At 33.7% G+C, this 72,089-nt stretch overlaps 1 pseudogene; it reads right to left on the bottom strand.

Annotated features, from left to right (window-relative positions):
• Positions 1–12,325: 12,325 nt before the first annotated feature.
• On the bottom strand, positions 12,326–68,794 carry LOC149540557 (glutamate--tRNA ligase, cytoplasmic-like; annotated as a pseudogene).
• Positions 68,795–72,089: the final 3,295 nt, after the last annotated feature.

Raw genomic sequence — 72,089 nt, 5'->3', positions numbered from 1 at the left:
ATTTTTATTCTTGGGTTTTTCATACATTCCTAACCTTTTCATTACTTTTTGTATTTTAGCATTTTAATTAGTTGCAACATCAACTAACATTGAAACCCAAATTTATTATTATAAAAAATTGTCACTATAATCTATTAGCATGTGTCCTAATCTGTCTCCATGAAACTAATCCATGAAGATTATCTAGCACATTATTAGAAAAAATAAAAATTATGTTCATGCACTTTAGTATCATTCAAACATGTTTGTCTGGTACTTGGTGTTTCCATGTCTACATTCATATAATTATTGTTTTCAATTGGCTTTTCATTTTCAATGTTCTTTGGAATTTGAATCTTATTTTCATTTTTTTTGGTATTTCTTTTGTGGCTTGCATTTCCATTGGAGTTTGTTGTGCATGATCATTTGACAGTCTATTCTCATGAAGAAAACCTAAATCATTTAAATTGTAACTTGCTTCTACAAAATAACCAATTTCATCATGAGAATAAACTCAAGGGTTTGGAGACACACTTGTATTGAATGTTTGATTAGAATGTGCACCTAAATCTCCTTGTATTGGGTTCTCTTCTTCAACCTCTTCATCCATCATGGTATCCTCAATGTCCTCTTTTGAAACAATATTTGAAATTGAAGACCCAACATTTGTCAAATCTCTAATTCTTTGTCTTCACTCCCATTGACATTACATGCTTCCTTCTCTTTGTTTTTTGCAATCTCCTCATTTGTTAGAATTTTTATTTTCTTCTTTCTTCATTGTTTTGATCCCATGTTTGCACCAACTTTGAATTCAAATCAATCAAATCTTGCAAAATGTAGAAGATGATAAGAACGTAGAATAATATGACAAAAATTCACTATTGCAGCTCAAAACTGTCAAACAATCATTGCAAGGATTGTTTAGTGCTTTGTGGGTCAGCTTTTGGGACCTAAGGGGTACACAATTTTTAAAATTGGATGGCCGATTCTTACAAAGGCTAAATTAGAATCGGGTGCCTGATTCTAAAGCCATGGGTGGGAATTCCCCTTTGGCATTGGGTTTTTCCCTAGGGAAAGGCATGGTACAGGCTTGGTGGGACCAAGCCTGTGCCTTTAAGTATCAAATTTTGACAAAGGCAATTATTTGACAATTTTAGGCATTGCCATAATTTTTATTGGGTCTTCCTCATCAATATTTTTGACAAAATGAAAACCCATTATAGATCTTACTATTCTAATTTCAAAAATGTAAATGTTATAGTGTTATGAGTTCATTTTCTAGTTTTGTATTATTTATTAATCAAAAGTGTCACTTAAACATAAAATAGTGAGATTCACTAAAACTTTAATACATTTTTTAATTTTTCATATTTCTTAAATTAATTTACATGTCATCAATTTGCACACAATTCTTTTGAAGTTTTTTTTTTGTTTTTTTGAAAAAGTTGAAATTTGAGTAAATAATGGTGTACGAACATGAGAGGTTTTAGAAATTAGCTTAATTGTCAATTAAAAATTAATAATAAAAAATCATTAAAAAATTAAGGAAAAATATTCTCATCAATCTTTTGTATGTCACGTAACTTCATTTAAAAGGATTCACAAAAATTCATTTAGTTGTGTCAAATTATGGTGTCCATAAATGAGTTTGGTATGGTCATGAAACAAGCATATTGAAAAAATGGTTTAAAGATCCATAAAAAAATGTATCGTATGGGTATACAAATAAATTACATATTCAAAAAGTAGATTTTGGGAACTACAATTTTTACTTTTGAAGTTTTTAAATATTTAATCTCTAAATGCCTCAAATTTTGACATCAATTGATGATAAACTTCAAAAATAGGAAAAATACTTCCACTTTTTGGCCAAAAGTGAGACCCAACTTCTTGCACTGACCCATGATTTGGAGTCAAATAAATGACATCATGAACCTAGAGATGGAAGCATTAGTGACAACCATTAACATGCACACTTGCTACCATTATTTGATTATGAAGTCTATATCCTTCGAGCGGGGATCATAGAGGATTACATCAACAAATTTCAGATCATGAAGGATTACATTGATAAATTTTAAGAGTGACATCTTTGGGATTCTAGTGACTACATAAATTACAATATTTATATTAGATTAGTGCAACAAAAGTTTGTTGACAGTGTGAAACAATGAATATTTGATTCCAATTCACTCGTTTCACCTGCGTGTTTGGTTTGGATTCTTAGAGCTAATGGCATTTTATCTAATTATGGATTGCTTGAGGGAAAGCAATATTTGGGCAACGAGGATTTTTGATGTCCCCAATTTTAATGTAATAATTTAATTACTTAATTGTTCATAGGAATAAAAAAATTAATAAGGGCCTTTAATTATTTCATAAGCATGATAACCAAATTAATAAAATAATGAAATAATTGATATTGTCATTCTGTACTTGTAATTATTTAGATGCTTCTTGAAGGCCTTTACAAGGCTATGGATGGGCATTCCAATTCATCATGGATTGGATTTAATTTCTTAAGTTGTATTTCCGAAAGCTAAAGGTTGAGGGATCATTGTGTCTAGTTTCAAAAGTGGAAGATGTTATTATGTCATTGTAGTTTCGGTGGTCCAACGCCACCCTATTATGTCATTGGAGGTATTGTTTGAATATCTCATTGTGCGCACTAGATGTGTTAGTCATTGTCATTTGGTAACTATTCTATATCTGCTCAATTATTTTGTGACACACTTGTAATTATGTTAGATGTATTGTTAGTCAAATATTTTATTACATGTCATCAACTTTGGAAATAAGTACTCTTGACATCATATTATTATCATATTTCACACATGTTCTAATCTTGGCATTTGATAATTCTCTGTCTTTTCATTCTTTCACTCTTATTCTACACACTGAATCCACCCCAAGGTCTCCATTTCAACTGAGGTGCATTCCCCATCATATTTCACCTGCATACGACCTGTTGCCCATCATACACCTAGCATTGTACAACACCCAATGACATTTCATCACCATAGTAACCCCACCTATCCTACAAACTTTATTTTCATTGTATGGACATTTCACAACTCATCATACAGTCTCCTCTAATCATTGTACACAATTTTTACTAGATGGTCCTTCTACTAGAAAACACCATACACATTCTACAATCCATGCATGATAACTCACAGACTCTTCCATACACCCAGTTGGCCCATATCATCATTGATCAAAATGTCACAATTTTATTAAGAATTGTAAGACAAGTTTCCTTGAACACCAACCTCATAGTCCGAGACATTACTATGGTACTAGATCTAGTGATCTTGTCAACCTCTAAGGTATTGACATCAAATTATGGTGTCGAGTGATGATTTGATTAAAATTTAAGAGAGTTAAGAAGAAGTCAACATAAGCTCCATGAACAGACAAAGGGAACACTTGATCTCTTGGTGGACACAATGTCATTGATGTTGACTTGCACTCCTAGGGTCAAGCATCAAGAATTACAAAAATCCACTCTAGCTAAGTCACTAAAGAAAATCAAGCAAGATCAGGTGATTGGTGGATGAGAGAGAGACATATCTGTAAAGGATTACATAGAATTGTGAATGAAGTATCTATCATTTTAGCACAATATTATCTTGAATGGTGGTTTGAAGTGAAAGATTGATAAGTGGCTATAGGATGATGTCATAAAGACACCAGAGGATATCGATAAGAAAAAGATTCTAACTGCCACTTTAGATGGAGAACAACAAAAAATATCACATCAATAAAAAGTTTGAAAATGGATAAACCATTGACAATTCAAACAAGGTTGATGATGGAGAAATATTTGAGTTCATGGAATAAGACAATATAGAAGATCTAAAAAATGATGATAATTGAGCCATTGTTAAAGTGGACCCTCAAAATATTGTTAATGTGTTGCAGGAGAACAAGGCTACAAGTCTTCTAGAGTGTATGGCTAATGATCAAGAGTCACATAAATGACATCACAAGCCTAGAGATGGAGGAATTACTAACGAGTATTTACAAGAACAATTGCTACTATTATTTGATTATGAAGTCTATCTTCAAAAGATAATCATGAAGGATTACATCAATGAATTTCAAGTCATGAAGGATTACATTAATAAATTTCAAGAGCGACGTCTTTGGGATTCTAGTGACTACATACACTACAATTTTTATACTAGAGTCATGCAATAGAAGTTTGTTGACAATGTGACACAATGAAGATTTGATGCCAATTCACTCATTCTGCTCGCATTTTTGGTTTGGGATCTCGGAGCTGATAGACTTTTGTCTTATTACAGATTGCTTGAGGGCAAGAAATCATTGGGCAATGAGGATTTCTGATGTGCCCAATTTCAATGTAATAATTTAGTTAATTAATTGGTCCCAAAAATATAATAAAATAATGAAGGGCCTTCAATTAATTAATAACATGAGACCCAAATTAATAAAATAATGAAATAATTGATATTGTTAGTCTGTAATTGCACTTCTCTAAATGATTCTTGAAGGCCTTTATGAGGTGATGGTTGGGTGTTGCAATTCATCATGAATTGGATTTGATTTCTCTCTATATTTTTGGAGGTTGAAGGCTAAGAGGTCATTGTGTGCAATTTTGGAGGTGGAAGATTCTTCCTATTATGTTGTTGTAGTTTCGGCACTCCAACACCATCCTATTCTATTGTTGGAGGTATCACTTGAATATCTCACTGTGCACTCTAGATCTATTAGTTGCCATCATTTTGTGACTATTATATATCTACTTGCTTATTTTTCAAGGCACTTAGAATTGTGTTGGATGTATTGTTATTCAATTATTTGATTTTGTGTCACCAACTTTGATGATAACCACTTTTGACATCATAGTATTATCACCTTTCATACATGTTCTAATCTTGGCATTTCACGATTATCTGTCTATGCATGCTTTCAGTCTTATTCTACATGCTGACTCCACCCTAAGGTCTCCATTTCATCTGTGGTGCATTCCCCACCATATTTCCTCTCCATGTAGACTTGTTATCCATCATACACCTACCACCATACAACACCCACTAACATTTCATTGCTATACCAACCCCAACTATTGTACATACTTCATTTCAACTGTATGAACACTCCACCACCCACCATAGAATCTCCTCTAATCATAGTACACCCTTGTCATTGTACAATCCTTCCACTAGAAAAGATAGTACACTTTCTGTAGTCCATGTATGAAAACTCATAGACTCCTTACATCATACAATTGATCCTATGTACACCTAGTTAGCCTATACCATCGTTGATCAAACTACCACAAAATTTTAGAATTGCAAGACAAGTTTTCTTCAACACCAACATCATAATTTGGAACATTACAAATCAATTGAATATAAATAAATAATATTTCTTAGTCTATATAATTTTATTTTTCCAAATATTAAATTTTATTTAAATTAAAAATTATTAATAATTTAATGTATAAACACATGCTTTATAAAAGGAGGTATGTCCTCTTAAGACCCCAAATATTAAGGAACTTTGAAATAGGACTTTGGTCCTAGGAAACGTTGGAGTTTTTCTTCCCCATTCCTTTTCCCCCAGTGCTTGCACTTTGAATAGGGTGAAAAAAATGTAAATTATTTTGAGAATATATATATGGGACACTTTGCTTTTTACCAATGCAAAAAGGTTTATTCACATAATATTTTATTTGAAAAATAATTTTATTACCAAGAACTATCAACTTATTGTTTTGAGTACAAAAGCACACAATTACTAAATTTGATTAATTTGTACAAAATATTTTTATTTTGTTAAAGTTTAAAATAATTTAAAATTTATATTCACCTCGCAGGCCTTCTCTATACCCACACCAAAGTGTGGTATGCCACTCTAGTGTTGGTAGACTAAATTGTGTGTGGGTCTGTACAACCTCCTAAGAGGATTTGAAATGATATTTTTTTAAAACTTCATTTATTTTAAAAATGTTTTGCTTTTATAAAATAAAAAGTAATATTATTTCATTAAAGTTATTTAAAAAAAAGAAAGGAAACGTGTATTTTTTCCTTTAAGGATTCTTTCATAAAATAAAAAAAATTAGATTTTTTTTGTTTTTTAATAAAGTTTTTTTTGGGTTTCAAGTTTTTAGGAAAATAAATTTTAAAATAAACAAGGCTCTGTAGATATCTAGTCCTTTCCTTGTGAAAGGGAAGATGATATGCAAAAGAAAATGAATTAAGAATCATTGAGAGTGAATACATAAACATCTATTTTTGGATGTAAAATTAAAAAAATTGTCCATCTCATATTAATAGAAGCAATAATTATTGGTATCTCTAACCATTGTTGTGTATTAGTGTCAACCACTTAGTCATTTACAAGGCAAAGTCAGATGGTCATCAATGTAATCAAGCTACTCGATATAGGCCGAGTCATGTACATAAGAAAGTATGTTTTAAGCTTTATAGGAGCTGAGTAACTTTATGGTCATAGAGCATTTTCTATACAAGTTGAGCTCATCAGCAACTGATCAAGTATCGAGAATACAAGTGCCAAGTTACATAGTGTGTGTTGAGCACAATACATGTCAAGCATCAGAAGAGAACAATACATGTCAATCATTAGAAGAGTTATACAAGTGTACCAACAAAAATGCTTAGCATCATGAAACAGTAAAGATTGAACAATGCATAGTTTACATAAAAGTTAGGAATGGAATGAAGTTTGAGGAAAAATGATTATCAGTGTGACTTGGAAGGAACATTTAATACTTACAAAGGTTGTTATAGAATATTTAATACATGTAGAGGTTGTTACAAAATATTTACATGATGTGGATCACAAATCCCTATGTTATGCAATCAATGATTTAGATGGAGAGGCTATAATGGAAGAATCTAGAAAATTCTTTCCAAAAATTTTTAAATAGAAAAGATCTTAACCTAGATCATGCGTGTATGTCCAAACAAGAGTAAGAGAAAGAATGGAGAAGTGTATACATGAAAATTAGGAGTAAAGTGAAGGATTGAGATCAGAAGTCAGTGAAGGGTTCTGTTATCATCTAAAAGAGAAAGTGACCTATTCATAGTAGTGAAGTGAAAGGGAAAGAAAAGTAATATCATATCAGAGCAGAGGATCAGTTAGCAAGGAGAAGACTCAAAAGAAGCTTATAGAGCATACCGAGATTTAGGTACTAAATTAGTTTTAACTGACTTAAATTAGGGTAAATCTCTTAACAAAGTGGTCTTAATAGATCTTTGTAAATCTCATAGAAAAGTCCTTAATTTTTTGTAACTATTAAATCCTCTAACAAGGTGAGACCTTGCAGTCTCTTAAGCCTTTAACAGGGAAGACTCCTCATAGGGTAGATCATATCTTATGATCAAACATTGTAATTATTGCCATTTTCATCACTATGAAAAAATGGGTAAAGTGTTGACCAATGTTTTCTTTTAGGGTGGTGGCTATATATATATTTGAATTCATTAAATGCCATGCAAATTAAAGGGATACATAAATGTTTGATCATATTCTATCTTTTATATCCTTAAGTTTCTAAACTTTTTCGTATGTCTTATGCTTACAATTTTTTTTTTATAACCTTCTAAGCTTCTGTGGGTCATATTTTTTATGTCATAAAGTCAAAAATTACAATAGCCCTTGATCTTTCAGCAAATCAAGGGCCATCATTATGTCACTTTCTGGAGTTGCAAGGTCATTTCTTATAGCAAAATAATGACAAGCAAACACCTCTCTTGTGCAACCTTTTCTTGGTCATGGACTGCAAATGAAGGGGTGTCAGGTGAGTTGGCATATGGATGCATTCCAATTGGTCAAGGATACTAACACAAATAGAGGAAAGCTTCAACATTTTAGCTATTAGATTGTGGAGATTAATGATCCACACATGCCTACATTTTGAAAGTGATAAACAGTTAGTGAAAGCATGGATGCACCTATAGGACACATTTCCTAGTGATCCTAGAAAGTAAAGCTTGGTAGAGGTGAAAAAATCACAAGCAACCAATTGGCACACATTTAGAAAGAAGTGAAGGGTCAAAAGAAAGTGGTAGGGTCACCTTCTGAATGAGTTTCATAAGGTCATCGATAAAGGAAAGTATGAATTCATTCAACATCATTTATACGAAGAAGCCATGAACCTAAGATGCTAAGATGATAAGATGATATGATGAGTCCTTCATCATGAGATCGTAAGGGTAAAATGTAATGCTCGCAATGCTACAAAGTCAAAGAGGATACAACTATTGTCGTGTGATTACTAGGCTAAAAGATGAAGGCTACAATCTTACATTGAGTCATAAGATCATCAATTTGTGACATCAAGAGTATGGTTTAATGAAGTTGAGATAGATATCATAAGATCGTGGGAGAATAGATTTCATGCTACGATGCTATGCCTTGTCGTATGGTCATATGTTCACGTGATCGCTCAATCATAGGATCACAAGTGTATAATGGCCTATGAAAAGTTGAAATGTCGATGTTACAACATACAGTTTTTCATCAGATCGAAGAGGAAGATTTGAGAGGATGTGGCCATATGATGAAGATGATGTCGTAAGATCATAGGTTGGTGAAATGTGTCAAAAGAGTTTGACTAGGTTGCGTGCTCTGATTGCTCGAGGGTTCTGACTATTCAAAGGGTTTCTAGTTGTTCGGTGGCTATTGATTGGATAAAGATCTAGGGTTAGCTGGCATTTTTAGAAGTTTTTATGAAAAATAGGTGTTTTAAATATTTCTTAAGAATCCTTCATGATTTTCTTCTATAAATTACTTTTCTTTATAGTCAGTCTTGGATGGATGTTATGGAACTACCTTTGAAATATAAATAAAGGAATAGTTCAAGAGCCTTTCTTGTGTCTTTCACTAGTACATTTGCACTTGTTTTTCTACCAAATTTTTTGACCAAAGCTATGATTTCATCTTTTTTTGTGTGTTCATCCCTGTGCTGGTCAAAAATTTCCTAAGTTTTTCCAAGTTGGTCAAAATTTTGACCAACTTGGGTCATAACAAAAAAAGGAAAAAGTATATGCATTATATTATGTTGTATGCTATATTTTGAGTGGCAACAACAAAATTAGGGCTTCATTCACGCATTGAGTAACATTAAAAAATTCATGTGTAATATTGGGGCTTTTCCCATTTTTGTTTTGCACAGATTAATTGGTATACGCTGAGTGGAATTCCCCAGACCTAGGTGTGGAGCTGGAGGAATTCCATTGTTTTAGGTTCGTCTTCTCTTCCAAGGCTCGATGCATACATTTGTACGTTTAGATCTTAAGCTTTGGAGTTTTTCAATTGATTTGTGTTTCAGTGTCATGTAGGTTGGATTGGGAATGAGCAAAGGAAAAAACAAGGGATCACCATGATGACACCTCCTCTTAATCCAAGCATGGAAATATGATCCCATTTGTCTCTCATCTAGGTATTTTTAAACTTCACCTGCTATTTTTAATAACTTTTCCTAGTTTTATCACTACTGTGAGGAATTGTGTGATAATGTAACTAATTTCTACTAGCAATTTTTGTTTAGGTTTTATTCCCAAGGCCCAACCTATTCTGAAGGTTGTGAAATATTAAAACTGTTGATGGTGTTGTTTATTTTTTTTCTAAAAATCATGGCGAATTTGTATACCCATGCTTTCTTTAACCTATCAAAGGGCTCTCCATTTATTAGGGCTAGATTTTTGCTATTATGGAGAAGACTAGCTTGAACAATGTAAATGTGACAATCTTGACCTTGAATGCAAAGTACATTGCTAACAATTTGTCTCGTGTGAAAGAATTGATTTGGGAAAGTTGGATAAGTGTTTTGAAAGAAAGAGGCAACAAGACTTGTACAAGTAATTGAGAATGGAGTAGTAGATAGAATGGAGGAACAACTGGTTGGAGAGTGCATATTCAACCACGCCTGCCCCAACACTACGACGCCTGCAAGTGAAGCAGTGGGAGCCTAGCTAGGAAGTGATGACATTGCAAAGATTTTTTTCCTTACCAATTCTCACTCTCTCTACATGCCATAAAAGCATGTCTCTTAGAATTCATTTATGTGAAACTTCTTGATCAATAAACATTTGACAACTCCTCATCTTTAATCCTTCTCATTTAGAAATGCAAAGGATTCAACATTCCTCCTAAATATCTTCTAAAATTGGTCAAACATCATTATCCCTCTTTGTTACTGCTCCAACAGTAAAATCATGTTGCTGATATACTCATAGAAATGTCATTCCATATTTGTTTATCTTGATTACTTCCTCATAGAATTCTAAAACCATTCTTTTCATTGCTCTTTCTCTACATGAGTGTGCCTTATTCCTCTTATTCATCTGATTCAATCTTGAGGAAACCATCAAATATTTAATTAAAAGGAAACATCTTCTCAAGTCTGCTTCACCTTCCTTCATTAATGCTTGTAGAGATTCTCTTTGTCCTTTAGCATTCTCTCTTCTAGTCATGTTGCTCACTTCATTTCTTCATCTTTTTCCAACTCCATTTCTTTTCAATAATGCTTTTTACACACTATCAAACTCTTTTTCTGCATTTGACAATTGGCATCTTCCTACCCCTCTTATTTCTTGTTAGACACATTGTGCCAATCTTGATTTTGGAACTCAATTTAATGGGTTTGATTTATTTTAAAGTAGGTTTACTGTTCACATTACCAAACTCAACCAAGCCAAAGGAATATTCACATAATATCTCACATCTTGATTTCCATGTATTCATTAAAGAGCATACATATTATCTACTTGACTATATGCAATACTAATACAAGTAATGATGGAGATGATACTTGTTTGTTAATACAGAAACTCTCAAACTAGGCTAGGCTTCTTACAAGCCCACCTAAGCATAACATATGCTATCCCCTTCAATTCTTTAAGGTTAGAGACAAGGTGAATGACATATTCCTTGTGCCACTTTCACCTATTCCAGTTGTCTCTACCTATACCTCCAAAATAAATCACACAACAACCTCTCACACCTCACCACACAACACCTCTATCACCTCGCACCTCCAGGATCTTTATCAACACCATATCCCTATAAGCTTCCAAAGGAATTAATTCATTTCCAATATAGTACCTTCACTATTCATAAGGTTCTAGATACCTTAAAGGCTTTACAACAACAATACAAATTGCTCTACCTCATAGCCTCCCTTGGAAGGTAGATTAATAACTCAAATTCTCCAAAACACCTCTCAAACTAAAGGTAGATTGAGATATATCTTACTGGTATTGACATAATTTGAAGACTATAGATTCCCACTATTCAGTCAAATAAATAATTTTTGTTACTTAGGTTTGCACCCTTGTCCAGAGCCTATGCATGAGGACAACATAGTGTAACATGGAAACAACCTCCAAGCTGTGGGACTTGAACTATGAGGTTGAGTCTCTGGAGAAGGCCAACTTCCTCTTACTATCAATGTGCACCTAACTACTCTTGGAGAGGAAAAGGGGGAAGGAGATCATGAAAGCAAATCTACCTAATCTAATCTAAAGAGGTGATGCACCAAAATAGAGTGTTCAGACCAATCTCTGCCCATATATGCACTATTGAACTAGAATGAAACTAAGGATATACACATCTAGAATTTCTTTAATCTAATAACCACATGCAGATCAAAAAACTAGAATGAATGACACAAGGAAGAGAGATTTTCTTATATTATCATTCATAGGCCAAAAGAGATACAGTCATGCAGGTTACAGATATCCAAAAAAATCAATGAGAGGCAAGGATTCTTGCACTTTCACACCAATGGTTGAAGGAGATAAGTAGAGAATCATATAGTTTAGAGGCACAAGGGAATTTACACTGAAATTGTATAGCAACAATAGAGAAAAGTCAGAGAAAGGTTGACCTTAACAAAATCTATAAAAGTTGCCTTTATAGTTCAGGCATAACTGAGATTTTCCCTCCAAAACTGTCCTGCAACCATTGCCGTTGAGACCTATAAGAAATAATCATGGATAAAATCTGATCTGGGTATAGATCTAGATGCAAATGATATCTGATCTTTTGTATCAAATAATGCCTTGAGAAGATAGAAATGGTGCCATTAATTGTCTTGATCAGGTAGATGGATCGGATCAGAGTGGTAGAGTGTTCTTTCGCATTCAACATTCATTTCTAGGTGGTTGGGACCGATCATAGATATCAAATCATGCAGAAAACCCAATCTCTTATCATTTTTGGTGCATGAATCAACAGAGTCAGCAAATTAACCGAACTCTACATCCAAAACAAGCCACGTGGGCCAATAACTTCCTTTCTTTCTGCCACCTCACAAGGTCTTCCTGTGTTGACCACTCTTTTCTAACTAACTATGCCATCCTGTTAAAACCTGACTGCGACGGCTTACAACACAACCGCCGACCCTTAACTGCCAACCTTGGCCAGGCCTACAAGACACATGTCACCAAGGTGCTATGTTGCTATGAATATCTTTCGAGTGCTTTCTCATAGCAAGATAGCACTCATCGTAGATCTTCCTGAATCTGACGATCATGAAGACTCACCATTTCCTGTGCTTGCCTTTAAGACTTCTGGGCCCACAGACCACTGTCAGCACACCTGGCATCTGAATCAGCCTGAATTGGTACCATCCCCATAGCTTTATAACACTTGGCCCCACTGATCCACATGGTGAAAGGGTGCTATGTCGCTAATGTTAACATCCTTACAGTTCTCCATAGCGAGATAGCGCCTGCCGTGGATCTAATTCACATCTACAGTGCTCAAACTCTTTGCAGGACCGCATACCTAGTCAACTGGATAGCCAATAAGATCTACCTTCATACTCTAACCTGCCTGACAACTGCCACAAAAGATAAGCCACTTGTTGATACCTTATGAGAAAGTGGGCCCATGACGTCAACTGTGCCACACATCGCTGAGGTGTTATGTTGCTATGGGTATATATCGTGCAACTCTCAATGGTGCGATAACACCTACTGTAGATGTTCCTTGATCTAGTGGTGAGAAAAATGGGTCTGTCCTATTAGTATACTGACTAATAGAAACTAGCCATGCGCCAACCTGTCTGAAAACCCTCGTTTGCAGCCCACCAAGTGAAACAGGACCCACATTCTGCACAGTCATCTTTAGCCAATGAAAACTAACCAATTGCCAATGTGTCTGACAAATCATATCATGATATCTAATGGGGCACACTTGGGACCCACCGTATTTCCAAACCTTGCCATATGATCACTTTCCGTTTGGGTGCTATGTCGCTAATGATGAGAAGCTTGGATTTTTTGATAGCACCATGGCACCCATCGTGGAACTGGCAAAACCCGATGCCAGAGAAATAATCAGGGAAAAGGGGACCCACCTGAGATGTGACAGAAGGGCGCTATGTCATTAATGCAAAACATTGTGCAACTTTCAAAAGTGACATAGCGCCAACTGTCGATATCCTCAGATCTAACGATGAGGAACTTGTGGGCCATAGAAACATATCATAAGGTTTGATCGTTTAAATTTTTTTGATATTCCTGGGCATTAAAATAATATTAACTCTAGGAACTAGCCGTTAGATAGGCTGGGCATTTAAAATTTAAATTTTGGCAGGGTGCAAAAATGAGCAACAATAATCTGTAGGCTAAGTCTAAACAAAGAAGCCTAACAACACATCTATTCTTTCTAACCTCACTTACTCTCCAAAAACAACAACACAAGAACTTCCAAATGACATTACCTTGTCAAAGTCAATTTCAAGCTTTCAACTTTTAGGCTTCCACTCATTGGTAGATGACAGAATTCACAAACCTGAGTAATTGTGAAGATTGCCTTATTGAATAAGGTAACTACCCCCATGACTCCATTTCTTTTCTACTCTACTCTCCTCAAGGTTCCTCTATACTCAAAGAATGTATAGTAGTCTTCATATAGGCAACCTCAACCAAGACACTATCACGATTTTTTTGCATAATGATGATTCATAGTTTTTTATTGCATATGACAATAATTAATATGCTGATTCATGGCTTATGGAATCAATATAAGGTATCTACTTAATGGGAGGGAAATCTAAAACATCCACATACCTTTTAAGTTCTCCCAAACTTTATAAAATAAAAACATGCAATTGCTATGATTAACAATTCTAAAAACTATAGATAATTTGTTGCTCAACCCGTAAATACAAAGAACCATATTACTAACTCATGATATGCTACATTCATATTGATCCATGCCTTCAATAACCTTCACAAGGAAGTTTAATAATCACTAAAACCATGAAAAAGTAAGGAAGAACATAATGCCGTAAACAAATATCAGTATATGCAAATTTCCAAAAAAAATATACTTGTATTATACAAAGTTATCCGTCATAATTTGCATGTTTCTATTCCACATCTCTTCTTCTTCTTCTCTATACTCTTTTTCCAAATGAAATTACATTTCTTTACATCAAAAAATAAAACCTTTCACCTCCCTAAGAAGTTTGAACAAGATGAATGATTGTTCACCTTCTAGACTTTGTTAATTTTCCAAAGAAAATGCTGATAACATTTCTGGGCAATTTTTACATATTTTCACATTTTGCATTTTATGTTCTAATATACTTTCCTAGGTACCTTAAAATATTTATCATCATCTTATGATGTCTTGACACTATCATATATTCCATTTATGCCTTAGCATGAAATTTTCCCACTTTTTACTCACTATGACTCATAATATTTAAAACAAGAAATTGGTCAACATGACCTTAATTTGAATACCTAATAACAAGACATGAAACAACTAATTCATAATCTATCAAGACTCAAAATATACTAAATAAAACTCAAGATTCCACAACAGATGGTCAGAGTACCCTGCACCAAATATGCTAAACATTACAAGGCTTGATTTGTTCTTTGGTGCATGAATAGTAACATATACTTCTGTAGTGAGATAAGTCCCTTGATTCTAGTATAATTTAACTTGTCATTTTCTCACTCAAATAAACTTTAAATACAACCACTAAAACTTATATAGTTGAAGAAAAATGAAAATGCAACTTCTCATCATGCAGATGGTGTAGACACATCAAACACAATTTCATAGTTACTTACATTGCATTCTATATATGTAATCCATTAATAATTTCAACTTTATTGCCAATCCATCCAAGAATTACATAATATATTAATCTTTCAAAATAAGGAACATAAAGTGCACATGTTTCAATCAATAGGCTAAGTATATCCTCCTAATTAAATAATCACGCTATCAACAAGGTTGCACATGGGTGAGTGTTATATTTGGCTAATTTGAGACTCGATCCCAGGTAGAAAGGACTACCTTTAACAGAAGAATCTGAATGGGAATGTAACATGATCCCTACACTATCTAGGCCAAAGTTACTAATTAATCTTTAGATGATTATATTTATTTTTGATTATCCCCTTGATGGTTTCTTGATTGAAATAGTGATGACATTAATCAGTTATGTTGACATGAATTACTTTTGTTGGACCAAGGAAACCATCAAGGTTTGCAAATCCCAATTGAAAAATGTTTAGTCAGACTAGTCCACTCTTGATAAATATGAATCTAGTTCTTCCATGTTTAAAAAGAATCTAATTCTTCCATGTTAGGACATCTAAAATTAAAGCTATTTTAGGATAGAAAATTATAACATTACATTCTAGATTTTTGAATTTTCTATAGGGTATATGCACCACACACATTAGATTTTGGATTTTCTATAGGGTATATGTAGTGCAAATAGGTAATATGTTTCCTGATCTAAATATTCTTGTGCTGATATCTTATAATTTGGTTTTATAATGTGGCTAAGTAAAAATTTTCAACAATACTTTATCCTTTGCTCTATTCTAGGTTATACAAGATTAAAAAAACCCTTAATTTAATTTTCACTCTCATTGCTTATGATTTTTTTTTTTTTTTTGTAGAATCCCTCTTTGGTCTTTAGGGCCTATTTGTCCTGGTTCATGTTGCATTGGATCTCTACTAGGTAAGTACAATTTTTTTATAATCATTTATCCTTTACTCTATTTTATTATTTAGGTTATGCAAGATAATTAACCCCTTTATTACTTTTGAATTTTATTCTCCAAGCTATCCTATGCATTTTCTTTTAAGCATTGCATTGTTTTGGAAGAGCTCTTACTTAATGATTCCTTTTTGTTCTTGAAGCTAATAAATAGTTTATCATCAGGAGGGATCAATCAATGAACTAATGTGTGACAAGGAGTGATTACATCGAGCACAAGTGCCATTTTAGGTAAGAAGAAACCATTTTCCATCAAGTTGTCTTTCATGCCTTTGCTGTTTATTGCATTTCAAGTTCCCTTAGGTGCCTTTGTTATTTATGTTTGCATTTTACATATGGTTTGTAGGTTAATTGAGTTGCCATTGCAAATTTTTGAAAAGTTTTAGATTCCATTGTAGATGTTTGATAGGTTTTGAGTTGCCATTATAGACGATTGAAAGGTTTCGAGTTGCCATCGCTAAGTGGTAGAAATCTACAACTTTTCTTATCACATAATGTATTTGCCAAGGGTTTCATCAAATCAATAAGTAATTTTTTTCAAAGCATGTATTTGGTAAGGGTTTCATCAAAATGATATTATGGCATTTATAATTGTTTGTATTGTTAATAATTGCACAATAATTGCAAAAATCCAACTAAGTGTAACATATGAAGCCTTTGTCATATCACTATCCACTCACTTCAAATATTTTCAAGTTATGCATTGTTGAATGTATGCACTATTGGATGTTCTTCTATCAGCAGTAATATAGTCACGACTTCACACACTGACTCCTCTCCTCTCTCCATGGTCAGGGTTTTACAACATTGACAATCTTGTTTAATGCATACACAAAAATGTTGTAGTTGCTTCTAGCGTTATAAGAAGTAGCTTGAACATGTTTGAATAACAAGATTAGAAATTGAGTCTACATTGACAATGTTAATTTTTTAAATGTTCATATGCATTATTTTTTATTTTGGTAATTTCAATTTGTTGCCTTCTATTTGTACTTAAAGAAATGATTGTGTTAGTTTTGTTTAGAGTCTAGATAAGAAAATGTTGCCTGATAAGCATTGGTAAAACTATCATAATCTAAGTAGTCTTTGCAAATATATGCTTAAAGAATTAGGGCTCCTATTTTATGGGTAGAAATAGTTCCCCTCCAATCTGACTAAAGCTGCTAATCTCTAACAAATTTAATAATCCACCTCCTTCTTTAATACAATAACTACTGTCTAATTTAGTTAGCTCTCTTCACTTGCATCCTCCAGGATCTTAAGTCACCATACACCTTAACATCTCATTCTCTAACCTTCTACAAGGTTTATTGGCCAACTGATAGGTCTAGCCCTTCCCAATATTCCAAATTCAAAAGTTGCACTAGGAGGCTTAAAAGGGGCTCATTCCTAGTAGCCCTGTTTTTGTCAAATTTACTTAAAGTTCAAAAAATTCCAAAAAAACACCAAAAATATTTATAGAATCTCTTAGTAGGTGTAAAACCATATCTAAATCTCTAATTTTGGTTTAAGATCACAAGTTTTCAGCTCTTTTCTACCAAGCCCTAGTTGCTTATCCTTATAGGCTCATTCCCACAAAATCCATGAAGAAAATTATTCCACAAACATCATTGGAATGGTATTTTCATTCTTTCCATTGAAGCTTTTTCCTTCACCAATCCTAGAACACCTTCTGTGCTGTGATTCTTAGCAATTAGCATGTTAAACTTGCAGTCACAGTCATGAAATTTAGTATTGCATCTCCATCTGATGAAAACTCCCAATATCCTCACCCTTCATACTATCTCCACCTTCCAATATAACTATCCATCGGGTACCAAGAAGTTTGGGTTGCGAGAATGAAAGATTATTTTTTTTACCTGTAAACCCTCAATCTAGACTTAGGGTAAACAAAAAGTATAACATAGAGGAGGTTGATGGTGCTATTTATATATGGATAAAAGCTCTTAGTCCAAGAATAAAATTCAATTCAAAAGATCTATGTTACAAACTAAATCATGTAGAGGGAAAGGGTTGAATTTTAATGTGAGCACCAATCCATCAAAACATATGAATAGAAGATTTACAATTTTTGGACAAGTATGAATAAACTAGGACTTTAATGAGAACAATTCAACTCTTGATGAAACCAATTTTTTCTTTCAAAACTATATGTGCAATTATAAACATTAAGTACAACATGTCCAATTTTTTTTAGATATACACATTAGTTACACCAAATTTTTCTTTCAAAACCATATGTGCAGATATAAACATTAAGTACAACATATCCATTTTTTTTTATAGATATACACATTAGTTCCACCAAAATTTTCTTTCATAACCATATGAGTAGTTATAAAAATTAAGTACAACATGTCCAATGTTTTTGCAGATAATATACACATTGGTTAGATCAAATTTTTATTTCAAAACCATATGTGCAAATATAAACATTAAGTACAACATATCCATTTTTTTTGCAGATATATTTTCCTATGAAGAAAGACCATGCTTGAATATGAACCTAGAACAAAATAATGAGACAATGTCTACATTGTGATCTCAGTTTCAAAGAAAAGATGATAAATGTAATTGCCCTTGAAAAAAGTGTAAGGGCTTAAAGAATCAAAGAATTCTAATCACAACAACCCAAAGTCATTGTAGGCAACATGGTCACATTGAAGGGGGCCATGATTTTTGTTTATTGTTGAATATGGATTTCCTACTGGCCGAACATGGAGGTGTGACTATCCACGCTGAGGATAACACTCCCATGTAAGAAGATGATAATGTGCTAGAGGAAATGATTGAAGAAGATGGTATTAGAGTAGGTGATGAAGAGGCTCACGATGATGTTACTAGTGCATCTAATAATGATGATGAAGATGGTATTGATATACCTTTACTTGAGAAGGCACATGAGCCCCTACACTAAGGATCCCAAACAACTCTTCTCTCATCTATAGTGTTGTTCGTGAACTTAATGGTTATGAATGGTTTATCCAATGTAGCAATGTCATGTATGCTAAGGTATGCCATTTTTATCATCTTCAATGTTAGCATACAATTACTATTCATTATATTAACAATGCATATTTTTTTGTTGTAGGTTGATAGGTAAATTTTATTACCACCATCAAACATTCTACCTTGTTCCTACTAAGAATTATCTACCATTATATATTATATTGGAATGAAGTATTAGACAATACATGCACGACCCAATGATCACATTCTATATCATAAACAACATGAATTTGCAATAGAATGCTCTGATTTTCATATTAGTAGATATCAATCAGATGAAATAACAAAAAAGGTGCCTCACAAGGTTCTTTGGTATATTCGATGTCTTCAACGATTATTCAGGTGCACTTGGCACAATTTATGGATTACCATGTACGCAACAGAAGTCAAGATGACATTATGCGAATGCCTACAGATGGTTCTGCATTTAAAGAGATAGAAGAAACATGATCACACTTTAAAGAAGAACCTTGTAAGCTACAAATTTCATTGGTAGTGGACGATGTCAATCCATTTGGAGATATGAAATCCATTTACTTAGTGTGGCCTATTTTTGTTATTAACAATAACATTCCTCCTTGAATGTCCATAAAGAGGGAGCACATAATGTTGTCAATAATTGTGCCAGGTATTTTTTCATTTAATATTTATTTAAATTAATTCATAAATAGTACATGAAAATGGTCATAATAATTATGTAATGTTTATTTTCATTTAATTACTAGGTAAGTACTAAGTTAAAGATATGAACATGTATGTTGAACTCCTAATTGACGAGTTGTTGAAGTTATGGAATGACATCACTATGTATGACATCTCTAGACCAATATGACATCAAAAATTTCAATTCCATTCAATGCTTGTGTAGACAATACATGAATCCCTTGGGCTAACTAATTTTTTTAGTATGTTATGTTGTTGAAATCACATATTTTTGGTCTGTTATAGTTCATACACATTACTATTGTATGCTTAATTTGTGCATGATAATTTTACATGATCTAATTGTAAATGATCTTTTAGATCTTCAGACAAAGGAAAAATTCACATGTCTAGTTTGTGGTCCGAAGATGAAATCTTGTCATTTAAGAAGTCTAGGAAAGTAGGTGTTGAATGCATTTAGGTGCTTTCTCCACAATAATCATAAGTATCAAATTACTGAAAAACATCTTTTTAATGGGAAAGAAGAGACATCATCAAGGCCATGAAGAATGACACCTCATCTATGGAAGTTGGAATACAATCAACTAAATCGTCAAGGTAATATCCAGTTTGTCATCTGAAGTTTAACATTTAGATTTTGATATTGTCTTATATTTAGTAGTGATGTAATTGATGCTCCTAAAAGTCATCAAGGCATCAATGACCAACTTTTTAGAAGAATGAAAAGTTATCCTACTCAATTTAGTAGGTTACCATACTACATGGATCTCTCAATTGTGCATATCTTTGATGTTATGCATATTGGAAAGAATGTAACAAAGACACTATGAAAAATATTGGACAGAAGACATGATAGATAAAAAATTGCCAAAATTTGTACTAAAATTCATGAATCAAATCATGCACTGAAAGATTTCATTGAATCAAATATCAATGGAGATTGCATAAATATGAGTGCCCTTCCTTGGTTATTAATGTAGCAACAAAGTGATGCATTAAAAGAAGTCATAAAAAAAAAAATTTCCCATAGGATTTGCTACAAATATAAGCACTCTTCTATCAAACAAAGGTGATTTTGGTCTAGGGTTGAAAGTACATGATTGACATACCTTTGTCAAGGTAAGTCATGTTCTCTATTTACAATATATTTGTAAAATTGAATATACTACCTATTGCATTATTTAATAATATATTGAAATGATCATTTTTTAATGATTGAAACATGTCATACCTCTATCCCTCCCACACTAGTTTGACAACAATATTAAACAAGTTATATATGATCTTGGAAAATACATGAGGTTAGAAATATTTTTTCTTAGATTTCTATAATTTTATTTGAAATCTATTGTATAATTTTATCTGATATCTCATTTATATGTTCTTGTACATTGAATCTCTTTTAGGTGGCTATCATCTAAAGAAATTAATAAAAAAGATATAAAATATTGGAAGAGAAAAATTCCATAGCTTATGTGTGAAATGCAAAAGTGTCTACCTTCAACCTTTTTCAATGCTCAAGAACACTACCTCATACATCAAGTTGAGGAGATTGAATTGTGTGGATTTGTACAAACTAGGTCAATGTGGATGGTTGAGAGGCACTTGAAATTTATGAAGGGCTTAGTTCGACAAAGAGCACATTCTGAGGGTTCTAAGGTATACTAAACCATGGTATACATTAGTGAATATCTTCCAAAGTTTGTAGCAAATATCCATGTAGATCGCATTTCGGATCCCAACTCTATTGACAAATTTGAAGGGGACTACTTGATGGGGAAAGGTAGATTGAGAGGTAATTATAAGTTGTTTTTTTGTAGTTAATTAATTCTTATCCATCATCAATATAAGTTGTTTCTAACTGGTCTAATTGTTTTCTTTATAGTTGGTCATGAGTGAGATGCACTACATTTGTATATTGCAAACAATCTTGATTGGATGATGGTATAGATTGAGCAGTCTCAAGAAAATGGTTGCTCATTAACATGGGACAATGTTACATTGTTGGTTAAAAAATCTCATCATAATAGAGATCCCAATGTTACACCAATGGTACTTGATCTAGTATATGGCTTAAGAGAGACAAAGGTACATAGAAGATTACTAATCATGAGCCATAAGTTTAATATCAACTCACAGATCAACATAAATAATCTTAATATATTTGAATAATTGTAGGTCAAACATCACAAAGCTATGTACTACCATGGCCATACATTTTGCACAAAAAAGTCAGATGAAACAAAGAAAATGTGTGATTTTGGGATAAGTGTAGTCTTCTTGGTCACCAATATTTTGTCTAGAACTAACATACATCCTCAATAATTTGAAAATTGATACTATGGCATTTTGGATGATATACTTGAGTGCAACTTTAATTCATTCAAATTAGTTTTATTTGTTGTCAAATGGTGTAGGCTATAATTGAATGGAAATGATCATGATAGGACTATCATTGAACATGAAAGTGGATTTACAATGATTAATACAAAGTCATTTGAGTTAGTTGAGATAAGCTCTATGTTTTTCCAAGCCAATGCAAGCAAGTGTTTTACTTTGGCATTCTACACAAACCAGGTCGGTCATTTGTTGTTAGACATGATCCAAGAGGAAGGTTGGTAAAGTATAATGTGATGGAAGAAGATGATACTGAAGAATCACAAGACAAAGTAAATGATGATCACAAACAAGTATTACCCAATGATGAAGAATAAGAAGAAGATGATTCTGGTCATGCTAACGATAATGGTGATGATGATGATGATCATGTTGATGAAGATGGTGATGATGGTCATGATAATGGAGATGAAGATGATGATGATGGCAATGAAGATGGTGGTGGTTACAATGATGATCAAAGTGACAAGTGCGATGATGGTGATGATGAAGACATGGATAAAGATGATGATCAATGACATGATCAATGTCAAGTATGATGGGGTCATGATTTTTATTTATAGAAATTTTCTTGATTTTGATGAATGCATCATGTAATTTTTGTTTTCTACATTATATGTAGTTTATAGAGCATTATAAGTAGACAACTTTTCATTCATAACAATATGGGTGAATTTGATAAGCGAGGCGACCAACTTTTTCTTTCAAAACCATATATATAGTTATAAACATTAAGTAGAACATGTCAAATATATTTTTAGATATACACATTAGTTACATCCAATTTTTGGCTAACTTAAGATAAATAATTTACATATGTAGGCTATTCAATTTCTTTGACCAAGATCTTGCATAGTCACATGGATTGATAGGTATATGTCAATAGACCCTATAGATATAATTTTTATTTTCATATCTTCTCTTTACTGTTAACATCAACTTTTTTCCTAGTGTGTCTCTCATTTTATGGATTACAGGTATCACCAAATAGGTATTTGTCTGATCTGTCTTCCTCGAGTGAGGAAAATGCGGTAATAGAAGACAAAAGTGAGACATCTAGTAGGTCTAAAATAGGGAGATCAACTAGAGGTCAAAAGACTAGGAGAAAATTCAACAAATGAATGCAATTTTTTCTTGTTGGGAGGGGTCATGTTCTTATGATAATGAGAGTGAAGGTGATAGGGAGGTTCTCTTAAGGTACACACATCTTCAGAAAGAATGGGTACCCAAGGAACTACCTCCAGTTAACACTAATTTTTCTATTAATGAAAGGATATATCACATAGATCCATCTTCATTACATGGTTTGGGCCTATTTTTCATGGATGGTATAAAGGTCTATTACAATAATTTTTTTGAATTGATCGAGTATGTAGGACCTTTTTACAATTACCACAATTGGATGTAGATTTTGTAATATAAAAAAGTATCCATAGGCATGCATTGTCAGCAAATTATATACAATGCAAAGAAAATGATCAAAGGAAAATGTTCACTATGTATATTGATGGAAGGACAAAAGCAATAGGGAATATTGCAAGATTTATAAATAGTTCTTGACCTGCATCAACTAATAAGTTGGTGAATTGTATAGTTGAGGAACATGAGGGAAATCATGTTTTTGTAATGCGATAAAATCAATAAGTGCAGGGGAAGAGATTTTGATAGATTACAATTTGAATCATGTAGATACAAAAAAATTCCCTATCATAGGACTGGTAAGTATAACATTTAAACCAATTGCGTCCAATTAATATTGACTCCAATATACAATCTACTTCATTATTAATATTTTTTTTGGTAAGTCTATTACTTTCATTTTGTTACTGATTGCTAAGAATCACTAATCCTTTTCACAGGGCAACATGGATAGACTAACACACTCAGGTGGGGATGCACCATCTCACACACCTTTAGTAGAGATAAACCTTAATTATTGTAATTGTTCAAATTATATATAAACAAATGCCATATTATTATATTCTTTTTGTTATGGCTTTGGAGTTATTTTGATGGAATTTTACTAATATTGAATTTTGCAGATATACACATTAGTAACACCAAATTTTTCTTTGAAAACAATATGTATAGATATAAACATTAAGTAATGCAACATGTCAAATACTTTCATTTTGTTGCTGATTGCTAAGAATTACTAATCTTTTTCACAGGGCGACATGGATAGACCACCGTGTCGCACAGGTGGGGATGCACCATCTCATTGACCTTTAGTGGAGGTAAACCTTAATTATTATAATTTTTCAAATTATATATAAACAAATGTTGTATTATTATGTTCATTTTGTTATGGCTTTGGAGTTATTTTGATAGAATTTTATTTATATTGAATTTTGCAGATATACACATTAGTTACACCAAAATTTTCTTTGAAAACAATATGTACATATATAAAAATTAGGTACAACATGTCAAATACTTTCATTTCACTACTAATTTCTAAGAATTACTAATCTTTTTCACAGGGCGACATGGGTAGACCACCATGCACAAGCAGGGATGCACCATCTCATACACCTTCAGTGGAGGTAAACCTTAATTATTGTAATTGTTCAAATTATATAGAAATAAATGTCATATTATTATGTTCTTTTCTTTATGGATTTGGAGCTATTTTGATGAAATTTTACTGATATTGATGTCACAAATGATAGGAAAAAGCTAGAATGATAGCAAATCAAATGCGATCTAAAATACAGGTGTCATTTCTACATGACATCACCTTTAGTGCTAACCATATGTTCATGGCCCAACAACTCAAACAAATATACAATGATGAAATTGTTAACATTATCATCGACTGTGACACAAGCAAGGAGAAAGAGGCACTGAGAAAAGAATTGGACCGTAGGGTCGAAACTTTGAAGGTAAGCAGTAATTAATCTAAAGCAATAATAGAAGTTCAATTGATGTTTATATTTTATATTATCTTATGGATCATGATCCAAAATATTATGTGTTCTTCTACAAAAATATGTGACAACTATGACATTGCATGGTGAACATGGTGAGGGTTGTAGCGCACAACTTTCATGTAAGTAACACTTTGTTTGTTTGTTTTCATCAACATTATAACACTTAACTTTTATTTTTGGACACTTCTAGCTAGTATCCCATTTGATATTTATCCATTGCAAATGTCTTTGTTAACAATATTTTATTCTTTATCTCATGATGAAGTGTGGATGCCTCCTTTGGTGGATAGTCTAATATTGCCTTGTGCATTTTAGTAACAAGGAGCATGCAAACATCCTCATCTATTTCCACTACAATTGGTAAAACCTTATTTTTCTATATTTGTGCTAATCATCCATTGTTTTTCTTGTTTGGTGGATTTTGTACTCATGTACCTATTTTGTGCACTATTAGATAGACCTTTAGTTGATAGAGCAACAGAGACCAATACTACTAAAGTTGATCCATTTCCTAGAGAAGTTTGTGTGACTAGTACTAGTTCATTTGCAGGCACATTGTTGTTGAACAAAAAACTATGTTTCTGTTAAAATTATGAAAGCTTCTAGGTGCTTTAAAATTGTTATTATTTAAAATGTAATTTTAGTTTAGTTATACATAACTTGTTTTGGTCTGATAGTCCCTTTATGTTTTTGTAGGTAATAATGTTTTCTTTGATCATCTTTTTGATATGACATTGAGGCTATTTGGACCCACCATACGTAAAAGGTATGTAGTTTCATATCATTGCTACAAATTTTTTCTTTTCTTTCATTTATTGTACTATATTAAAGTTATTGATCTAACAATTTAATTTTTTTTAAAAGGTGGAATGAACAAGGTTATGAATTAAAAAATCAGTTGATTACATCTTTTGAGTACCTATTTGATTTTTTTTTTTTGATACCACCCTACTTCTAAAAAGAGCATCAAGGCATATAAAGAATGTGAGGGATCAATATAGAAGGGGTCTAAAGGAGAACCCAAAGTACAATCATTCTCCTATGATTCCATCGATGGAGTGGAATGAAATAATAGAAGATGCAAAGGAGAAAAGGCTACGTGAAAATAGAGGAAATGAACTAGCACAGGGAAAAATAAGGTATATCATGATAGTATTAAGTACAATGTAATCATACACTAATTAGTGATCTTTGTAAATATATAATCTAACATGTTTGAAACTATTCATAGACTATAGGACACACCAATGGCTACAAAAGTGAGACTAGAAAAGGTTGGCCAACACAAACTTGGCTCTGGTGGCTATATGAATCTCCAATCTTGACTTGTAAGTAGCAGCAATGAAATTTCATATTATTTTTAAAATATAATGTTGCAAACAATTTTGTTTAATGAAACCAAAAATTGATGATATTAAGCAAAAAATATAGGGCACAAATTTCAATGTGGAGCTCACAGATGAAAATAAAAAAATTTCCTTGAAGGAAGGCTATAAAGTCATGGTTGCACGCCTACACCAAGAATCTGAAAGCCTTGCCCAAGAATCTAGTGCACTAAATGAGATCTCATAGGTAAATTGGTCAGAGGAAAAGTAAATCAAATTGAATAGTTGAGAAATTTCTTGTTTGGTGTTAGTTTTGAACATAAATTGACTGCATAACAATGTGCATAACATTTCACTGTAGCCTTCATATCTTATCATAGAACCTACTTGTGATGAAGGCCATGATGTGCATTATAGTGGTAGAGGTATTAATTTGCTATTGGAAATTAATTATGCAATTATGAATACAATTTAACATCTTCAATTGAAATTTGATGTGTATGTTGGAATTCTTTTAGAATAATTGAGAGAGGGCTGGGGGGGGGGGGGGGGGGGTGAACCAGTTATTTAAGGTCTAGATGTAAAAAATAAAACTTTTCATAATTTAGTGAACCCTTGAAACTTTCTCAACCATGTATGCATTCATTATGTGTTAACCTAAACTAATATGTTACTGTAACATTAACATGCAGAAGTATAAAGCATAAAACATAACCCATCCATTAGTACACTTGGACATAATTATTTAATGTGGAAACCCAATATGGGAAAAACCACCAGTAACATGCTACTCCTTTTTCACTCTTCTGAAGTGATGCCCTGTTAAAGGCCAACCCTATTAAAGGTTACAACACACATTGTTAAATGTGACCTGGTTAAGGGATTTCAATCACCCTATTAAAAGTGAGCCTTGTTAGAGGACTTTAGGCTATTCATTTGGAATGTCACCCTGTTAAAAGATTTTCCAATGATTGTTAAGTCAACCTTTCTCCAAAGGATTTACCCTAATCAGATACAATTGTTAGAGAGTAATAGTAGAGCTTAGATATGATACAACTTACAACCTTACTTGCAGAATATAGATCACTATTTCATGAGGCTTCACCTTGACCCATCATAGCATGGATACTATATTTCCATTTTATTATTTGGGATTGGATATCTTGACATATATTTTAATACTTGATGGATAGTAAATTTTGCTACTTATCCAATGATATTTACCTTGTGATTTTCCATTATGATATGCATTAGAACTTTATTTGGCATAATCAATGAATTAATGGATATTTATTCAGTACTTCACTACTATGATAGAAAATGAAATTATGTTGTGATTCAAAATGCTTAAATTGATCTTGTTAGGAAAGTCAGTAATATTCAGATTTTGAGGTTTAATGATTAAATGTATGTAAGAAAATGATGGAGAATAGGAAGTTAGTTATGAAATGTGTTATATGTGAAATCCAAAATAACAAAATTTATCATGTATCTTTACTTTCATATGTATTTTATATGGGACAATTCATTTGATTGCTGATGCTTGAGTTTAGTGTGTAGGAAAATAACCATGAAAACATAATGGGGAAACAAGGTATAAACACATGTTAATATGACACTGCCAAGGTGAACCTTTAGAAGATTCATAAACCTCATTGTGATGTGTTTATTTTGTAAATGTGAGATTTATGTGTGTAATGTGTATTTCATAAGTAGATTCAGAACATTTCATGTGTGATGTATAGTGAAATTTTGTGTGTGTCACTTGACACTTGTACTCATTATGTGGAAATGACATGTTCTCTGAAGATGGATAATGTAGCAACCTTATCTCAAGTTAAATTCCTTAATTAAGAATTAGACTTAATTACCTTAATTTAGTAAGGGAAACAAGGGTTACCCCATAATAAATTTGGAATTGGACTTTACCTAGCATTCTGAGGGCCAAAAGTAGCTCTAAGGTGAATTTATGATAAAAGTAAACCCTACCCATGATAATACTTTAAGTTAGGAGGCTAATAATGACCCCTATGGTGCCTAGGAGACCTAAGAGACCCCAAAAAAAATCCATTTTTTATTGAATCCGAAAATGGGAGTCTTATATAGAGGAATGGCCAAATTAGAAACCCACTTGCCCACTCTCTAACTTTAGAGACATTTATGGTTTGGAGGAAGAGGATAAGGAGCTCTACTAAAAATTTCATTTGCCATTGCTTGGAGTAAGGTTGGTATCCATGATCCATGGCGTCTCTTCATTTCATCATAGATTTGATATGGTATTCCTTCATTGCATTGTAGATTTGTTATGGAGAAAATGTGGTTTTTTGAAGAATCTTGTTGTATGTGTGTTGAAGGTGTGAAGTTTATGAGATTTCTTTCTTGAATCTTGTTTTAGTTTCATGTTGATTGTTGTGTAAAATGGGTGTGAAGCATCACTCACCCTTGGCAGGGAAGAGATGCTTGGGTGAAGGGGTTAGTTGGGCTCACCCATGTAGTTGAGAAAACTCTCCCATGTGTGGAGATGATTTTGATGTGTTTCAATGGAGTACAAACTTCATGATTACTTTCATTCTTGGAAGGTATAAGGTGGCTTATGAGGAAGGAAGACATTGTTAAGCCTTTGTGATTCATGGATTTGAAATTATCCTCATGGAGAGAGCCCACCTTCACCTTATATCTTGATTCTATGGTAGAATATATGTGCAAGCCTTGGGATGGGTTGTATTGTGTTGTGTTGAAATGACATTGTTATAGTTTGTATCGTATGTGAATGTGAAGGTGTGGAACTATTTGTGCCTTGTTTCCCCAAGCTTGGTGGTGGTCTCCTTGAGGCCTAGGTTAGGAGGTGAGCCTCTATGGTTCTAAATTTTGTCTCTTATTTGTAGGTATTTTCTTGAGGTCTTGGACATTTGGAAGTTGTGAAGTCTTACCTTTGTATAGAAGAAGAGAACACCATTGCATTTGTATTTCAATGGAGGACAACTCCATTTTGTTATGTGAATTTATTTGTATTGTAGGAGTGTTGTTATTGATCTCATACATATACCAATAGAGAGATTATGAATCATATTTTCTTGTAAAAGGTCCTTCCATTGTGTATCTTGATATGCTGATTTCACCACCCTATTTGCATGCTTGATATTGTGTTGAATGCAAGTCTTGAGAGGAACATGAAGGAAAATTTCATTGTTTTGATGTTGTTGTTTCATTACTTGATTAGAATGTATTGAAGAAAATAAATCTTGTATCATGATATACATTGGAATAATGAATAGGAGATTATCATTTTGTTATTCTTATTTTCTCAAGTCTCATATGAAAGATGCAGATGTAATTGTGTTCAATCTTGAATCATATTGGTATAGATTTTGTTTCTAATTGATAATGAATGTGTAATCATGATGGAGATCAAAAATACAATTGGAATATTTGAAGTTCATAAAATTACATGTAGATGATTGCATTTGTGCTTCATATAAAAGTATCTTGGAGCTAATTTTGGTAACAATTTGATAGTGGATATATGCAATATATTGGATTGTTATTTAGATAATGTATTATAAGGCATTATACTAGGTTGGAATATCCTCAACTAAATTATATATAATCATTAAGAACACATGAAGAAAATTAGACAATAAGTTTAATTCCAAAAATGAGGCCTGTAGGTGCATATTCACTTGTTGGAAAATGTATGACAACTCAAGTAAATCCATTTCCAAAAAAATACAATCAATAAAATATTAGCTTCAGAATAAAATAATCATATCTTACCCCTAACAATATAAAATTATATATGTCAACTAACACAATAATGTAGGCTACCCATGAAGTCAACAGAAAAAAAATATTGATATATGGTGGAGTGAAAGTACTTGCCAGCCAACAATAATTAAATAATTAAATTAGTAATAAAAAAATAAAAATGTAATAACTCCCCATCCAAGGAAGTGACCTAGACATAAAGCATGTCTAAAAGGAGTTCAAAGTAAAATTTAAAAAAAAATACAATTTGGGGGAGAAAGGACAAACCCTCCCCCCTCCCTAAGCTAGCGGCCTTAACTTCTAAAATGGGGCATTAAATGTGTTTCTTGGTGCCCAAGGAAGCATGCCTTCCTCCTCCTCCTCTTTCCCATGAGGGAAGAGAGAGGGAAGGGGTGCCGGGGGTTTGGAAGATGGGAAGGGAGTAGGTTTAGGGGGGTAGGGGTAGGTAGGTAGGTAGAAACCTAGAAAAGGGGGTAGTTTAGGATATTATGTTATGGGGGGGACAATATAACTATAGTTTATATTTAATAAGTTAAAGGATATTAGGATTACTATAGTTTTAATAAATTTATGTTTTGTTTGGAATGTAATATGCATATTTTTTAGATAAAGATTTGATGAAAAAAAAATTAGCTAAGACTTAGGAAAAATAGGGTAGGTAAACCAAAACATGACATTAGTATTTTAGAAGTAGGATTTCTTTTAAATGTATTACTTTGATAGGGTAGTAAGATGGCTAGGTAGATAATTTGACTTTAATTTATGTACATTAGTGTATGGATTGTGTTTTGTTATTTAAAGTTAAGGTTAGATAGACATTAAGCTAGGATGAAAAAAATTAATAAAGGAAAGTTACTTAAGGGTTGATTAAATTAACAAAGTATATGTCGATTAGGAATGTATTTTAAATGTAATAAATTGATGGGACTTTAAATATACATAATTTTTTTTATGAAGGTTAGCATTGATGGACTCCAAATTTAATGTTTTGGGGTGACATGACATAGTAAATTCAAATATTAATTAAATACAGTGATCCATTCTTTCATTGGGATGTTGGTACTATTGGATAATTTATTTAGATAAATAAAGAATTAATTGAGATAAAATAAATAAATAATCAATAGATAATTTAAATACCAGAATCCGATAAATAAATAAATGATCATCATAAAACATCCTTGTGTCACTATACCCTAGAACCATTGACTCAAAAATTGAATTTTTACATGCATTGTGAAGCGTCTAAACTAGGAGTATAGGAGGTGAAGGGTTTATATCCATAATAACATTTTAACTTAGTATTGCAAACTTTGATAGATGACTAGGCATCCCATCATAGAAAACTTGAATTTAGATTTCGAGTGGAACAATCATTGTTCCATCAACTAACTTTAGCATCTCTAAGTTTAAGTATAGATTATGTATCTTATCTTCAAATTTATTTCTCTCATTCTTGAAAAAAAAATAAGTTGTATTTTTGCCTTGTAGAATTCTTGGCATGACATTTTGGTATCAAACCATTTCATTACAACACTAGGAGCCTAACGCATTACGTCTAACCTATGAACTGCAACTTTGTGTAGGATGCCCATAGTCACTTGCAATAGTCGTTGGAAGGCAAAAGGTCCTAGAGAAAACCCAACAAGCCAAGAGGGGGTAAGATAGGATGTGGGAGGACCCCCACCAAGGAAATCTCCAAATCTTGATTAGCTTTTGAATGCTATCAATAATCTTATTATGGTAGTGCAGTAGAGATTACCATCTATCATTCCACAACTAAGATAGCAGGGTGTAGAGGGGCATGGGGCTAATATTAGGGAGAGAAGTAGGAGTCCCCCAACCATACTTGCAGAAGATCAGGGGGAAGCATCAGTACACTAGATAGAGCCACCCTCTACTTTAGAGTGAGCACTAATAAGAGCACCTTGAGATATTGGGGATGAGATTAGTGAGTTACTACAACTCAAGCCACCCATATTCATCGGTACCATAGATGACACACATGTAGAGGCATGACTATAGAGTTTGCATAGGTACTTTGGATTACATACCTACGGGAGCAATCTGAAGGCACTACTAGCCATACACCTATTATGAGAGGATGCCTCCAGCTGGTGGTAGTAGGAGGAGACTGTGGGGAGAGTAGACATAGAGACACTCACATGGGAGTCCTTTGTTGATTGTTTCAGAGACCAATATTTATCAGACCATTTTAGATAGAGGAAAGTTAAGGAGTTCCATGATCTTCAACAAAGGGGTCTCATGGTGGCCTAGTATGAAAGAAAGTTCTTGAAGCTACTCCCTTATGTGGAGTACATGAGAGATGAGAAGCTACACATCCATCAGTTCATTAAGGGCCTTGACTTATCTCTCTAGGGATCAATGCAGCTAGCATTTCCTACCACTTTTAGAGAGGTTGTTGAGATGACATTGGTTGCTGAAGACATTTTTACTAGACATGAATATCAAGATAGGTCCCATAATCAAAACCCCTCCTAGCAACCAACACAGTAGAAACCCTCTTGGAAGGGTAGTTAGAGTCATTCGACGGGGTCCTCAAAGGCCCCACAAACACAACATAGAGGTTAGCAGGACACTAGAGACAGAGGTCATCTCAGGGTTATAAGGGCTCTAAGCCCAAACAGTGGAAGTTATAGGGCCCCAAGCATGATTAGAGGCCATAGATGCAATATACATAGCCAGCTAGGACTCAACAATCCTCTAGGGGAGGCTTTAGTGGACTTAGCATGACTGGGGGTCAGTAGCAGTCCAGGCCATAGGGAGTGCAAATTCAAACTCATGGACCATATTATGCTTGTAGCAATATGGGTCATATTGTGAGAAAGTGTCCACAGGGTCCCACAACAGGTAGTCAGTGAGGAGCCACCTCTGAGCCTATAGTAGGTGATATGGGCAGATTCCATAGGGTGTTTGTAGTGGTTGATAATTGCCAGGCTGAGTATCAGGCCACAATAATTGAGGCTACAGGTATGATTCAAAGATATGGGGTTACTATATTATTTGACTCTGGAGCTACAAATTCTTTTATATCCCCTTTCATAGTGAAGCAATGTAGGCTAGTGGCAACTAGAGAAGATGTTGACTAGGAGATTGAGTTAGCTTCAGGGGCTAGGGTGTCAGTTGATTCCTTGATCCATGAGTGTCTGATTCAAATTGGAGACATGTTCACCACATTAGACTTACATATTACTCCCTTGAGTTCCTATGATGTAGTCCTTAGCATGGATTGGCTTTGTGCCCATAACACCAAGATGGATTATAGACAGAAGAGGGTTGAGTGTGTAGATGATCATGGTACACCTAGGGTGATTTTAGGAGTTCAAAGGCTAGTGTTCCTTCCTATGATTTTTTCCATGCATCTTAAGTGGTGCATGCAAGAGGGGTGTCAGCTATTTTCCATCACCATTAGTGATAGAGAGGAAGATGTAGGGGAGGAACCTTCCCTCAATGACTATTTGATATTACAAGAGTTTGCAGATGTGTTTCCATTAGAGCTTCCTGGTATGCCACCACCAAGGGCAGTTGATTTCCATATTGATCTCATGCCAAGAGCTACACTTGCATGTAGAGTACCCTACAGGATGACCACCCATGAGCTCAATGAGCTTAAGATTTAGCTAGATGAACTTTTGGAGAAGGGACATATCTGACTTAGTGTGTCACCTTGGGGAGCACCGATGATCTTTGTTAAGAAGAAGGATGGGTCACTCAGATTTTGCATTAATTACCAATAATTGAATAAGGTAACTATCAGGAACTGATACCCTCTACCTAGGATTGGTGACCTATTTGATCAATTACTGGGAGCTCAAGTATTCTCCAAAATAGATTTAAAGTCAGGGTACCATTAGTTGTACACTGTGGAAAGTGAAATTCACAAGACTGAATTTTGTACAAAGATATGGTCACTACGAGTTCACGGTGTTACCTTTTGGTCTCATGAATGCCCCAACTTTATTTATGAGCCTCATGAATGGGGTATTTTGCACATTCCTAGACAATTTTGTAGTATTTTGGTCTATTATCATGATGAGGAGGAACACGAAGAGCACCTATGACAGGTATTGCAGCAGTTAAGGGAGAATCAACTTTATGGTAGCTTGTCAAAGTTTTCCTTTTTTAGACAAGAAGTGCATTATTTGGGTCATGTGATATCAGGGGATGGGATCTTAGTGGATCCATCCAAGATATGAGTCATCATGGATTGGCCAGCACCTACCAGTGTCACAAAGGTCAGAAGTTTTATAGGATTAGTAGGATACTATAGGTGGTTTGTGGCTAGTTTCTCTAGGGTAGCTCACCCTATTACCTCTCTTCAAAGAAAGGGAAGGAAGTTTGAGTGGAAAAAAAAGTGTGATGAGGCCTTTCAAAAGCTTAAGAGGGCACTCACTAGTGCACTCATTTTAGCAGTACCCAACCCCTCATTGGACTTTGTATTATGCATAGATGCTTCCTTAGATGGAATTGGAGCTATTCTTATACAAGAGGGTCAAGTCATAGCTTACGAGTCCAAGAAACTCAAGGCTCATGGGCTCAATTACCCTACTCATGATCTTGAGCTTGCAGTAGTGGTCCATACATTAGCATGATGATGTCATTGTCTTCAAGGGCAATGATTTGAACTTCATTCAGATCACTAGAGCTTGCAGTATATTTTAACGTAGCCAAATCTTAATGCTAGAAAAAAGAGAAGGATGGAGTTCCTATGTGAGTACAATTTTGATGTGCATTATATTAAGGGTAAGGAGAACATAGTGGTAGATGCCTTGAGTAGATGATATCGTGAGCTTGCTTCCATGGTTATAGGCACAATTTTGAGGGAGCATATTTTATACCATCTACCAGAGGATGAATTCTATGCAAAATTTTGCTAGATAGTCCACTCTTAGAGACCTCTTGAGGGTAGATTTGCTAATTATTCATTAGATTCTAAAGGATTATTATGACATAAAGGACACATCTATGTACCCTCCACAGGTGACTTGCATGAGTTCATTATTCTGGAGGCTCATCAAGCACCTTATGCAACACATCCTAGAGTTAAGAAAATCCATGCCGACTTAAGACAACTATATCATTGGATGGGTATGAGGATGCAAATTGCTAATATTGTAGCTAGATTTCTTGAGTGTCAGAGGGTTAAGGAAAAGAATGGACATCCAAGTCAACTATTGCAGCCCCATGAGGTACCAGAGTGGAAATAGGACACTATTTCCATGGATTTCATTTTTTTTCTTCCGATGTCTTCTCATCACCACAATGCCATCATGGTAACGATTGACACCTTGACCAAAGTTGCCCATTTTTAATTGGTTTGGACTAGCTTTGTCACCCCTATAGTTGCATGAGTGTTCTTGTGAGACATTGTCAGACTTCATGGCATTCCTCATAAGATCATCTCAGATAGAGATTCCTTGTTTACATCATCCTTTTGGATAAAATTATAGGCAACATTGGGCACTAGTCTCAACTTTAGCACCACTTATCATCCTTAAATAGATGGATAGATAGAGAGGGTTAATCAGATTTTAGAGGATATGTTGTGGATGTATGTGATGGATAACTAGGTTAAGTGAGAGGAATACTTTCATCTTGCTGAGTTTTCCTACAATCATGACATCATTCTTCCATTGGTATGCCACCCTACCAAGCCTTGTATGGTAGACCTTGTAGGACACTCTTGTGTTGGGATAAGATTGAGGATAGACTATCCATTGGACCACAGTTAGTCAAGGACATCGAACAACAAGTGACACAGATTAGGTAATGACTTAGAGAGGCCCAAGATAGATAGAAGAAGTATGCAGATGCCAAGAGGCCAGATAGAGAGTACATGGTGGGTGATAGAGTATTCTTGAGGGTGTGACCTCATAAGAGTCCAATCCATTATGGAAAGGGCTTTAAGCTAGCACCTCATTTTGTTGGACCCTTCGAGATTTTGGAGCGGATAGGACCAGTTGCCTATTGTCTAGCTCTACCACCTAGCCTATCGCATATCCACAATGTATTTCATGTTTCTATATTGTAGAAGTATATTTATGATGAGTCTCACCTCATAGATTGGGATGCCTTGTAGGTGGAGTCAAATAGATAGATAGCCTTGGAGCCCATTCACATATTGGCTTGGCAGACCCTCTCACTTTGAGGGAGAGAGCTAGACTAGGTTAGAGTCCAGTAAGACTATTATGATGAGGTCATAGTGTCATGGGAGGATGCAAAATAGATGAGAGCACAATACCCCTATCTTTTTGATGAACTCTAGGAGGAAGTTCATGCCTGGGGGGGAGGATATGAGGCTTGACCCTGACCCATCATAGCATGGATATTGTATTTCCATTTTGTTATTTAGGACTTGATATCTCAACATATATTTTGGTACTTGATGGATAGTAAATTTTGCTACTTATTTGATGATATTTACCTTGTGATTTTCCATTATGATATGTATTAGGACTTAATTTGGCATAATCAATGAATTAATGGATATTTATTCAATACTTCACTACTATGATAGAGAATAGAATTATGTTGTGATTCAAAATGCTTAAATTGATCTTGTTAGGAAATTCAGTAATATTTAGATTTTGAGGTTTAATGATTAAATGCATGTAAGAAAATGATAGAGAATAGGAAGTTAGTTCTGAAATGTGTTATATGTGAAATGTAGAATAACAAAATTTACCATGTATCTTTATTTTCATATGTATTTTATATGGGACTATTCATTTGATTACTGATGCTCGAGTTTAGTGTGCAGGAATGGAACCATGGAAGCATAACGGGGAAACAAGGTATAAACACATGTTAATATGACACTACCAAGGTGAATCTTTAGAAGATTCATCAACCTTGTTGTGATGTGTTTATTTTTTAAACATAGGATGTATGTGTGTAGTATGTATTTCATAAGTAGATTCAGAACATGTCATGTGTGATGTGTAATGAAATTTTGTGTGTGTCACTTGACACTTGTATTTGTTATGTGGAAATGACATGTTCTCTAAAGATAGATCATGTAGCCACCTTATCTCAAGTTAAATTTCTTAATTAATAATTAGACTTAATTGCCTTGATTTAGTAAGGGAAATGAGAGTTACATCATAAGAAACTTGGAATTGGACTTTACCTAGCATTTTGAGGGCCAAAAGTAGCTCTAAGGTGAATTTGTGATGAAAATAAACCCTACCCATGATAATACTTTAAGTTAGGAGGCTAATAGTGAACCCTAGGGTGCCTAGAAGGCCTAGGAGACCCCAGAAAGAATGCATTTTTTTTATTGAATCCGAAAATGGGAGTCTTATATAGAGGAATGACCAAATTAGAAACCCACTTGCCCACTTTCTAACTTTAGAGACATTTAGGGTTTGGAGGAAGATGATAAGGAGCTCTACTACAACTTTCATTTGCCATTGCTTGGAGTAAGGTTGGTATCCATGATCCATGGTGTCTCTTCATTTCATCATAGATTTGATATGGTGTTCCTTCATTGCATTGTAGATTTATTATGGAGAAAATGTGATTTTGTGAAGAATCTTGTTGTATGTGTGTTGAAGGTGTGAAGTTTATGAGATTTCTTTCTTGAATCTTGTTTTAGTTTCATGTTGATTGTTGTGTAAAATGGGTGTGAAGCATCACTCACCCTTTGGGAGGGAAGAGATGCTTGGGTGAAGGGGTTAGTTGGGCTCACCCATGTAGCTGAGAAAACTCTCCCATTTGTGGAGATGATTTTGATGTGTTTCAATGGAGTATGGACTTCATGATTACTTGCATTCTTGGGATGTATAAGGAGGTGTATGAAGAAGGAAGAAATTGTTAAGCCTTGAAAGGGAATGTTAATTATGAGAATATGTGAAGATATGTGATTCATGGATTTGAAATTCTCCTCATGGAGAGAGCCCACCTTCACCCTATATCTTGATTCTATTGTAGAATCTATGTGCAAGCCTTGGGATGGGTTGTATTGTGTTGTGTTGAATTGGTGTTGTTATAATTTGCATGGTATGTGAATGTGAATGTGTGCAACTATTGTGCCTTGTTTCCCCAAGCTCAGTGGGTGGCCTCCTTGAGGCCTAGGTTGGGAGGTGAGCCTCCATGGTTCTACATTTTGTCTCTCATTTGCAAGTATTTGCTTGAGGTCTTGGACATTTGGAAGTTTTGAAGTCTTACCTTTGCATAGAAGAAGATAACACTATTGCATTTGTATTACAATGGAGGACAACTCCATTTTGTCATGTAAATTTACTTGTATTGTAGGAGTGTTGTTATTGATCTCATACATATGCCAATAGAGAGATTGTGAATCATCTTTGCTTGTAAAAGGTCCTTCCATTGTGTATCTTGATATGATGATTTCACCACCCTATTTTCCTACTTGATATTGTGCTGAATGCATGTCTTGAGAGGAACATGAAGGAAAATTTCATTGTTTTATGTTGTCATTTCATTACTTGATTAGAATGTATTGAAGAAAATAAATCTTGTATCATGATATACATTGGAAGAATGAATAGGAGATTTTCATTTTGTTATTCTTATTTCCTCAAGTCTCATATGAAAGATGCAGATGTAATTGTGTTTGATCTTGAATCATATTGGTGTATATTTTGTTTCTAATTGATAATGAATATGTAGTCATCATGGAGACATAAACAATACAATTGGAATATGTGAAGTTCATAAAATTACATATAGATGATTGCTTTTGTGCTTCATATAAAAGTATCTTGGAGCTAATTTTGGTAACAATTTGATAGTGGATATATGCAATCTATTATATTTCTATTTAGATTATGTATTGGAAGGAATTATACTAGGTTGGAATATCCTCAAATCAATTATATTTATTCATTAAGAACACATGAAGAAAACTAGACAATAAGTTTAATTCCAAAAATGAGGTCTGTAGGTGCATATTCACTTGTTGGAAAATGTATGGCAACTCAACTAAATCCGTTTCTAAAATAATACAGTCAATAAAATATTAGCTCCAAAAAATAAATCATATCTTACCCCTAGAAATATTAAATTATATATGTCAACTAAAACAATAATGTAGGCTACCTATGAAGTCAACCAAAAAAAAATTGATATATGGTGGAGTGAAAGTACCTATTAGCCAACAATAATTAAATAACTAAATTAGTAATAAAAAAATAAGAATGTAATAACTCCCCATCCAAGCCGGAAGTGACCTAGACATAAAGCATGTCTAAAAGGAGTTTAAAATAAAATTAAAAAGAAAAATGCAATTTGGGGGAGAAAGGACAAACCCTCCCCCCTCCCTAACTTGGCAGCCTTACCTTCTAAAAGGGGGCATTAAATGTGTTTCTTGGTACCTAAGGAAGCCCGCCTTCCTCCTCCTCCTCTTTCCCATGTCGAAAGAGAGAGGGAGGAGGGGGGGTTGGGTGCATTGGAAGATTTGAAGGGAGGAGGTTTAGGGGGGTAGGTAGTTAGGTAGCAAGTTAAAAAAGGGGGTATTTTAGGATATTATGTTATGGGGGGGACAATATAATTATATTCTAGATTTAATAAGTTAAAGGATATTAGGATTAGTATAGTTTTAAGAAATTTATGTTTTTTTTGGAATGCAATATGCATATTTTTTAAGATTAAGATTTGATGAAAAAAAAAAGTAGCTAAGAATTAGGAAAAATGGGGTAGGTAAATCAAGACATGACATTAGTATTTTAGAAGTAGGACATTTTTAAAAATGTATTTCTCTGATAGGGTAGTAAGATGCATAATTAGATAATTTGACTTTAATTTATGTACATTAGTGTATGGATTTTTTTAAAAAAAAAGTTAAGGTTAGATAGAGATTAAGCTAGGATAAAAAAAGCTATTAATAAAGGAAAGTTACTTAAGGGTTGATTAAATTAACAAAGTATTGGTCAATTAGGATTGTATTTTAAAAGTAATAAATTGATAGGACTTTAAATATATGGACAAACAATTATGAAGGTTAGAATTGATGGACTCAAAATTTTATGTTTTGGGGTGACATGACATAGTAAATTTAGATATTAATTAAATACATTGATCCATTCTTTCATTGGGATGTTGGTACTAATGGATAATTTATTTAGATAAATAAAGAATTAATTGAGATAAAATCAATAAATAATCAATAGATAATTTAAATACTAGAATCTAAAAAATAAATAAATGATAATCATAAAACATCCTCATGTTGCTATACCCTAGAACCATTGACTCGACAATTGAATTTTTACATGCATTGCAAAGTGTCTGAACTAGGAGTATAGGAGGTGAACGGTTTATATCCATAATAACATTTTAAATTAGCATTGTAAACTTTGATAGATGACCAGGCATCCCATCATAGAAAACTTGAATTCAAATTTCCAGTGGAATGATCATCATTCCATCAACTAAATTTAGCATCTCCAAGTTTAAGTATAGATTATGTATCTTATCTTCAAATTTCTTTCTCTCATTCTAAAAAAAAAAAAAAGTTGTGTTTTTGCCTTGTAGAATTCTAGACATGACATATTCAGTCCTCATCTTTGCTTGGCTTCTAATCTTTGTAGCTTTGACAGCTTGTTCACCCTTCAACCATTTATCCTCTTTAAACCTTCTTGCTTAGTTTGCCATTGTAGACTTCTTCTATTGGGTCACTTGATGAAGAAAACCCTCTTCCTTCTCCTTGTTAAATTTTCACTTCCAAAACTCTCTAACCTCAATGCAACATTGCTTCATGACCAAAAATCCCTACATATAGGAAATTAGAACTCTTTTCCTGCTCATTATCCATCTCTAAAATTATGGTTTTTGACAGATTAGGTAAGATATAATGTATCTACCCCATATCTTGTCTTCTCTAGAAACTTCTTATAAAATCCATTTGAATTTGCCTCCAAAATGGTTTATATAAGATTCTGTGCCTCCATCTCATCAATCTTATCTTCTTCCTAATTCACAAGTTTCAAGAAAAAAAACTTGTCAGCTTTTAATTGGTGAATCTTCGATCTTTTTCATAATGCAACAACTCGGCATTATCAATTTACTAATGCTTGGCATATACTATGTTAGTTGACATCAGCTAGATTTTTCTAGTGCTTGGCATCAATTGAAAATCACTTGGCATCTACTAATTTTCTCAACACCTATTTGTTTGCTCAAAATTCACTAGAAATTGCTTTCACTTAGCTCCAACTAAATTTTTACTCGGCTTGCACTAACTTTGCTTGGCATGTTCTATCAACTTGGTCAAGCTTAGCACATGAACTTTGTCCAATCTTTTCTTATAAACTTTCTAAGTGCACCCAATCATTTTGTAACCTCAAGTAGATCATCAATACATTATGTTCTCACTGTCTTAACTGATTCTTACACTTCAATACATAATCATAACTCAACCTTTCCTTTAGGTACTTTTGTTACGCCTTGTTGATCAAATCCTCCTCATCAATCAACTAAGTGATAGTGCTTGAAACATATAAGAAATTATCTTACCAACATGTAGCAAGTTTGACATTAGTGAAAAAACAACTATTGAAAACACTTCTTCAATAGTTCTTTTACTCAAATGTCATTTCAATCATATATCAACAATCTCCCTCTTTGGCATTGATGGCAAACCAAACTAATCAGCCAATCATACAAATGGCGAACATCCTATTCTATCAAACTATCTAGGTTAAGACAATAGGGCAATACCAAATTTTTTTTTTGTGAATAACACTTCTTCCTCTATCAGTAACTCCTTCTTAGGTTACAAAATATCCTTCTTATCTAATTCTCTTCTGTCATGGATCAACAAAATATCAGAATATCCCCCTCTTTCTTTTTGCTTTCTCCCTCTATATTGCTTGCAATCATTTGATCTTTTGATGATGTAATCTCACTGTCATTGCTCCTCTTGTGCACTATACTTACTATGCACTTTCTCCCTTGATTGTTTGCTCTTATCAACAATCTCCCTTTTTTTATCAATAAACACTTGATCAGTTTACTGTACATTCTCCCTCTTTGAGAATAATGCCAAAGATAAATTCTCAACACTTGGCATCTTGATATATGCATATATAAGCTTTTGCAGGCTCTTCTATTTTACTCCCTTTGTTACCTTGCTTGTGACTAATTCAAAATTCCAGCTCTTATGATTACTTTAGGCAAATTCCTAAAGTAAGATCCACTGCATCAATTTGTATGAAATGAATGTCAGACTGCTTGATGCAGGATACTCCCTATGTCTTTTACACAGCCTTTGATATGGGTATTTCCCCTAATTTACTTCTCAGATAATCTTAAGTATCCTTAGGCAATGCTTTGGTGAAGATATCAAGAATTTTCTCCTTTGTGTTAATATATTCCATCTTCACCTCTTTATCTTGAACCAACTCCCTTACATAATGATACTTTATTACAATGTTCTTTGTCTTTGTATGCATTACAAGATTCTTTGATATGTTTATAGCTCTTGAATTATCACAATACAATGTCACTGGTTTAATGATTTCTTCCTTTATTCCCTTTAGTAGCTATTTGATCCATACAATATTGGTGTATTTGATAGCAACAGTAACATACTCTGCTTCAGCAGTAGATTGGGAAGTATAAATTTGCTTTTTTCTTGTCCATGTAACAAGTCTTCTTCCTAAGAAAAATGCTCCTCCATTGGTGCTCTTTCTATCATCAATATTTCTAGCCCAATCAGAATCAGTGTAGGATCTCAGTTAAAACTCCTCATTCATCTTATAGTACAAGCCATAATTTTCTATTCCTTTCAAGTATCTCATTATTCTTTTCATTGCCATCAAGTGATTCTCTCTAGGATTAGAAGAGAATCTAGCAACTATCCCCACATCTAATGCAATATCAGGTCTGCTATGTACTACATATTGCAATTTTCCAATCATGGATCTATATAATGTTTGATTGACCTCAGCTAAATCATCATTCTTTGATAGCTTGAGTGCTGTTACCATAGATGTACTTACTGGTTTTGAATCCTCAAGTCTAAATGTCTTCAATATCTCCTTGATTTATTTTGATTGAGTGATATGTACACCATATTTCATTTGATAGACTTGCAATCCCACAAAGAATTTGATCTCACCAAACATTGACATTTCAAACTCCTATTCATCTAATTTGCAAAATCTTTACATAGAGCATCTTGTCCTCCAAATATGATGTCATCAAAAAATATTTCAGACAACAATATACCTTTTTATTTGTCTGTCTTCATGTACAAATTGCTATTATCATCTATCCTTTCAAATCTAATCTTAACAAGGTAAGTATGAAGTCTCTCATACCATGCTCTTGGTGCTTGTTTCAATCCAAATAGGGCTTTCTATAGTTTACATACCAAGTTCTTATTGCTTTTATCCACAACTCCTTCTGACTATTCTATATAAACCTCTTCTTCTAATATACCATTCAAAAATACAGACTTAACATCCATCTGATAGACTTTAAAACCTTTGTATGCAACATAAGCAAGCAGAATTCTCACTCCTTCCATTCTTGCAATAGGGACAAATGTTTCACCATATTCTATTCCTTCTTCTTGTGTATACCCTTTGTAGACTAGTCTTGCTTTGTTTCTTGTCATTTCACCATTCTCGCTTGTTCTTGAATACCCATTTTGTGCCAATTACATTCTTATCTTCTAGTCTAGGAACTAGTCTCCAAGTCTTGTTATTTTCTATCTGCTAAATTTCCTCTTCCATAGCCTTGTACCAATCATCATTTTCCAATGCATCTCTCACCATCTTATGTTCCTTCATGCTTAACAAACACACTTCACTCCTCAAGCTATTTCTTGTCATTGGCCTTGCATCTTTGTCTCCAATGATTTGATCTGTAGGATGATGTCTTTTGACATATTGGGATAGTCCTAGCTTAGTTATTGTGGCTACTTTCTGTCTCTCAGCTTCAGTATCACTATGTGCATCTCTATTAGGTGTTTCAACATATCTTTCATGTGTGCTAATCTTAGAGTCAGATTGTGCATTCTCCTCATTCTACAACTTGGCATTTGAATGCAACTAAACATTCATAGGATGTGACTCGATAATTATTGAAGCTTCTTGTTGGTTTGTTGCATGATTTGTGGCATCTTCTTCAGTAGGAATTCCTTCATAATAGTATGCAAATATCTTGTAATCTTCTGAGTCTCTTGTAGTTTCAACCTCATGTGCTTCTGTAAACTCATCAAAATTCACATTTGCACTTTCCACAATTTTGTTAGTGTTAGTAATTAAACACTTATAAGCTTTACTTCTTGTGGAGTAACCAAGGAATATACCTTCTTCACTCTTTGCATAAAATTTTCCACTCCTAACATCTTTAAGAATATAGCATTTGCTTCCAAATACCTTAAAATATTTCACATTAGGTGGATGACCATACCATAGTTCAAAAGGTGTTAAGTGTGTACCTTTCTTTACTTGCACATAGTTCAAGGTGTAGACTACAATAATTACAACTTCTCTCCAATATTTTAGAGCAACATTTTTCTCCATCATGAGTGTTCTGGCATAGTCCATTATTGACCTATTTCTTCTTTCATCAATTCCATTTGGTGGACGAGTCCTAGGTGCTGATGTCTATCTCTTGATTCCTCTATCATTGTAGAACATCTCAAACTCATGTGAAGTGAATTCACCTCCTCTGTTTGATCTCAAACATTTCAATCTCTTACCTATTTTTTTCTCAACTCTTGCCAAGTACCATTTAAACATTTGAAAAGCATCTAATTTTTGTTTTAGGAACATGACTATCATCATCCTAGAGTAATCATCAACAAGCAACATTATATACCTATCTCCTTTGTATCTTTGCACTTCAATAGGTCTACACAAGTTAGTATGAAAAATTTCAAGTATTTCCTTAGAGGTATAGGCTTTACTTTTAAAGCTTGAATTTGTCATCTTGCCTAGCTGACATTGTTTGCACATTATATTTTTTGGTTTCTTCAACTTAGGCAAACCTCTAACTCTTTTCAAGTTGCTGATACTAATTAGATTATCAAAGTTAACATGACATAATCTCTTGTGCCAAAGCTATACATCATCAAATTTTGAAATAAGGCAAGTAGCATCTTCTATATACAAATAAAATAAATTACTCCTAGTTTGATCACCTTTTCCAATCAAGTTTCCATTTGTCTCATATATCTTGGCTGATTTTTTTTCAAACTCAACTTTGCATCCCAAATTATTCAATTGTGACACACTTAACAAGTTATAATTCAATCCTTCAACATAATAAGCATTATCACATGAAATCTTGTCTGTGAGTTTGATAGACCCTTTTCCTTTTATTAAACATGGTGCATCATTACCAAATCTCACACTATTTCAATCATAACAGGTTAAGGTAGTGAACTTACTCTTGTCTCCAGTCATGTGATGTGAGCATCCATTGTCAATGATCCATTTTTAATTCTTGTTCACACAAGTCATAAGTGTTGTAGCTTCATCCTCATCTAATTCATTCTTCATTGCAACATATACCACTTCATCATCATTTTCATCAGAGTCATGTTCATTAGCAATGTAGCATGCCTTTTTGCTTTTATCTTTGTAGTCTCTTCCATCATCTTCTCTTCTATTTTTGTGCGTGTTCCCTTCTCTAAAATTCTTCTTTTGTGTACATCTTGCAACAATATGGCCAACTTCATTACAATTAAAAAAATGATAGGCAACTTACCTTTGAATTTCCCTCTTCTTTTGTGAAATCTTATGGCTAGTAATGCTTCCAATTGTTCAATGTCTTCCTCATTTGTACTACTATCACTAGATGCATACTTTATCTTTCTTTTCTTCTTCTTTGGATTTACCTCCTCAGAATGTTTTAATAACAATTTTTCTTTGAAATCTGATTCAATACTTTCTAGTCTATAGTTGTCAAAATTAAATAACTCAAAAGCAGTTAGTCTTCCTACTAGTCCTTCAAGGGTTAGATAATTTCCTAGCATACATCTTAACTCTTAGATTACAAACACTCTAATGAAATAAATAGGAAACAATGTTCTTAAGACTTTACTTAGTATAGTATCATCATTTGTTTTACTAGTAGCACCTTTTATTGCACTAACAACTTCTTTTATTCTAGCAACATATTGAGCAATGTTTCCACCTTCTTCCATTCTTATGTCATCAAACTTACCTCTTAGACTCTCTAACTTGGCTCTTTGAACATTTTTGTCTCTTCCATAGATGGTGGCTAGGAAACTTTGCACTTTTAAGGTCTTTGATATCATAAAAATTAACATAGCTTAGGGCAGAGGCAATCTCCAACATTTCCTGATTGTGCCCTTTCTTTTTCTTCAAATCTTCAGTAGTTAGGGCTCTTGTTGGATCAACATGTGCCACTGAAATGAAAGTTTTTGCACAATCTCTAAGTCCTCTAAGGTGTAGCTTCATCAAACTTTTCCATGCAAAAAAGTTATCTCTGTTTAGCTTGGGTACCTATCTTTTTGACATCTTGATCTTTATGCTTTTAATACGTTGAAACTAATCCTCTCAAGAAACTGTGCTTTGATACCAATTTTTGAAATTCTTTTAGAATAACTAAGAGGTGGGGGGGGGGGGGGGGGGGTGTGAATCAGTTATTCAAGGTCTAGATGTACAAAATAAAACTTTTTACAATTCAGTGAACCCTTAAAACTTTCTCAACCATGCATGTATTCATTGTGTGTTAACCTAAATTGATATTTTACTATAACATTAACATCCAGAAGTATAAAGCATAAAATGTAGCACATCCATCAGTACACTTGACACAATGATTTAATGTGGAAACCTAATTTGGGAAAAACTACTAGTAACATGCTACTCCTTTTTCACTCTTCTAAAGTGATGCCCTGTTAAAGGCCAACCCTATTAAAGGTTACGACACACACTATTAAATATGATCCAATTAAGGGATTTCAATAACCTTGTTAAAAGTGAGCCTTGTTGGAGGAATTTAGGCTATTCACTTGGAATGTGGCCTTGTTAAGGGATATTCCAATGACTGTTAAGTCAACCTTTCTCGAAAGGATTTACCCTAATTTGATACAATTGTTAGAAAGTAACAGTAGCGATTTGATCTGATACAACTTACAACCTTACTTGCATATTACAAATCACTATTTAGTCCTCATCTTTTCTTGGCCTCCAATATTTTTAGCTCTGACAACTTGTTCACCCTTCAAGCATTCATCCTCTTTAAGCTTTCTTGCTTAGTTTTCCATTGCAAACTTCTTCTCTTGGGTGACTTGATGAAGAAAACCCTCTTCCTTCTCCTTATTAGGATTTCACCTCCAAAACTCTCTATCCTAAATCCAACTTTGCTTCATGACCAAACATCCCTACATATAGAAAATTAGAACTCTTTTCCTACTCATTATCCATCTCAAAAATTAGGGTTTTTGATAGATTAGGTAAGATACAATGTATCTACCCCATATCTTGTCTTCTATAGAAACTTCTTCTAAAATCCATTTGAATTTGCCTCCAAAATGGTTTACATATGATTCTGTGCCTCCAACTCATCAATCTTATCTTCCTCCCAATTCACAAGTTCCAAGAAAGAAAACTTGTTGCCTTTTAATTGGTGAACCTTCAATCTTTTTCATAATGTAGCACCTCAGCATTATCAATTTATTGATGCTCAACACATACTATATTACTCGACATCTACTGTAAAATCACTCAGCATCAACTAGATTTTACTGGCACTCAACATCAACCAAAAATCACTTGGCATCTACTAACTTGCTGAACACCTATTGGTTTGCTCATCATTCACTAGAAATTTCTTTCACTTCGCTCCAATTGACTTTTTGCTTGGCTTGCACTAACTTTTCTTAGCACCTTCTATCAACTTGATCAAGATTAGCAAATGAACTTTGTCTAATCTTTTCTTCTAAACTTTCTAAGTGTAACCAATCATTTTGTAACCTCAAGTAGATCATCAATACATTATGTTCTCATTGTCTTAATTGATTCTTACACTTTAATACATAATCATAACTCAACCTTTCCTTTAGGTACTTTTGTTTTATCTTATTGATCAAATTCTCCTCATCAATCAACTAAGTGATAGTACTTGAAACATATAAGCAATTGTCTTACTAGCATGTAGTAGGTTTGACATCAGTGACAAAATAATGATTGAAAACACTTCTTCAATAGTTCTTTTACTCAAATGATCCTTTCAATCATATATCAAGAGTGTATCCTTTTTTTTGAATATTTTAGAGCATGTTGAACATAATGGTGAAGGAGTGGAGCATGTTCCAAGTGTTTAGCATGTTGACGTGGTGGTAGATCAAAATGTTAATGTACATGATGTGGCATTTTCAGGTAAAAAAAATGCATGTTATGTTGTACTACTTAACTAAATACTTGTAATAGTTAAAAAAAGAAAAAAAGAGTATGCCAATTAAACCCATTTACTTCTTCTTGCAATAGAGCCCCCTTTAGTGCAATAGCCTCCTACTCCTCCAAACAGGAGGAGGCATCATATTTTGACATTACATGTGCCATAAGAGGATGACAATGGGGAAGATATTGATGCTCCTATTAGCTTTTTTCTTAACAGAGCTAAAAAAAACAAAAAGAAGAAATGACGTTTTAAAATGCTCTTTGATAAACCTTGTTGGATAATGAAAGAAATTTGTTTTAAGTAATTATCTATGAATTTTGCGTATTGATATTTTTTTTTATTTCATATTTATGAATATTGTTATGTATTAATGAAGTCTTGACTAGTATTGTATATTAATGAATTTTATATCATATTAATGAATGTTATGTGACTGTATTGATTGAATGTTATAGTTCATAAATGGATGAATGAATGAATGAAGTATGTGATTAGATGATAATGGGTAATTTAGATTAATGTTAGGGGGAGGGGTGAGGCTAGATGAGCTTCCACCTTCACGTGGTTGGCCTTGTTAAGTAGAGAATATTAAAGTATTCTCAAAACCAAGTGAAGCTCAAACTAACATACTAAGAATCTTAAACCCAATCCATCTACCTCTCATCTTCTCATCCCACTAAGTCATCTTTTTTACCACTTTTTGCATATTCAATATCCTATTATTCACAATCTTGATAATGGCAGCCTCCATCTTTTTAGCAAGTTGTTCCTATCCTATTTTAAAAATTTTAAAAATGCATCTACTTCTCTCCTACCATAACTCCCATATGACAATAGATGGTGTTGCAGTCCACAAGCCACCATACAAATAGTCCTTATTTCAAATAGATGTTTGTCTTTGGTCTTAGGAATATTTTAATTAGGTAATTATAGCCCTCCTTAGTGTTCTAGATTCTAGTAGTCATTTGATAGTTTCTTTGAACAACCTTAACCCCATAAGAAATCCACAAACCATAGTTGATGAGGACTACTAGAGAAACCTTCATTATTGCATCCAAACCAAGGTAACCCATTTACTTTGTATTTTTATACCATGGAAATATTTGTAAACTTATATCCATATTCCAACTTTATTAAAATAATTTCTCCTCTTTCTCTTTTGGTCCTCAAAATTGGTATTGCTATTCAAAGATGGTAGCAGAGAAATTAGTGTGTGAGTATGCAATGTTTAAAGGTAGCTTTCATTTGATAACATTTTAAGTTTCTTTTATAATTGAACAATGAGAATATTAACCCATAATTGGGTTACAAAATATTTACTAATATTCTTCATTGCATTTTCCATTCAATGTGTTTGTAGAATGAATGAAAATGAAGACCACATCTCATTTTAGAGGTTTATTCACCTTTTACATGTTTAGAAGAGTAGAAAAAGGTCATAATATGTGTGGATGGTCTAAATTTAGATCCTTGCCAAACTTAAGGTGAATCAATATGCATTCATGTTTCATTGTGTCTAATGTGGAAATGAATTAGTGTAGTGTAAAAATATATTCTATTCACACAAGAAAGATCCAACATAGAAGCTCAACAAGTTTAATAGTTTTTGGTAAAAATGTTCATATATTTCTATTCTCTACAAAATCTTCTATTCTCTAAAAACTGTACTAATTCATCAAAACCTGATATGATTTTACACCTTTTTCTTTTACAAAAATGGCCTTTGATAGAAAATATGAATACTTATTTGTTGTAATCATTGGAATGATAATGATCATGGTGGCTGGAACTAGCATTGCCATTGGTGGAGATCACATAGATGGTATGCAGCCATCTTATTTTGGTTTTCACTTTTCTTATTATTATATTTCATATGTTACCAACACTTTACCTTTGAGCATAATTTCTACTAAATAATCTATTTGTATGTTGGATAATGTTGAGCTGCTTCTCACACAAAATTTATATTGCTCCTTGTTTATTTCATGCTTCATTTTAATGCTAAAATCTATGAAGCTCTCAATATATTATGAAAAAATAGAGGTGTTTGACATCTAGGTCTTTTCTATTCTCACTCTACATGTGTAAAGCAGGGTCGCCTAGATGAATTAGAAGCAGGTTGTCAAAAATTCAAATAGTAACAATATAATTCCATACAATACAAGTCATCATCCTATTACTCTTCACACCATCCTCCACCAATAAGCTATATTTTGTTTCAAATCCACCATTCAAAATTAAATACATAGTGGATGACTTCTAAATACCATCACATAAAAATATATTGCATGAAATATGAACTAGATCACTCATAGCGACTAGAAGATTGCATGAAATATGAACTAGGACACTCATAACTACTCATAAGTTTAAGTTGAGGTTCTAAATTTGATATCATTCCTATGTCTCCCCATAATTGAGTGAGATAAATCCAAAGTCACATAGAAGTGTTTTGGAGGACTAAGTAAACAACATAACACGAAGTAGAAACCATGCCATATAATACAAATGAATTGAAGATAAATAAATGACCATTTGTATATGGCATCAAAAAAATTCTAGAACCATGTGTCATAGGAAAATGCATTACATTGATCTGAAATGACCAACATATGATCATAACTAATGTTATATAATTCCATCTTCAAAGTTTAGAACATCCAAATTCAAGATGTCAGAGTCAATCATTACTTGAATTGTACACTTATCCAAAATTAAAATATGCTACAGGATTTCACAATTAAACTCAAACTCTGAAGCATTGCTTGCAAATGGGATATGAAGAGAATTTCAACAATAGTTAAACATAATAGAAGTCATTGTAGGATATGACTTGCCCAATCTGTCAAAATCAGATTTTCTATATTACATGAAATTAGAATCATCTATATATAATGTATATCTAAATGTTCAATAACATATCTTTCAATAATCTAATATATACATTCATAATATATGTAGTATATACTTGTTAGTTTTCATAATCTCATATATATACATGTGTGTGTGTCCATGTCTAGATTTGATACCATTTAATACCTGAAAAGGAAGGGACTGATGTGTTTCCAAGGAGATGCCTATCTAAATCCAGCCAATGTATTGATTCCCAAGATAGGGTAGAGGTTAGCATCCCTTTAAAACATTGAGGGCATAGTCTGAAGATAGGATAATGGTTTGAATCTCTAAACTTTGAGGGAACCTATTGTGATTGATATCTAAGAAACTTGGTTACAACCTAATCTTCTTCTTCTTGAACTGAAATGGTGTTAGAGGTAGTATCGATAGTAAGGATCATAAATAGTAAGTTTTCTTAATATGGTTGGTAATTTTATAACTCTCCTTACTTTGAATAATCAAATAACATAGATTTGATTCAAGGGAACTTAGTCCATTCAGTTTAGGCCACAAGTATATTAGATATGGCTTAATTTTGGTTATAACATGCCTAAGCATAGAAGGGAACATTACATGCTTGGATGTGCTATTGGGTACAATGAGTGTAATGCCTCGCCCGAAGATCCTTGGAAACAAGGATTCAAATCAAGCCAAGATACTTTTTTTTTTACAAGTATGAATGCACAAGACAACATCATACAGGGATCAAAAAGATCGCAACGGAAGACTTCAACACAATCCTGGCAACCAACGAATCTCCGAATGCCACTACCCAATTGACACACCCAAAAAAAGGACAAAAACCACCACAACAAGATGAGGGCACAAGAAATGACAACTCATCAACAAAACACCAAGTTGGGGTAAAATGCAGAATCCTAAAATTTGGCTAAGCCTGAAATCCTGAAGCCCTGAAAATTGGCTAACTCTAGATTTTTGAAGCCCTGAAATTTCCTAGAATCCATAACTTATCTCTGAGAGGTTTGAAACCTATCTCAAATGATTTGTCACATATATTAAAATATATCTTAAGTATACGTAAACTTATACTTAAATGATATATTTTAAACCCCAAGAGACTAAAACAGAAACATGATAACTCAATTTCAAGAGAAATTGACAAAATTCAAAATGCAACAGCATAGGGTCGAAGAACATCCAAAAGGGTATCCAAAACCACTCTCAAAAAGATCGAATCACAAAGAAAAGTGCCCGCTGATGGCACGTGCAGGTTTTTCACAAAAATTGTGCAACACTTTTTACTAAGGGAGGGCGATACTTCTCCTTAAGGCGTGCGACACTCTTCTAGTTTCGTACAACATTTCTCAAGAAGGCATGTGACACTTTTCAGCATTGTATGACATTTCTCAAGAAGGCATGCGACACTCTTCCAGTGTCGTAGGATATTTCTCAAGAAGGCGTGCGATACTTTATAGTGTTGTACGACATAGTTTGCATGGGCGTGCGATACTTTTTAAAGTGTCGCACCGTGCTAAACAAATGTCGCCCATAGAAACATGAAAACACTCCCATAAGCAAAAAGGACCAAAATTAGAGCAAAGAAACTCCACACTAGGGAGTACCGGATCCACAAAGGCTTGAGAAATGAACACTCGAGTGCAAGAACAACACAAAAAGGAGAACATCTATCCATCTAAACTACAACAACAAGAACACACTAAAATAAACATCGCAGTGAACTGAACAACCAAACTAAGTACATGGTTCCTCCCAACCGTCAATAGCATCATAAGACCATCGTGGATCCTAGCCATCCCCCGCGCGTAACTTCCCAAGCCACCAACCAAATCGTCAGTACAGTCGTAATAGGGACGCCACTACTAAAACATGCATAATAACAGCATAAAAAAATCTAACATGCTAGTGATAACGCATAAGATAATTCTACAGTAGATAACATCACCTATCACATGCTAAACAATAGTAAGCAACAGATATACTACTAAAGCAAATCACATCATCTAATCATATGCTAAACATCATAATAAGGGAATGCACCAATCAAATAACATCATCTAAACATGATATACAAGCATCCCAAAGAAAGCATAAATCACAAGAAAGCATACTTCGGAACTCGAAGTACCAAGTGAAGACATCCAGCAATGGTCGCACTAAGACAAAAGATCATCTCTATACACCGATCCCTAGCAGTGGTGAAGGTAGCTACACCTCCCAACCACGTGGAACCCATAGGTCCACACCCGCCATGCTGATGGAGATAAAGATCCAACCACAAACACACAAAAATCACAACATCCATGGCTAACACTCAAGCCAGATAGTATGATGGCTGAACCAAGAACCTAAGACAATGCAAGGAGTACAGGTCCTGGTCAGACACTCAATAGGCTACTATGTAGGGACTAACATCATGGAGAGTCGCTTGGCATCAAAAAGCCCAAGCTAGGACTTGCGCAGATTCAACATCCCTCAACGAAAAGGCTCTTGCACCCCAAACCTTTTTATTATCTTAAGTTTTATTATCATTCACACATTTTATTTAATTTTCACTTAATTAAAGCTTCCTTCGCCAACCCTCTGGGCACAATGATCACCAGGCTGTGAGGTAGAAGCCCCCTCCATATGCTACCCTACCCTACCCATGCTCATCCTATGACAAGTGCCCGTGGGCATGCATACTCCCATGCCAACCCCAATGATCATAACTTTTGGCAAATCCACGAAAGATCGGTCCTCACAAGTCACCCAACAAATGTACACGCACGTACTTGTGTGTGGCGCACCACCATCACGAAGATCATAACACAAGGACAGGAATGAGAACACAATGCAAAGAAAACACCCAACTGAAAGCAACATGGGAAGGATGAATTCTACAGGAATCCCAAAGCCAATAAAATCATACATCATGAAATCATTCAACCGGCCTCAATCTGAGAGTATGGATTCTACACGAATCCCAATGATGTAACAAGACCAAACATCATGAACTCACTCAATCGGCCTCAATCTGAGAGTATGGATTCTACATGAATCCTAGCATTCATGAAACAAAAGCAAAGGTCCAACAAAAACCATAACAAGTATAAAATCACTCAACTGAACACAACATTGAGAGTACGGATGCAACACGCATCCCAATGCAACATAAAAGTGAAAAAGTGGTATGAATGATATCCAAATGGATCATCAAGGTCCATGACCCACATTGTGCCAAGAAAATCTGAGAAAACAGGGTGGCACACAAAACGAGGTAAAAACCCCAAAAATTTGGAAAACTTCAAAATTAAAACCCATTTGGCTTTTGGGTTCAAAAACCCCAAAAATCCAAAAATAAATGGAATCGGACACCGTATGCGAAAACTTCCAACATAACAACGTAAAATTCCAAACCCTCATCCCAAAAAATAGGGAAATGTTCATACCCGCCCAAACGGGTAGAACTAGCATACAGAAACGGAGGGGAACACTAGTTCTCAGCCTCCAAACAAATGGCTACCAAAAACAGAAGCAAAAAAAGAGCAGAAACAATAAAATAGGAAATCCCTACCTCACAGCCAAAAGGGCAAAATGGGAATCTGAACCATAAAATAAATATCTCACAGAAGTAGTTGAAAATCGTGACAATCCACAGTTTCCCCGAGCTGGATCCAATGAGCCCAACCTCGCGATGACCCCACGCTCGTAGCTCCCACACCAAACAAAAGAATAAATCCTCATGAAGAGGATTTTTGGGTTTTACTCTCCAACTTTCTAATTTGAAAGTGAGAAGTGAGGAATTAAATTCCTCTTTAGATACTTATTCACTTTTCGGGTGAATAATCGATTAGGGCATTTAACCAACCAATCTAGTTAAACCTCGAATCGACCCAAATGAAAATAGGTTATTCCTATAAATAGGAATTCATCTATGGAAAAGCTGCCAGAAATTAAAATAAATCAATTAAAAAGCTCGAAAATCCAAAAACACATAAATCTCCTTAAACAACTTTCGCGACAATGCGAACCTCTAAATGCACAAACATGCTTATTGGTCTAATCACATAATGCAATGAGTTCGGATTTAATAATCATCGAAAGGTTTAAATTAAACATTTAATTAAAGATATGTCAACCATATAAGGACGACATTGGTAAAAAATGAAAGGCTGAATCACTAACTCCATGTGCCACTACCAGGGATATAAATCTTGTACACTAAACAACACGATCAAGTGAAATTGCATATAATAACATAGTCAAAGCAATAAATGCATTAAATCACCTAATTTAACCATTATTTAATTATATTAAAATAATCTATTTACATCACTCACGTTCGCATAAAGCATAACAATGCAAGAATGAAGTAAATAACCATAGCATTAAATCCATCACATAACATAATCAGAGGTATATCCAAATACCAGATAACCAGATATCATCATAAAACACAATGTCATCTCAAAATGGCATCATCATGCAATATGATTAACTAAACAACATAGTAGTCTAATATCTATGATACTGGAATCAAAGAGTAACATTTGACCCTCATGTCATCTCAAATGTAAAACATCACATAAGAACAGATATCTCTCAGATCAAAATAAAACAAGGTAAATGTTCATAGCACATAACCAAATCATCCAATAAGAACAATCCATTCTAATTACTTAAGCATTTAATAATGATTGATTACTCTGCACTAAAAAGGCATTTAAAACACATAAGAAAACACAGTAAAAAACATGACTAACCACTACTACAGGAACCTAGTCTCGTGTAGCATGGTAATAGAACATAGTGCAATCTCTACACACATCTCAAGGTAATCACGAAACAACCTCATGATACCACATCAATCCTGGTAACCACTGGCACAAACCTCAGTGAACCAAAAATTGCATCAAAATCTTAAAGATCAGACAAAAGCATATCAAAGCAACTGATAAAGAAACATAAATCCAAACACCTCAACAATGTAGACCACTCAGGGTCACAATCATGATCCCATCACAACAAAAAATCAACAAGGTTGCATCCATCAAGATGACTTACAAAAGTCAAATGGGAGAGGCACTACAATGAGTCTGTACATTACAGGTGTAGCAAACTAATGGTGAGGAGATAAGGAGATCCTCAATTTTTGCTTGTGTTCTAAATCACTTCCAAATTTATTCTTGAAAACCTGATTGGTAACTAGTCAACTACATGTTTTGTGATTGGGAACATAGTTGTTCATTCAGATATAACATTATCACCCATGTCTCAGAGAAATATGAGCATATAAAAGTGTAAAATGGGATCAAGTTTATGTCCTTTTTAAGGCATTATGAAGAGCATATAGGTGCTCCTAGTAAGGAAGATGAGTATAGGTCAGGGCCTTATAACCATAGGTTAATTTCCTAGGAGCTTGGTGAACCCAAAGTGATGAAAAAGCATCCACATAGCCAAGAAATCTTGCATAGCCCAAAAACAATGACCATTCAACTTTTCATGTTTTTACTCTAATTTAGTATATGTTTTCAGGTTTTATTTTGTCCATTTATAGTTTCTAGCTTACTAGTTGTGATAGTTTCCTTATTATGGATCACATGCTGACTTGACCATTAGAGTTCTTGTGCAAGTTCACTCTGGACAACAATTTCTGCTTCATATGTTAGACTAGGGCTCTTTCCCTTCTCTAAAGTTGTCATTTTTTGCTTTAAACGCTGTCTTGTGTGGAACCACCACTAAGGATGTGACATTTAGTTTTTTGTGTCCTTAGATATCCCTAAGGCTTGCATCATAGATCTTTTGTTCATTACATGCTAGACTAGCTTACCCATTCACATGGAGATTGTAGACATTTCTATAATATTAGCTCAGGCCCACATGACTAGCCTTTCTTCTTTTCATGCTTTGTGTTTCAAGTGAGAAGCTAGGCTTCATTTTTATGGCTTTGACTAGCAGTTACCCATGAAAGATGTTTACTTTGTTTGCTATTCCTCATGGGATTATGGGTGGAGCCTTTGATAGCTATCTGTAGATTACTTTTTTTGGTGGATGCCCACTATAAAAATAAACATATTAATATTGCAAGAGATTAAGTGGCGTCAAGGGAGTAAAGGAACTCAATCACTTTGTTGCCTCAATAGTAATCTTTCTTGATCCATTAATTATGAGTTAAATGTTATGTCCACATTGCATTTTTAATCTATTTTCTAAGAAGCTGCTATAGTTGGCTACCATGCAATGGAAAGGAGGAAAAAGGTGACATATGTTCACTATCCATAAGAAAAAGAGAAGGCTCCTTCTATAGGGTGAAATAATTTTTCACACTTTTAGATGGTTTTGGAAGATGAAAGTGGTAGAGGAGAAAGAAGCTCTAGAAATGATAATGTATTTTGGGGTGGAAAAGTTAAGGTAGGCCTTCATATTCATGTAATTTATTTTTTGCATTCTCTCACAAATCAATGTGATGTCCCCTATTCAAACATTAAACCCAGATGCTCTGCTCTCACCATAAGAACCATGTCTACGACCTAGAAGCATGGGCAGAGTGGATGTAGAAATATGAACAAAAGATGTTTTCTCCCATGCAGAAAATGCAATCAAATTTCATTCATGTCAATTATAAAATAAAATAAAATAAAATTATAGAATAACAGATGAAATAAATACTATCATAAAGCAAATTTTTAATTAAAGTTTATACCAAGCAAGAGGAATTTGGATCTTTTGGACAAAAGAACTATTTAAGAGAGGCTAAACAAGAAGAAGGGGGTGAATGAAAAAATAATATAAACTTTTGATTATTACTCCATGTGGAGCAAGAACTAGATGTCAAACAACATGACGATGAAACCCTCTAGGTTAGAAATTAGAGGAGGAAATTCCCCTAAACTTATTGTAGAATTAGTAGATAGAAACCCCTAATTTTGTTAGATTTAGAAGAATTTCAAAGGCATTCCATTAAATATAAATGAGGCTAGGGTCTGATGGAATGGGGCTTCGTAAATGATAGAACTTGAACTGCTGAAGTTTTTAAGGAATATTTTATAGCCGACAGTCCCATGAATTTTGTACTCTAGTTCTACTAATAATCTAAGCTCACAAATTTAGGGAAGCCGATGATCCCATGAAACCATATCTTTATCTTCTATAATCTATGCATAATTAAAACATGTTAAGAAAATTTAAAAAATCTACATTTACATGTTTGACAAGTGGCACATAACACTCCTAAGATAGTGAGACAATTTATAGCCCCACCCCATTTTCACCTACTTCAATATGCAAGCGTAAAATGTAGGAGCTTCTATTTTTGGGGAATAGATACCAAATAATCCCTTAGCAAACCTTTTTATCCTCTATGGGACTACCTCTTCGCAAAAAATAAAGATTAAGCCTCCCCCCATAGGAACCCACCTAACAACAGAAAAACACTATTTTACTGATTGCTAGAATATGACAATTTAGTAATTTTATTTTATTTTGAGCATAAAATCTGATCTACAGAACAAGATATTAGAAGAGATTTCTCAATCATGGAGATTTTATATCTATATTAGTTGCACAAGCTATGGTAATTGTGAAGTAGGGTTTATTATACTTAATATTATGATAGAAAAAATATAAAATAAAATATGCAGGCTAATACAATCATTTGGGATCTTTGTCAAGATATTCTTGTTCTTCTTGTCTTCTTTAATATGATTAAGCTAGTTTTATCTTATATTTTTCTTTGGGTTTGTTTTAGCCTAAGGGGCTGGATTGCTTTAAAATATAGATATGATTTGAGATGGAATGTTGATCTCATGAAAATTGTAATAGTTTATCTTGCTTCAGTTTTTCTTGAGTTCCTCCATTTTGAATTTCTATGGTTTTACCATTTTAGATTGTATGCAAGATAAATGGGGGATATGGAAGCTGCTTGCTAATTTTATGGTGTTTAATACCCTATTACATTTTTGTTCTTGGCAGAGATTATTTAAGAATTGGCTTCGAGATGAAGATCCATTTCACTCATTTTTTTCTCTTGTTAGCCTCATCTTGCTTATGTCTTGTGTCCTTTATTCCTTGTTCTTGTGTGATGCTCATGAGCTTAAATAAAAGGGTACTCCTCTTCACGCAATTTCTAGAATTAAAGTTGAAGCAAAATCTGCAAACATTGAAGAGAGTGTGAGTACTATAAATCTAGATGGGATTTCATTCATGATTTTCATTGTGGAAATAGATCATAGTCCAGGAACTAGGCATGATAATCCTCCTATAACCCCTTAGTGCTCAATCTCATACTATTTTTCATATGTTTCTTCTCAATTACATTACAATACTTTGTGTTCCTCCTAGTATTTTTCCATGTATCCAACTAGTTTGTGGACATCATGTATTTAATTTAGATATGTGATCTATTACATGTTGATCCAACCCAAAATGTCTCATTCCACAACACCTTCCATTTGGCTTTTTTAGCCATCGGGACTACATAAATAAATGTTTATTTTGTTTGTAGGGCTTCTCAAATAAATGTTATTCAACATTCAATTTCTGGATAAATGGAAGGCATTTCTATTTGATATTTAACAAGCAATATAATTTAGAGTTTATTGGTTAGTTAGAACACTTAACAATGAACAACTTACATTTACTCTTTAAAATATGCCATGATTTTTATATAACCCAAAAAAATATTATATTTTCTAACTATCTATATAGATATAGAGAGATCATTAATCTTTTTCCAATAACTAACTCAATATGTAAAACATTGTAATGTATACATTGATCCCAAGTGAAATATTTAATATTTTTTTTTAATGTAAACAATGTTCTTCTATAGTTAATATTATTGAAATCCTATGTACTCAATATGAGTAGCCATGAGAATGGTATTTTGTATGTGATTTTTTCCATTATAATGGTATATAATTTGATTGATTGGAATATCTTCTCTTCAAATAATGATTTCTTCTATTATAATCATTTCCACATTTCTCTGAAACAAGTGACAATTTTTGGACTTCATCGATTATAGTATTAGAACCAAAATTGGTTTCTTCTTGGCCATCACTATTGTTTGAAATATCACCATGCCATCTAGAATTTGCATACTCACACATATCCTCAAAGAGATAATTGGCTGTGTATTGGTAAGGAGTTAATTTCTATAGAAGGCATCTTCACACAAAAGTTTAATGATTTGGTTTGGTGAGGATTAGATTGTACATCAATTATATTTGTATCTGAATACTTTGAACAAACTTGATGCTTATTAGATTTTAATTGATATATTTTCAAAACTATATACATACTTCATCTTTTTATGCTCCATGAGATTGATCCTGACTGATACCCACCAAGAAAACTATCACTATTTTTTAATTGTGTCTTTTGTTGCTGAAAGCTCTTCTTATATGGTCGAGTTTCTAAATACACTCATCTCTAAATTCATGCCTTCTTGAGACTGCCAAGTCTTTTATAATTGATATCAGTCTTCAAGATATCCTTTGTGATAGATCAAACCTATTAGATTAAGAGGCACGTAATATCTCATAAAATCTACCATGAGAATGCATACTCTCATCTCTATACACTAGTACATTTGACCCTATTTTTCGACCAAAATTTTTGACCATCTATTAAAATGTTTTAGATTGGTCAAAATATGGAAGGAAAAACATCTTTTTGTAAAAATCCATTCCCGTGTTGGTCGAAATTTTGACCAACACGGGCTTCATAATGTTAAACTAAAAAAGGGATTTCGCTATTTCATTGTTATGCATTTGCCCGCGCGTGGGAGCTGCATGCAAAAATGGTTTTTTCTCTTCTGAATGCCTTAGAAAGATTTGTCCTCACTATGAAACATAGGTAGATGCTCTTTGTAAGTTTCTCTTGTCTTCATTCATCCATTTTCATTTTGATCTGAGATCGATTGGTGGAGTATTGAGGAAGAATGACTTGCTGTAATAGTGGAAGCCGTGGGCGTGCCCTAGTTTGTCATTTTTTAAGCTTCAAACTTCTCTTTCTTCCAATGAACCGATAGATGCCTTTAAATTTTGGGGAGGAAGAATTTAACAATATATTTTTCAAAGTTTGTTTTCTTTTTGTTAACTCCTGTTTGAATATTGGTGCTCGAAGACCATAGTTTGGGTTCGAAAGACTTACCTCGAATCAATTCCATCATGGCCATGAGTAGGAGCCAAGTCTAAGATACCTTACTGAATGCCCTTGGATATTTAGATCCCACTGAATGTAAGAGACTGTGGACAGGAGAGTCTCCAAGTCCCACCGAGTATATACTTCTAGAATTACCTATATATATTTATATTTATCAAAGAAATACAAAATATATAGTAAATGAAATTTGGGTAAATTAAACACACTGCATTGCAAATGATAACGGAGCACATTTATTTTTCTATTAGTAATGGATACTGTGTGTTTACTTGCAAAATGACAACTAAGAAACTCAACAAAAGAAGGAAAATACTATATACAAAAGATGAATAATTGTAGAAGTAATATATCTTGTGAAGTGCACTATGATGAGACATGTCTATTCAGACACCCCACCCTTTCTGAAACTGTTGCAGTTGCACCTCTCTGTTCTTATTGAAAACCATAACATCATTAAAATATGAACCAAGGTAAGGACCAAAAATATCATTCATGTAGTTCATTTATATTCTTAAATTTAAAATGATACCATAACACATATAATTAATATCAACCATATTGTGTGGTCAATTTGCTTCCTTCACATTCTCTTCTAAGACTTTGTTGAAGAAAATATTAACCATTTTGATGGAATTCAAACAACCTTATTTCTTAGAAGATGGCACTTAACCTCAATGGTTAGCTTAGCAAGTTTTGACAAATCCATTAAGAATAATCATAAGAAATACTCATATATTGACAACATCCCACACTTAAAGTCAAGTTCAATTTCTTAAAAAAATGAAAACAACTTCAATTCTCAGAAGATGCCTTTTAACCTTTATGGTTAGCTTATCAAGTGTTAGCGAATCCATTAAGAATAACTATAAGCAATGGTTATATATTCGCAACATTTTACACACAAAGGCTATTGCATTTTCTTAAAAAAAATCAAATCTTCTTATTTTATTATATCTGAAGAAAGATTATACACACTCAGGTGCAATAGGAACTCTTCGGGAGAAATACATTACCTGTGATAGTAATCAATCACTTAGCTTTACACATGATCATGTATAAATAAGCCTATATGCAGTTATCTTGCAGTTAGAACAACAATAACTACATCCAACTGTCTTTATCAACATCATCGTTTGTAACATTTTGTCATTTGAGCACTCATTTTACTGCATAGTCATTTGAAAATTTTGTCTGTGGATTAGTATCAATACATTAGACAGAACAAGTGCATTAATTGATTCAGTAAAGCAACTGGTCCTAAGCAATTGGAAGTGAAATTATTCACGCCACATGTTGTTGCCACTTTGATGTACTGTTATCACCAACTGCGCAAGTTGGCTAACTAAGACGAGGGTATAGCCATTATATTTCTAAGTGGTCTTTGGATTGAGAAATAAGTGATTGACATTTATATTTGGGCTTTGAACTTTGAATTTTAAATTTGTCAATTCATTCTATACGTATCTTTGTGTGAGGGGACTACTATCCTTGGCTCCAAAAACTTGAACAGAAAGAGATCAACTTGTTCCTCAAAGACTATTTCTATTATCTGTTCAATATTGGTTAATGATTCATTCCATGACCTATCATTAAATTTTCCAATTTAGGGGACGTCTCCTGCAAGAGCAGAGGTAACAAAGCAGTGCTCATTAAATCCAAATTTAATGTCCAAGTTGTATAGGCATATCCATGCAACTAGTACATTTGACCCCATTTTTTGACCTAAATTTTTGACCATCTATTAAAATGTTTTAGATTGGTCAAAATATGAAAGAAAAATATCTTTTTAAAAAAATCCATGCCCGTGTTGGTTGACATTTTGACCAACACGAGCTTAACATGAAAAAAAAAGGGTTTCAGATTGGATGTTATTCAGCTCAAATTTGCCCACGCCAAAATCTCTCTTCTGATTACGCTATTGGGAGTTCAGCTTATCAAGACCTTATTCAAGTGTATGATATGATCCAACTCCTCTTGGAGACAATAAGCTTCCCTCTTCCACTTAGCAGTGGCAACCATCAAATAATTTTAACACGGAGCATGCGGGAGCTGCACAAGCACAAGAATTGGTGAATGTGATCGACTGTATTTTGGGGCTCTTAGCATGTGAATGAAGGCCATTAATGTTCAAATGATGATGAATGGAAATGAGTTATTTTTCTCACACTTGTAGATGGATATATGGATTTTAGATTTCAAAGTGGTGATTTTTGTCCAGAGCATTTATGATCGATTTCCCATCTTGACAGTATGGAATCACGAGGTTATGGATATCAAGAAATCTATCATCCAAAGGAGTTTGAGGTTCATCGAGAGGCTTATGAGTTTTGTGGAGAATGGATTTCTGACTGAAATTATTGCGGTTAGAGTTGGAGATAGAGGATGCAAGAAAACTGCCACTAGCGAAGATGGGATTTCACCAGCCACTAGGGTGTGATGAATCCGATCCTTCCTCAGCTCATCAGGGACCACAATAACCCTAATCTCTTTCTTTTTCTCATTATAATTAGTAAATAAAATCATCTATTGCTATTACTAATTATTCTTGGACTAATTATCTTGGAGTTCTTCTGCAATGCTCTATTGATATGTGGTTTTTGTTTTCACCCTACTAGTGGATCTATCACTTAATTATCATAAATTGTAAACCCATTGTTGGAAATATTCAAGATATAAAAGTTTACTGAGAGGGGAGGGGTGAATCAGTAAACTTAAAATCTTAAATCAATTCAAATTAACCAGTAAAATATTTAATCATCTAATCTGCAGTATGTAAACATTCATAACACATAAGCACAGAGATTTTGGTGACCCAGAAACCTTCCAAAATAGAAAGTAAAACTGGGGTGGGGATGAAACCCACAAATCTTCTTTACTGCAGTAGGAAGTTAGCCGGTTAAGGCATACAATGATCACTTCTTGTGATCTACCCTGTTAGGAGCATAAAGGATTGTTACATCCACCTTGTTAAAGGATTTGAAACATACTTCATAAGTATGCACTCTGTTAGGAGATTTGAAACAAAGACTGTTAAGTCTACCCTGTTAAAGGATTTATAAAAATTGATTCACCTGTTAGAATGAAACAGTGGATCTGAATACAACTGATTGCTGATAAGATCCGCTACGCTCTGATTGTCCTTGATATGACAGATAAAACTTTTCTGCTCCAATGCTGACTTTGCTGAAAACCTTCAAAATTTAGCTTACATGCTTTCGCACACATTCTTCATATACTTCGCATATATCACACATACTCACTTTGAATGATACAATACATTACATATATATACCATCCAAGTTAAAATTACATGCAATGGTCGGCTGAATAAAAGTAGACAAAATTTAACTGAGTCGGCCAAATAGCAAAATAAACTCGGTAGAACAAACTTCTTTGTTTACCGACTGAGCTCGGTTAACACTGAGTCCTATGTTAACCGTCTGAACTTCGGTTAACACTGCATCCGTCTTTACTCGGTTAATATTGAGTTCTTATTTAACCGACCGAACTTGGTTAATGCTGAGTTCTTGGTTAACCGACTGAACTCGGTTAATACTAAGTTCTATGTTAACCGACTGAACTCGGTTAACACTGAGTTCTATGTTAACCGACTGAACTCGGTTAACACTGAGTTCTTCTTTACTCGGTTAATACTGTGAGAAAAGTGTTGTCACTAATGGCAAATAACTTTATGCCAACACCCATGACATTGAAAGTTACAATAAATAAGCCCCAAATATTCACTATCCATGATATACATCTAGGACATCAAGGATTTATTGAGGGTTCTAAAATTTATTGTAACTAATAGGAAGGCATAATGAGTGGCTGAGTGTTTCTCTTGGACCTAAAAAATACTTGATACCTATATCTTGTTCAAGTTTTCAATAGCCATACTCATTCTAATTTTTTTGTCAGCTTTAAGTTTTTAAACAATCTTTAGATATTAGATAGATTTGTTCAATTATGTAATAGTAAGTTTAACTTGGAGTGTCTGGTTATTGCTTTCCATGGGAGATCAACTGTACATTGTGAATGAAGCTGCTTCACAGGCTTCCTGTTATATATCTCAAAATTCAATACAGTGGCAGTGTTAAATGTTTTGTATAGTAAATAATACTTCATACATTCACTTGTATGATAACCTGGTGTCTATATACTGTGTAGGTGATTTTATCCCGCGACGAAGACCCTCCAGTTGTTAGAATAATGGATTACAGGTAATCTCTGGTAATATATTGTTTTAAAAATACAAATGTTCTTTTAAATTTTATTTGATGAAAATAAGATCTACTATAAAGTATGGATTTAATGATGACAGATATCCATATTGGTTCTCTATAATGATAGCATTTGAAATTGATATATCTGTTTCTTATAGTTCCCAACATAGTCAGAGATACTTTAGGCACTCATCTTTCTGCTGTCATTGTTGGCTGTACTTTTGACTAGACTTCTATTTATCTGTTGGTCATTCATAAACATTAATATAATTTATTTATTTCTATTAAATTATGAATTATTATTGTTGTTACTTGCCCAAGGTAAAGTAACAATAAAACAAGGACAATGAAGGTCCATACAATTAAAATGGCACAATAATACGTCTTCTGTAACTTATTGTTTGTATATGGTTTTGTTAAAAGTTAGGAAATTGATGAGAATGTGGCTGAGAAAAGAGATGTACAATTATATGAAAAGTGCTTTACCTAAATAGGTTAGAGGAAAGATTTAATATATAATCTTTTATAGATCAGTGATGTCCAAATCTAGTAGTAACACATAATTTAAATTTGGATGCAAATTATGTACCATAGTGATTGAAATTTCATGTTTTAATAAACTTTTCACAGTTCTACATCTTGAAAGCTGAGGCAAGATGGTTAAAACATATGTTAAGCACTATTATTCATTTTATTTGGTGACTTCCCAATGAGAAATAAGAGAAGCTAAAAATGGTGATTGGAAGGGGTGGAATCCATTGCTGGTCCTCGGGACCAAGTCCACATAGCATGCATCAAAACAAGTAAAAGCTTGGGAACAACTCTACTTAAATGCTACACCCACATATTCAAGTTTACTAATCTTAGCTCAGTCAAAATGTGAAAAGAATAAAATTAGCAAATTTCATTTTCAACATTCCATATTCAAGCATCCCATCTTGAGTTCCATCCATCATAAAAAAGAAGAATGGGTAGAACTCAGATCAAAATTGATATTTTGAACTCAAGATCATCTGTTAATTGATAGCCTATGGGATTTCTGTTAAGTGTAGTTAAACAAGGATATGAAAACATTACATTTTGCTGAAAAATTTGGGATTCAATAGTAGACAACCCAAAATTATTTTTCCGTTTTATTATTTTTAGGCCTCGATGATAAACTTTGCAATTTGAATAGCAAAAACAAGGCTATTATAAAACCAAAAGGCAAGTGATTCTTAGGGCTATTCTGTATATATTTCTTATTTTGTGTGGGTGGGTAGTCAGTGGGTAGTCAATGTTTAGTATTTATTATTTTCTAACTGCAAAAAATAATTTGAAGTGTATGTAGGTCCTTTTCCTTTAATGCCTAGCATATCAAGGTTATTCAATATGTTCTCTACAAAATCGTTGCTTTCTTTAGCAGGGTTTGTGTCATCAAAGCATATAATCAAGCACCCTTTATACCTTTGAGCAAAGTATTGGTTTAAAAAATGAGCTTTTGCATGTCCAATATGAAGATATCCACTCGACTCAAGAGGAAACTGAGTACAAACTTTCCCAATTTCTACATCCCGTAGATCAATGTCAAAAGAACCTTCCTCCTTTGCTTTCTCATTGCTTTCACTTTTGATACCATTAGGCTCACTTTCTTTTAGACTTACTAGCTTTGTCTTACCAATTCCTCTTCTACCAACATATTTATCAACTACTTGACCAAGTACTGGATACTCTGACAATATTGAGTTAAACCATCTAGCTAAACTTTGATATTTCTTTGATTTGTGGATAGCTTCCCATCTTTGTTCTCAAATGTTCACCGGTATATGTTTTGCAGATACCTTCCCATACAAAATAATTTAGAACATTGATAGTTATGAGAGCTCCCCTACCAATGTGTATGTGACACAGAGCCAAATTGGACATCTTTGTTCGAACAGACTGCTGAAAGCTATATCAACAACTTGCAATGAGAGTCATATTTGGACATCAATGTAAAATACCAACACAATGTACAGAAACATACATAAATTCATCCATTATTGACCATAAAGGTTTTGAGTCAGTGAAAAATATACCTTCTTTTTAGTAATCAAATGCTCAACTTCAACAAGTGACAAGTTGACAAGCTCTGAAATCTCTGGTAGCCAAGTCAGCTTTAGCTTTGTTGTTTTGACTGATCCTTCAAGATGGAGCATGCCATGAAGTTGTACAATAATACCCTTTGAGTCCTTCTCAATATTTTTTATTATGGCATTTCCCAAATCCATCAGTGTTACCTCTTCACCTTCTAAGACAAGAGCAGCATTAGCACTCTCCAACCAAATGTGTTTTGTGTAAGTAGTTGCTTTCTTGCCAGCACCTTCATACTTTTTATGCCTAGCCATAATTTTGACAAAAGGTTCTTTAGGCCCATTTGTTAAGCATAGAAGAACACAATTTTCAAAAAGAGCAGTGTGTCTAGGACAGACAGGGTCAATGATTTTTTTATTCATTGTCCAAAGTCTGTCCCACTCCATTAGATTTAGATTTTTTGATTTTTTGATGCTCCTTGAAACAAAAGTGCCAAAGAAAACTTAGATTTATAATTTTAATTGGTATAGGTTATAAAAATCTGTATGGAAACTATAGAAAATTAAGTGAAAAAAAAGGTGTTCCAAAGAAAAAGTCCAACATTTAAACTTGTGACAGAATAAATTGCTTTAAGGCCTCTACTGTCAATCCCCTTCGTAATGTTCCTTGCACTATTGGGAAGTGAGGATCGTCCCAACCATCCACTTTTTCATTATCTACAAACCACTGTAGTTTTCGCTTGCTCTAGAGAGTATAAAAAAAATTCAAATGGCTAAAATCCCACACATGCACTTTCCGCAAACCCATGTCTTCTAAGACCCTATAATATTGTTCATTACAATCATGGTACTCAATTGAATGGAGAGCATATGTCACACCTTCAATGCTATCCACATATGGGCATGCAAAATCATATGTTGGATATATCTTGTATTTAGATCTAACATGGTGATGACAGACAGGATTGCATCTATAACAAATAGGATCTCGCAATATTTTGTTAACATCTTGCATATCTAGCTTACCTCTTAGACAAAATTGCATCCCCCTCTTAGTAGCAGCAATCATTTATTTCTACAGACACATATTTTGCTCCATAGAGTTATTCCTATTGATGGACTCAATTCTATCCATTCTCTCTTTCTACATCTGCTCTCGAGGTGTGTCATCCACCAATTTGGGTTGCATAAGAAAACTTTTAAATGAGTTGTGTTAATATAATTTTTTAAGGATTGGTTACAACCGAAGTCATAAGGTTTTTGACATTGGTGGAACCGTAGTACATTGTTAATTAAATGTTAACATATTCTATGTAAAGGTGAGTTTTTTATTTGGAGTCCCCTGGTTGCTTTCTCAAACTAATCAACCTTGATTTGATAAGCGTTTCTGCTTGTAAACTACAGTGTTAGAATTTTGATGTGGAATTCCTTCTGCATGCAGGCTCATTTGGGGAAGTTTTTCAAGGCATATGGAAAGGAAAAAAAGTTACAATCAAGATTTTACTGGAGCAAGACTTGACAGAGGAGAACATGGAAGATTTCTGCAATGAAATATCACTTTTAAGATAGCTGCATAACATTCTATTCAAAATACTATAATCATCATTAATTTCTCCTGCTATCTCAAATTACTTTAAATAAAGAGGTTGGTAGGACTTTTCTTTCTCATACTTTTTTTTTTTGTTCTATATGCATCTTGTCTAGCCACTTGCGACATCCAAATGGTACTTTCTAGCTCCCTGTCTATAGCTTGAAGTTATTGTTCTGAAAATTTAAAGTAGGGTGAAGTTTTCTTCTAAAGTTCTCAAAAATTATATACAATTGTATGTTGTGTTTATCATATAATTTGATGCTTTGGTTTGGATATCTTGTATGTGTAAATAGTACAATGCCTATGAGCTTGTTTAGAACTCATGCAATGGTCGCATCATAATTTGTGTGAAATTGCTTGTATTTTAGGCCCTAAAATGCCCTAGACGGTTTGTATTCACCAAAATGCTAGTATTGAAGCCATGCAAATGCAATCAATATCATCGCCCAAGCTGTTTGCATCCAAACAGTGCTATGCAAGGAATAGTGATGCATTTTTGTTGAAGCAATACACACAAATTTGCTCCAAAAATCACCACTTTTCCTTTAGAGTTCAAAATGCATGGTATAAAGTCATAAAGGCATGCTTTTTGAAGCACTTTGCATTTTTTTTTGTATGTAAAATTGACACTTAGTCTTCTTAGTTACTAAGATAGGGTTTTAAATGAGAAACACACATGTATATGCATTCAAAATCGACAATTTGGAGTCTTTTATAACTAAAGTTGATAATGATGTGCTTTTCAAAACAATTTGCATGTGTAAACACATCTAAAAAGTGCCACAATAACTTAACACTTGCTTTTTAGGAGGTTTTACATATGGTTTTTATTTTACACATGTTTAATATATGCAAGTTTATAATACACAAACAATGTGCTCTAGTAGCATTCAATTGATGGATCAAGGGTTTGTGTGATATGGATGTATAGAGATTGTTAATGATATCTATAGTTTGGAAAAAGTTAGCGGAGTACTGATTCACCCCCAAGTATTCCCTATTTCTAACAATGACTATTTATGGTCTAATATTCAATCCTTATTTTGAATGTGCTATATGTTGAAAATGTGGAAATTAGTGATCCAAATTTGATAGAAATTATGGACACAAGCACACTTGTAGCTTGAATTTACTTAACATCAGTGTATGCACATCCATGTATATTTCCTATTGCATATCCATGTATCATCCTCTCCCATTTTAGTTTAGCTGATCTCTGGTGAAGAGAGGCAATACTCTCATTGTGAAAGCGTATGCCATCAATGAAGGAATCTGGTACACAGAATACTGTTAAGGTTTTGAGAGATGATAGTGGAGGTTCCCAAAACACCGTACTAGGAAAAATGTGGCCCTGCCAAACTTCCTAGCTAGAATGGTAACTATGTTCTATATAAAGATGCTTAGCTTGAGGAAAATTCATTTTCTTTTGGAATATGTACAAAAAAGGCTCTAATTTCTTAGGAAAACAACATTTACTTGTAGGTTCATGGTAGTGCATTCAACATCTAATATTTTAAAATCCTGTTGTTACCAATAATGCCTGAGGTGTAGTTTATGGTCATCTTTCATTTGAGAGCTAAAAATAATTTTATTTTCTAAGGATTTTTCCTTTTCAAATATATCATGCCTATATATTAAGTAGTGATCTCCAGCTTTCAACTCTATAGAAATCCCCTAGTAAGTCTGTCAGGGTTAGGCTTCCACTTCCAAAGTAGATTGTGGAGTACAAATTTGGATCCCAAAATGGCAATGGGGTTTTACATAAAGATGCTCATGCCCAATTATTTTGATGGCTCAAGCTTTGTAAAGCCTGATTAGGAAAATACAGGAAGCCATTGGGCTCTGCTGACATGTCCATTATGGCTAAAGAGTACTTCATGGTCTTCTTTGCTTGAAAAAGATGCTGTTTTTCAAAGAGGAGTTAGTTGTGTCAGAAGTTTCCTTTTTTTTTTTCTTTTGTTCTTTTGTTGATTGAGGGTCTCTATTAAAAAATGAGTTGATTGCTGTTTAGATTCTTTGTTAATTTTTCTTCTATAAACATCTTAATAGAAGTTTTTGAATCTTTACATCTTGAGGTAACTTTGCTTTTGGTTTTTTTAAAATATGGTTCTTGAAATTTGTTTCCGGTTCACAATTTGATATCTTGAGTTCGATTTCGCTGTTATTCTGAAAAGATCTTAATGGTATGAATTAGATAACTATTCAGTAGTTTTGCACCCATTATCTTCTCAGCATAGCCTATGAATTTGAGGTGGAAGTGGGTATATGGTAAGTACATAGGTGAACTATTCAACAAGATTTATTATTCTTGGTAATAGATGTCAAAAGGCCTTTTCTTGTTACTGAAGTCAAATGGTTGGGAATGAGCTTAGTAGAGGTCAAATATCACATATGAGGCCCTCAATGCAATAAGGGATGAGGTTGGGATCATGCCCTAGGCAAATTTGGCAGAATGGGTACTTTTCAATCCTTTACTCTTAGGCCCTTAGTCTAAAAGGTAAACTTTTGTGAAATGGGTACATTTGAATCCTTAACTCTTAGGCTCTAAAGCTTAAAAGGACAACGTTGGCAGAATTGCTTTTGTTCAATCTCTCACTCTTAGCTGAAGAGATTATCTTAGACTTGTGCTTCTGAATGAGGTTGCAAAAATGACTTGGGTATGGAAAGCCCTCTATTAAGAAAACCAAAAATGGCAATAGATGGAAAGTAACCATGCACT

The sequence above is a fragment of the Cupressus sempervirens genome, chromosome 9 (genome assembly GCF_028749045.1).
Source record: "Cupressus sempervirens isolate cs-2001-9-10 chromosome 9, ASM2874904v1, whole genome shotgun sequence".
NCBI classification, from domain to species: domain Eukaryota; kingdom Viridiplantae; phylum Streptophyta; class Pinopsida; order Cupressales; family Cupressaceae; genus Cupressus; species Cupressus sempervirens.
The sequence above is the reverse complement of the archived record's forward strand: the minus strand, read 5'-3'. Positions and strand labels throughout refer to the sequence as shown.